The following is a 61,440-nucleotide window of genomic DNA, read 5'->3' on the forward strand; positions in this document are numbered from 1 at the left end:
GTTGCAGATAGCATAGAGTTCAAAATTCGCTACAACCTAACTTGCGCTATAACCTTAGCTAGGGTGGTGCTCCACTTTGTACCACATATACAAACTAAACTATATCTCACAGCATTATAACTGAGACAGCGTTTCTTGCTATCCATATTTTACATAGAATAGAGTATCAAATTAAGGGCTTTGTCCTAGTTTCAGCTTCAACTGCAATAACATGGCAAATCTGGCCAGCCTTCAATCTGTCTCATTTACACATGCGGAATCCAAACGCCTTCTTAGCACCACTCCTGTTCTAGTAGAAGTATTTGATATTGGTAACTTATAAATTAACATAACTTCAGTATTTATAGTAGCAGTAGAAGTAGTTACTAGTAGCTGGTAGCTCTTACTGAAGGTGCTAGCTCGGTCTATTTAGCGCAGCATCGTGCACAAAAGGCTACAATAGCATTCATTATTGTTATTCACATTTTTCACAAACCTCAATTTAGAACTCCTCAGCCAGTACGGGATGTTACGGCCCTCCATAAGATTTTGTTAAAGAAATGTTTCTAATGGTTATTGGGTGATGAACACTAGTAAATTACCTTTGACTACATGAACAAAACCACAGCCAGGTTTGAGATTAAAACGAGGTATTGTTAATTAAGCAAGCCTTCAGCTATTTCAGTGTGAGAAATAGCAAAAGGAAAGCCTTTCAAGGCTGAATGCAAGAATTTTGACAGAGTAAGTAAAATGATTTCAAGATATAATTTTCTTTCTGAAATATGACATATTTCAGAAAAGAATATTGTAAAGTGAAAAACCTTTTTCGCTATTTACGAAGATAATACAACCTTCATATATGGATCGTAATGTATTAACAATGACAGGTTTTATTTCATTGTATGTAGTGCATTAACATTGCTTGTTATATATTAATATTGCTAGAACTCAAATGCAATTGCCCTGATTGTTTGCTATGGATACGTAAAGCAAGTGATTTTTATTTCTGCTGAACAAATGAAAATGAGGGCTTTGTAAAGCTCCCTCTGTCTGAAATGTATTAAAGATGAACGAAAATATACCTTGTAATAATTACATTATATCACCAATAATGCTGTCTACTTACAATGTCTACTAATGTAGTAAAGTAAGGTACATGTATTTGAGTGAAGGCTCTGCTATAGTATTATCCAGTAATATCAGAAGGTTGCACAAAACGTGTTTAAACTTCACTAAAACAAACAACAAATTAGCACAACTGAACACAGAAGCTCAGGGCTACCAACGAAAAATGAAGTCTGTGAATAAAACATGAGTGAAGAGAAAGACAAAAGATGAAGATGTGAGTCAATAACCGAGGTGAAATCATTAGAAAAAATGAACTAAAAAGAGGAATGATGCTCTAACAAATGTTACCACTAAAAAGGTTAATCTTTTATAAAAAAATATATTATATCATATCAGAGAATACATTGCATCAGCAGTTCATACTGATGTGAAACATCACAACAAAGTACTCCTGTATTCTGACCTCCACCTATAAATCTTCCGAATGCAATGAAGTAAGAATAAAATTTAACAAATTGAACAGATCATTAATACGCTGCCTTCATCTTCAGATCGCTGATATAAGGCCTTTTTCTCGGAGATTAAGTATTGAATCTGCTACGACCTTGGCAGCCTCGGTAAGGTACCCTCCACTCAGCACCATGAATATTGGAATGTTCAATTCTTTTGCCTTTCGGAACACCAGCTCATCTCTTTGCATTATGCCCTGCAGGAGAGAGATAACACCTGTGTATGGCTGATACATCCAGCTACATTAAGTATTGCTCACCTGAGTCCAAGAGGTACACAGGGCTGAGTGATTGCACAGACTGAATGGGTAAAGGTTAAAAAAGAGCTGAAACTAAGTCGCGTTTTTATTGAGTTTTATCCTACTTTAAGTCAAAGAAGAAAATGACCCACGCCTTACTATAAATGAAATCATTGGGGAAATACAGAAACTGGCCTTACCATAAATGAAATCATTGGGGAAATACAGAAACTGGCCTTACTATAAATGAAATCATTGGGGAAATACAGAAACTGGCCTTACCATAAATGAAATCATTGGGGAAATACAGAAACTGGCCTTACCATAAATGAAATCATTGGGGAAATACAGAAACTGATCTCCATATGATGTTGCTAGCTATTATAACGAGGAATGCTACGGTAAAACACAACTGCTATAAAAGATTGACTAACATGATATAGACAGAAGAAAAAGAAAATACAACAAAGATATGAGGGTTTAGTGAGAAGGTAAGCATGAACTTCTCTTATATTCTTGTAAACCAACTTCCTGCGACAATGAAGACGGACAAGAACAAAACAGTTCTATGGTTCACAGTAGTTGGTTAGTCAATCCTGGCTCTGATTGCAGTTCTGATTTAAGAGCAGACAACCATGACTACGGTGAGGAGCAAACTAGCTTATACAGTAGAACCTGTATAAAACATTTATTCTGAGCAAAAAAGGTAACGATACAACCACAACCTATTCTGAATGCCGTAACTTCCTGCAGTCTTCGCTTAGCCTCCTCTATACATCAACACCAAATGTAAACAAACGTTCAGTTTGTAGTTTTAGTTTGTTATTTTCTGTTCCTGTTTCTTTCAATTTGTACTTTTTCTATTTAGTATAAAGTAAAACGATTCTAACACGTATTTGTTACATATTTTTACCATTACATATATTTATAATTTGTACAAATGTGATTTGAACGAACTAGGTCAGTGGTGTCCAAACTTTTGCAAAGGGGGCCAGATTTTGTGTGTTAAAAATTTAGGTGGCTAACCTTGGCGGACATTTTTTACATACATTATAACAGCAATTAATTTAAATAAATTTTACCGAGCAAATCTGTGTTTCATATTTGCTTTTTTATTTCAATTTCAGCTATCTTAAGCATGTGTTTTGGTTCATTTGAAACATGCATATCAAAATCGCATTGACATTATAATTGAAATTTAATAATCACTCAACTTCACTTTTTAACACTAGCTTTTTTGTAACAGTTGAACAGCAGTAATTGTACTTTTGGTTACAAATTACATTTGAAACAAAACAATATCTCACCATTGCAGTTTAATATTTATAGAATTTTTAAACACAATTATAGAAAAATGAACAATTAATAGGCATATCAACAAGTGCAAGTCTTATTTAAAATATGACAGTAACTATAAATGTTGATTGGATTTTTAAATGTTTAACACGCAGGTAACAGCGCTTCTGTCCAATTTATTAACCCTTTGAACCCTGGTCATTTTTGTCAGTAACCCTGAACAACCTGTCCAACGATCCGAACTCTTTAAACTTTTACTAAATATAACTAAACATGCTCATAATACAATGATATTTGGTAAAACATTAGTAAGAAGGTCTGGCAACCCACAGCAAATGCCATCAAACAGAAAAAAACGGTGTGTCACCATTATTCGGGCCAAAACTATAAAAGTTTGCACGATTTTAAAAAACTCGTAAAAACATTTACAGTAGCATCATATCCATTGAGCACTTGTTCATCATTATTTTATGAGTCAAAATATATTGGAAAGTTATAGTTAGTATCACAAAATTCTTTATTTGCATCACACATATATGACCTATTAACAAACGAGTCATACCAAATTTTGCGCGATACTCTTCTAATAAAAGTTGTTATTAAATCGAAGGAAGTAAAGATATTTGAAAACTGTTACAAATGAATGAAAAATTTCTGGTCAAACATCCTGCACAAGAATTAATCTGATTGGTTTACGCTGTTACTTAGAAACAGTTGTTGTAAACAGAGCCATGTGAATGCCAGAATTCCGGCTGTTAGGGATTTTGACACACCCTATGCCATGCTGGAAAATCGGCCATTGGGGTTCAAAGGGTTAATTCTACAAACGGGCCAGACGTTATTGATTTTATGACAGAGACTGCGGGCCAGATGAAAATTGACCCCGGGCCGCATTTGGCCCGCGGGTCGGACTTTGGACATGTCTGGACTAGGACATTTGTGTAGTGAAATTGATTTTTCCTTACAAAAGGTAGAGCTTCCTTTGTACAATGGCACAGCAAATAGCCTGTCTACCAATAGCACAACACTAGTACAGAACTATTGAGAGCAGACGTTTCACCGCTACCTTAGGTACACAGATAAGCTAGACAACCTCAAACTGGGTGTGATGTACCTGCGGTGAGACATTGAGGGCACCCAGCGGATCTTCCATCAAGCAATCTGTGCCTGCATTGTAGGCTATGATGTTAGGTTTAGAGTCGCCACATTTGGCCAGTATTCTATCAAGAGACCTTGAAAAAGAGAAACATGAAATCTTACCATTTGCACCACACGAGCAATGCACTGTCAACAAAATTCATAGATAAACAGAAAGGAAAAAGGACATAAGGCTGCAAGGGTGACGAAAACAGCAAAAAATAACTAGACTAGCCACAAAAATCAGACGTTTCACTTACTCACTGACTTTCTTCAGGTATGGTCCATCTTCTGTGTAAGGGTGCAACTGAACAGCCATAAGGTTTTTCATCTCTGTTAAGAAAAGTTTGATAAATAATGCTATATGATTCCACTGGTACTTTATAGAGAGTGAATATTTACAACTAAAAAGATGAAATTACAGATTATGTTATTAGCTGTATATTAATAGCTCAGCCAGCGAAGTGATGTGATAGGGTAAAGGAGCAAAACTGCCAAGTCTGGAATAATATTCATTTTAATTAGGAGGGGGTAACTCCCAATGATTCAACAGTTATATAGTTTTTGGCCTACCTTGAGTACCGTAAGCCCTTATGCTCAAGCCGCGCGGCCTGTCGTTGGGCGCGGCTTCTGGTTCAAGGTCATAAGCCGCGGCTAAAGCCAAGTTTTTTAAACTTACGTAGGGCTCAGGGCGGCTTCTCGATAAATGCGGTCTCTGCTCAGTTCCGCGCTATAACCATAGAATCGCAGTCATGATACACTTTTATGTACGGGGTTTTGGCGACCTACTCGTGTATTTTCAAGGTTATGTTTATGGAATACTTTAGAATAAAGAAGAATTTATTGCTCATGTTTAACTCACCACAGTCATAGGTAATTAACACCTTTTCATTCCTGACCGGCATCTTTCCATAAAAGTGAAGCCTTCTAACAGTGCAATAAAAATCTAGCCGAGACATGGCAAATAAATTATTGATGCAAGGGTTTCGGAATATTAATTTGAACTTGGAAGTAAAAGAAAAATCTTTTCAAGTGTACTGATGTAGCCTGGTTTCGTATTCAAGAGGATGGGGGTATAGCAAAACCCGTCTCAACACTCTCGCTCCCGAAGGGGTCAAGGATGACAAAACCTCAGTCATTAGCCGTGGTCTGTGGGCATACGCGGCTTGTTTGAGGATTATTTTTTCTTTCGTGAGACATCTGTTTTTGAGCACAAGCCGCGCAGCTTGAGCACGAGGACTTACGGTATATAACACCAGATTTATATAAACCAACTCTGACCAGAACTGAACATGCTGTGGAAAGCAAGTGCTCACAGCTTAAATCATTGCGTCTAAAAGCATGAACACAATCTACAGGGTAGAGAAAAATAGGGCAGCTGTACACGCTTACTCAGCGCTTTCTGGTCAAATGGGTATATTCTATGGTTGTAGACGTCAAGCGTATGTACCCAGTCACAGTCAAGAAAGTCCCTCTCATGACCATTTCCCTGAAATAAATTGAATAATTTCCAAAACTGCACCAAGACATCAAAAATACTGTCATTAACACTTTCAAGCCTGGGCCCGTGATAACTCGGTAAATTGCTTTCCCACCTGATCTTACGCTCGAGTAAACTTTGTTTCGTATTTTCGCTTTGTTTTTCCGTCCTTCCAGTTTACGCAGGGTTACAAAATTTGGATCACCTCTGATTATTATACATTTTCAGAGTAATTCTAAAGTTTCAAATTGAGTGAACTCTTAGTTCCTGAGATTTGCTAAAATATTGAGGAAGTTTCCAACCAACTGATAAACAAATGACAGAACGTCAGTTTTTAATAACATACTGATTGAAATTCTTAGTAATGAATATGAAAATAATATGCTTCCTATTCATCTACAATTGTCAAACTTTGGATACCTTGTGCAGTAAATGTTTTCAGTAAAATTCTGAATTTTCAAGTAGACAGGATTGTTAGTTCTTAAGATATTGCCAAAGTACCTAAGGTACTTCTAACCGACCTAAAAATAAAAAATGGCGGTCAACAGAACATCAATCTCTGACATAATGATTGAAATTCTCAGTAATTAACGATCAAAAATAGACAAAGCTAGAAAGATTATTTTCTTCAGCACCACGAGATTTACACTAAAACCATTTGTTTTTTTTATTCATAAAAAATATACACGCTATCAGACTCAGTGTACTGTAATCATTATGTTTCTTTGGTTACCTCTAGGACATCACAGCTTTGAAAGAAGGTGAACAAAGACTATTTACTACATTATTCTTCTGATTTTTATTAATTCTACAAGCTTAGAGTTTCAATAAGAAATTCAGTTGAAAAAAGTTGTGTTATCCTAAGTGCTTTTACAGTCAATGAAAAGTTGTGTTATCCTAGGTGCTTTTACAGTCAATGAAAAGTTGTGTTATCCTAAGTGCTTTTACAGTCAATGAAAAGTTGTGTTATCCTAGGTGCTTTTACAGTCAATGAAAAGTTGTGTTATCCTAGGTGCTTTTACAGTCAATGAAAAGTTGTGTTATCCTAGGTGCTTTTACAGTCAATGAAAAGTTGTGTTATCCTAGGTGCTTTTACAGTCAATGAAAAGTTGTGTTATCCTAAGTGCTTTTACAGTCAATGAAAAGTTGTGTTATCCTAGGTGCTTTTACAGTCAATGAAAAATTGTGCTATCCTAGGTGCTTTTACAGTCAATAAAAAATTGTGCTATCCTAGGTGCTTTTACAGTCAATGAAAAGTTGTGTTATCCTAAGTGCTTTTACAGTCAATGAAAAGTTGTGTTATCCTAGGTGCTTTTACAGTCAATGAAAATTTGTGCTATCCTAGGTGCTTTTACAGTCAATGAAAAGTTGTGTTATCCTAAGTGCTTTTACAGTCAATGAAGAGTTGTGCTATCCTAGGTGCTTTTACAGTCAATGAAAAATTGTGCTATCCTAGGTGCTTTTACAGTCAATGAAAAATTGTGCTATCCTAAGTGCTTTTACAGTCAATGAAAAATTGTGTTATCCTAGGTGCTTTTACAGTCAATGAAAAATTGTGCTATTCTAAGTGCTTTTACAGTCAATGAAAAGTTGTGTTATCCTAAGTGCTTTTACAGTCAATGAAGAGTTGTGCTATCCTAGGTGCTTTTACAGTCAATGAAAGATTGTGCTATCCTAGGTGCTTTTACAGTCAATGAAAAGTTGTGTTATCCTAGGTGCTTTTACAGTCAATGAAAAGTTGTGTTATCCTAGGTGCTTTTACAGTCAATGAAAAGTTGTGTTATCCTAGGTGCTTTTACAGTCAATGAAAGATTGTGTTATCCTAGGTGCTTTTACAGTCAATGAAAGATTGTGCTATCCTAGGTGCTTTTACAGTCAATGAAAAGTTGTGTTATCCTAGGTGCTTTTACAGTCAATGAAAAGTTGTGTTATCCTAAGTGCTTTTACAGTCAATGAAAAGTTGTGTTATCCTAGGTGCTTTTACAGTCAATGAAAAATTGTGCTATCCTAGGTGCTTTTACAGTCAATAAAAAATTGTGCTATCCTAGGTGCTTTTACAGTCAATGAAAAGTTGTGTTATCCTAAGTGCTTTTACAGTCAATGAAAAGTTGTGTTATCCTAGGTGCTTTTACAGTCAATGAAAAATTGTGCTATCCTAGGTGCTTTTACAGTCAATGAAAAGTTGTGTTATCCTAAGTGCTTTTACAGTCAATGAAGAGTTGTGTTATCCTAGGTGCTTTTACAGTCAATAAAAAATTGTGCTATCCTAGGTGCTTTTACAGTCAATGAAAAGTTGTGTTATCCTAAGTGCTTTTACAGTCAATGAAAAGTTGTGTTATCCTAGGTGCTTTTACAGTCAATGAAAAATTGTGCTATCCTAAGTGCTTTTACAGTCAATGAAAAATTGTGTTATCCTAGGTGCTTTTACAGTCAATGAAAAATTGTGCTATTCTAAGTGCTTTTACAGTCAATGAAAAGTTGTGTTATCCTAGGTGCTTTTACAGTCAATGAAAAATTGTGCTATCCTAAGTGCTTTTACAGTCAATGAAAAATTGTGTTATCCTAGGTGCTTTTACAGTCAATGAAAAATTGTGCTATTCTAAGTGCTTTTACAGTCAATGAAAAGTTGTGTTATCCTAGGTGCTTTTACAGTCAATGAAAGATTGTGCTATCCTAGGTGCTTTTACAGTCAATGAAAAGTTGTGTTATCCTAGGTGCTTTTACAGTCAATGAAAAGTTGTGTTATCCTAGGTGCTTTTACAGTCAATGAAAAGTTGTGCTATCCTAGGTGCTTTTACAGTCAATGAAAAGTTGTGTTATCCTAAGTGCTTTTACAGTCAATGAAAAGTTGTGTTATCCTAGGTGCTTTTACAGTCAATGAAAAGTTGTGTTATCCTAGGTGCTTTTACAGTCAATGAAAAGTTGTGCTATCCTAGGTGCTTTTACAGTCAATGAAAAGTTGTGTTATCCTAAGTGCTTTTACAGTCAATGAAAAGTTGTGTTATCCTAGGTGCTTTTACAGTCAATGAAAAGTTGTGTTATCCTAGGTGCTTTTACAGTCAATAAAAAATTGTGCTATTCTAGGTGCTTTTACAGTCAATGAAAAATTGTGCTATCCTAGGTGCTTTTACAGTCAATGAAAAATTGTGCTATCCTAAGTGCTTTTACAGTCAATGAGAAGTTGTGTTATCCTAAGTGCTTTTACAGTCAATGAAAAGTTGTGTTATCCTAGGTGCTTTTACAGTCAATAAAAAATTGTGCTATCCTAGGTGCTTTTACAGTCAATGAAAAATTGTGCTATCCTAAGTGCTTTTACAGTCAATGAAAAGTTGTGTTATCCTAGGTGCTTTTACAGTCAATGAAAAATTGTGCTATCCTAAGTGCTTTTACAGTCAATGAAAAGTTGTGTTATCCTAGGTGCTTTTACAGTCAATGAAAAGTTGTGTTATCCTAGGTGCTTTTACAGTCAATGAAAAGTTGTGCTATCCTAGGTGCTTTTACAGTCAATGAAAAGTTGTGTTATCCTAGGTGCTTTTACAGTCAATGAAAAGTTGTGTTATCCTAGGTGCTTTTACAGTCAATGAAAAGTTGTGCTATCCTAAGTGCTTTTACAGTCAATGAAAAGTTGTGTTATCCTAAGTGCTTTTACAGTCAATGAAAAGTTGTGTTATCCTAGGTGCTTTTACAGTCAATGAAAAGTTGTGTTATCCTAGGTGCTTTTACAGTCAATGAAAAATTGTGCTATCCTAGGTGCTTTTACAGTCAATGAAAAGTTGTGTTATCCTAGGTGCTTTTACAGTCAATGAAAAGTTGTGTTATCCTAGGTGCTTTTACAGTCAATGAAAAGTTGTGCTATCCTAAGTGCTTTTACAGTCAATGAAAAGTTGTGTTATCCTAGGTGCTTTTACAGTCAATGAAAAGTTGTGTTATCCTAGGTGCTTTTACAGTCAATGAAAAGTTGTGCTATCCTAAGTGCTTTTACAGTCAATGAAAAGTTGTGTTATCCTAGGTGCTTTTACAGTCAATGAAAAGTTGTGTTATCCTAGGTGCTTTTACAGTCAATGAAAAGTTGTGCTATCCTAAGTGCTTTTACAGTCAATGAAAAGTTGTGCTATCCTAAGTGCTTTTACAGTCAATGAAGAGTTGTGCTATCCTAGGTGCTTTTACAGTCAATGAAAAGTTGTGTTATCCTAGGTGCTTTTACAGTCAATGAAAAGTTGTGCTATCCTAAGTGCTTTTACAGTCAATGAAGAGTTGTGCTATCCTAGGTGCTTTTACAGTCAATGAAAAGTTGTGTTATCCTAGGTGCTTTTACAGTCAATGAAAAGTTGTGCTATCCTAAGTGCTTTTACAGTCAATGAAGAGTTGTGCTATCCTAGGTGCTTTTACAGTCAATGAAAAGTTGTGTTATCCTAGGTGCTTTTACAGTCAATGAAAAGTTGTGCTATCCTAAGTGCTTTTACAGTCAATGAAAAGTTGTGTTATCCTAGGTGCTTTTACAGTCAATGAAAAGTTGTGTTATCCTAGGTGCTTTTACAGTCAATGAAAAGTTGTGTTATCCTAGGTGCTTTTACAGTCAATGAAAAGTTGTGTTATCCTAGGTGCTTTTACAGTCAATGAAAAGTTGTGCTATCCTAAGTGCTTTTACAGTCAATGAAAAGTTGTGTTATCCTAGGTGCTTTTACAGTCAATGAAAAGTTGTGCTATCCTAAGTGCTTTTACAGTCAATGAAGAGTTGTGCTATCCTAGGTGCTTTTACAGTCAATGAAGAGTTATGCTATCCTAGGTGCTTTTACAGTCAATGAAGAGTTATGCTATCCTAGGTGCTTTTACAGTCAATGAAGAGTTGTGTTATCCTAGGTGCTTTTACAGTCAATGAAAAGTTGTTAATACGATTTAGAATCAGGGGACCTGCTGTTGTATACAAGTTTAGGCTTCAAAGTGTCAACTCTCTTTTCCACCTGATTACACTTATGGCAAGCAGCCAATCAACCAATAAGTATATGAACTGTCTGCCTAAACAAACATATTCTAAAATGCCAGAATAAGTGACCAAAATTTTCCAATAGCACATGATTTATAGCTTTAGTTTTTAGTACGTCGCATTAACATCTGCTAGTTCACGTGACACGGTATGAACATCTTAGAAAGACCACATCTTTCATAGAAGTAGTCAACCAAATAAACATAAAGAGATGGTCGCCATCAAAGGCTCCAGTGTGGAAGGCACGGATATCTATATACTAGCGCTACCTAGCTAGAGGTTGAAAACCAGAATCTTTTGTGACTGGTCTGACAGACCGGGCCTTTCGCGATGGTTACCATACTGCTGGTTCATCAACAGCACACGACACATGTATTTATGTAATGGTCGTCATATTTTAAAGGGTCACCATCATCAAATCTTTATCAGCTTTTATCGGAAAGTATAGACAATTTTCCATGGTTTGAGATTTTGTTTGTTGTTTCATGTGAGCTGACTGCCGGGGTTTTGAGATGTAAATCAGCAAAACTTGGTCGCAGTTGAAACGCTCAGAAGAAAAAGACGTTTCCAAAACTATTATAACCATGATCAAGTTTTGCCCATTTTAACCTTGAAACATCCTGGTACTCAGATGACCTAAAACAACAAACATAATCTCTCAAATAACAAAAAATATTCATACTTTTTGATAAAATATTTCAAATTTAACGCGAGTGACCCTTTAACAACATCTTCAGTAAATACACCTAAATGTCTAACTAAACCTTCCAGTCTTGTTTACAAACTAGAGAGAAATATGACAGCAGAAACAAACCTGGTGAGCGTCAAGGTCTATAATCAGTGCCTTGCTGATTAGCTCTGCCCGATGAAGTGTCTTCAGAGCCCCGCTGATGTCTGCGTATGCGCAGAAACCTCCGCCTGCATCTGATGAGCAGTGGTGGAAGCCTCCTCCTAAGTTTATCGACCAACCATGATCTAAAGCTAACTTTGCAGCCTGTAATATTCTATGATAGCTTCAGGAAGGGCAGCGGCTGTTTAGTGTGTCAAAAAATAATTATAGCCAAAGTTCTGCAGCGTTGAAATCTAAAACTATCAAAAACTACAAAAAGTACTCAGCTTAAAATCTACAGTTAATTTGCTTCAAAAAACGCTAAACATTTAAAGAAAAAGGAAACTGTAGAACATACGTATAAACAATTTGATCACGGAGCTGAGCTGTAATATTAAACATGTGAGATCCATTAGATCAAGGCCTCTGCTTGACTTGCAAAATCTGTCTGATCACCTTCAGCAGGTGATTGAAGCAGTCTGATTAGACAAAGTCAGACTCTGGCTCAGATTGACAATATTTGATCAACTAAAGTACTATATTTAACCTGTCTAACATGTCAGGCAGTGAAAATGGAAGCTCATGAACCTAATAAACAGATTTCCAGTAGTATAGCTGGTGGAGAACTGTTAAAGTTGGGTTGTGATAACTTGCCTTAAAATATATATAATTCCTCTGGTCAACGAAGAATGAAAAGAAATATCTGTCAGCAGTGATGAGTGATACCCAGCCACTATTGTAAAAGCTTACCAGTCATCAAACCACATAATTACAACCCTGAAACAACGCTCTACAAATTTTCATAAGTAAACATCACTAATAACGGCAACATGATACATGAAAGTATATATACCAGTATTGTTCCACTTGTCTGTAACCGAAGCCGACGCAGAAGGTTTCTCTGTACAAGAAAGTTGGGTACACAGGCTACTGGAGGAACCTCAGTGATTCTAGCGACATTGGCAGACCACTACAACATGAACAGGGAGAACGATTAACAAGCTTTCTGCACAATCAGAATAATGGTAGGATCTAGCCGCGTTAAACATGACTTTAAGAGACTGCTATTAGGCTTAGCACTTTCGAAATTATTGGGCTTCGTTACTTAGAAACGAGACAAAACTGTTAACACCACTATATGCTAAAACAGACAAAAATGTTAACAAGATAGTTTATGAGCTAGATTGACGCGAGCCCACCCAAAAAGGTCCCAAGGTCAGGGTCATATACAGCCACAAACAGCTATGAATAACGTATGGTTCTGCATAGCTACCCAAAATCCTGCATTTAAAATCTCTGGCACTAAAAGATGTACACAAAAGACCTTCACTCCTGCCATTCATTTTAGTAAAACTTTGTTCATAACTTCGTTCAAGTGATCAGACAATAAATGCTGAAAAAATATAGCCTGCAGACAGTATGTAAGTTTACTGGCGAATTCATTCACCATGTTTGGTATTCGGTTTACCATTAGTATGTCTGAGCAAGACTGGCTAACAGACTCTCCAACTGAAGGCACAAAATTGAGTTCACCCCAAACTATAACCACAATAATACTTAATGGGAACATAAAAGAGACCCAAGCAAGGAGTGACCCATTATATCACAATGTGACACTAGCAAGTAAGTGAACCCATTATATCACCATGTGACACTAGCAAGTGAGTGAACACATTATATCACAATGTAACACTAGCAAGCAGGGATTACGTGTTTGTCACAATTTCCATTTCCATAACATTTCCATAATTTATTTCCATATTATTTTCATTTCCATAATATTTCCATAATTCATTTCCATATTATTTCCATTTCCACAACATTTCCATAATTCATTTCCATATTTTTTCTCATTTCCATAACATTTCCATAATTTATTTCCATTTCCATAACATTTCCATAATTCATTCCCATAGTTTTTTCCATTTCCATAACATTTCCATAATTTATTTCTATATTATTTCCATTTCCATAACATTTCCATAATTTATTTCCATATTATTTTCATTTCCATAACATTTCCATAATTCATTCCCATAGTTTTTTCCATTTCCATAACATTTCCATAATTTATTTCTATATTATTTCCATTTCCATAACATTTCCATAATTTATTTCCATATTATTTTCATTTCCATAATATTTCCATAATTCATTTCCATATTATTTCCATAATATTTCCATAATTCATTTCCATATTTTTTCCATTTCCATAACATTTCCATATTATTTCTATTTCCATAACATTTCCATATTTCTAAAAAAAAATTCCATATCCATTTCCATAAAATTATGGAAATATTTATAATTATGGAAATGGATATGGAAAAGTAAACATTTCCATAATATGTTTAGCGATCCCTGCTAGCAAGTGAGTAAACCCATTATATCACAATTTGACACTAGCAAGCAAGGAAACACTTTGGAACACAAATTCACCATAGGGATGTACTGTTGGCTTACCCTCAAACTATTTATATAACGCTCTGTGTGAAACTCGATCAGTTGCTCCCGGCTTATTTCTGGTGGAGTCACAACATTTTCAGGAGATAACATGCCTCCAGCTAGTTGAATACAACAAAGTATAAGTAGCAACTACCACAGACCATCATCCTAGCCATTACGAGGTGATAAGAATGACACCTGATTTCTCTTGTCATTCTAATGACTAATGTGTCATTCTAATGACACACCAATGCTAAAAATAACAAAGCTTAATACCTGCTCATTTGGTGTTTTCCAGTAAGGAGAAGCTAATAGATAACTGCACATCATTTACGATTAAGTTTTAGTGTTGATTGCAAAAAAGCAAAACAACTACAAACCCTGCAAAAAGGCAAAGGTGTTGCCCCACTTGCTAGAGTCCATGGGATGCAGCTTTTCCATACCACAAAAGGTAATGTTGTACTCGCTGGAGTAGAGTACTGGCCAGGTATTTGGTTTGAGTGTAGTTAGTTGTTCAAACATCTGCTCACATTGACTGCAAGCAAATAAAAACATATCAGCGATGATTTCCCAGCGGTCAAGATGCTTTTTAATCGCTGCGAGGCAGAATAAAAATGCATATACTGCAAGTTAGGCAACAGTATGGATGGTTAGTATGGCGCCTTACAGTGCCTCGCGTTGCGTGTTCGCAACTCGAGTTGTACAACTCGAGTTGCCGAGTTGTACGACTCGGCCTGGGTTTTTGATGAACTCGAGTTGTGTTACGCAAAACTAACACGGGTTTGTAAAAAAAGCAAAGTGAGTAATTGGAGTGTCTCATTTACAGAACATTTACAGAAATTTAATAATAACAATTTAAATATATATACACATTTAACTTATATATATTGGCGATATTTGCGCATATTTATTTCTATAAATATAACGAGACAAAAACAATTGTAGAATGTAAGAAGCAAACTAAAAAACAATCTATGCGGGAGCTAGGCCACTTCTTTTTTAAATGCAAAAAGAGTTATCTCTCTAGAACCTGACAAGAAACTGAATGAACACCGAAAATGAACATAGAAATTATTTCAACGGCGTTTAATGATGCACCAAAATAAATTCCATATATAGAAAATATAGCTAGAGAAAATGAAATGATGAGATGTTCTCAAGCCGAGTCGTTGAACTCGAGTAGCTGTTAAGAGAACTCGGCCTGGATTTTTGATGAGCTCGAGTTGTGTAACTCGAGTTGTACAACTCGAGTTATATTTACAAACTCGAGTTGATAAATATAATTCGAGTTGTACAGCTCGAGTTGCAAACTCGGCACAGTATAATTCGCCATTAGCTCTAGTTTTTCAGTACATACATACATAGTTTAATTTCTATTAGCTAACGGATGCCTATTGATGTAGCATTGTTAATATAACCAGATCTACGGTTATGCTACCGTAATACCAATATATTGCACCTTACTTTTACAAAGTCGCGTTGCGTGTTTACAACTCGAGTTGTGCAACTCGAGTTGTATAACTCGAGTTGTGAACACGCAACGCGAGGCACTGTAAGGCGCGATATGGTTAGTCTATGCAAAAGATTGGTTACAAGATAAAACCTGCTATGCTACATTTGTGGGTACAATTGGATCTTGTGAGTTTTAGCTTTCAGCTTGTAGATTGAGGCGATTTTCAACAAGTCATTCACTATAGGATGCAACGAGTGCATACTTGTTACATACATGTGTGTCAATGTACATCAAGTTTATAATCCTAATGCAGTACGTCATTAAAATGTACTTTTGCTTAGCAAGAGCAACCTGAGTTTTGGTGGCTAGTCAGTTCTCTCTAAACACGCAACTGTGCTTATTTTGTTCTCCACTTCAAGTTTTGTGGAAGGACCGGAATTGGCAAGCTCTACCACTCGTTTACTAATAGTAGAGCTAGTAAATAAAGAGCTAAGTCACTATAGTTGTAACATACCGCAAAACCTTTAATTGAATGCCACCTTTATTTGAACGCCACTATAGAGAAAGGGTTGAAAAATAGACCGCCATGGTGTCCAATTACAGGTTCTACAGTAGGTTCAAGCTGCTCAATGAGTTTTACTTGCTATCACAGAAACAGGACAGTTCCTTATTCAAATAATGACAGATACCACATCCAGCAATTTGCAAGCATACCATCAAAGAGTGTAAGATCAGGAGTGGCAGCCAGCCTCAGAGAGTAGTGGTAAACAAAGACATAAGGGATTGAGACTACATGTCTCTAACTGATGTACACTTTCAAGAAGCAGTCCCACATAGTACCATATGCCACCACACCTAGAGCTATATGACTAGGTAGATTTTGGGATGTAGAATGAGAAGCTTTGTTGACATAATGTACAAATACAGTGCACCCTCGAGATACGATTACCCTGATATACGATTTTTTCACCTTACGAAGTCAAATATTGTGATATCTTCACCTCGCTATACGAATTTTATTTCACCATACGAATTTGAAAAAAGTTTCGCCCAAGTTAAAATTTGGCCGTCGGTGTGCTCATAACACACGTCGAGATAAAAAAGACACCGAAATATAGTTTGCCGAAAACATTCTTAGAACGTTTAGAAGAGACACGATGATCGACTTCTCTCATGTCCGCTTGGAAAATTTCGTGTAAAATACACAAGCGAGAGCAAATATTCATTTGTAGCGTTGTTATAGCTTTTACTATAAACATTCAAGTCAGCATACGTATATAACTACAACTATCTACATTTAATTCGTTATCTATGGAATCTGAGACCGATACAAACGTTACAAAACGAAGGAAAAATGATTTCTATGTCAACAAAGTTGGATGTCGTAAATAAGAAGAAGGGACCCGTATTATTAACATTGTCAAGGAATATGATCGCAACCAATCAGCATTTGCAATTATTATTAAAACAAGAACTCCATTAAAGCAAGCACAAGAAAGAGCTTCTGACTGAAGATTTGAATGAGCTAGGTCATGCACGCGATCAGCATTCAAAAGGAGCAACCATTTTGTAAAGGCGAGGATTTAGAAAATCCCACATTCGCAGAAATGTTTCAAGTGTTTAATTTACTGATGTGGACTGGTACATTAAAACAATGCATGTATAATATATATTATTTATCTCTTGTGTGGCATGTTTTTCATATTTTATTCATTTTATTTGTTTCCTTTTGATTTTATGTTATATTTTCTTGTTTAACCATGTATTTGCATATGGGCTTGTTATCTTCTACGTGAATAGAATTCATCGTATGTATGTAACTCATATAACTAGCTACTCAAGATAGTTGACACATCCACATTACTTTCTGAAACTTGCTAAAGCCCTGTCCCCCCATAGGGTATAAATACGTACTAACTTTGTATGTATGGTTACATTGATTCTTGTGCACATTTCATACAAGACAAACTACTGTACCACATTCTCTGGATCCTTTTACAAGCGCTAGCTAGCAATTTTCTACATTGCACCATCAATTTTTTCGTAGAAAAATTGGACAGGAATGGACAACTTCTTTTAGTGTGCTAAAAAATTTCAATTCATTACGTTTTAAATTTATTTTCAAGTGTACAGCACCATAATTAACATTGATACGTTTTTGCCTCCTCTCTGCTTTACCCGCTACATGTACCAGCTACGTTACTCCAAAGGTATGTACGTCCAGTATAGAAAATATAACTTTATTTTTCTTTTCGGTAGCCATTAAATGGTCAAGTGTGCGAGAGGCCGCTTTCTATAACTGCATCGCTCGGCCTTATTGATTTAGGTCGAAAAAGATTTCAATCAGATAGGCTAAAGTTTATAGTGAAAGTGACGATAGGAACTGCTGAAGGATAAAATTTCGTAATAAAAAGTTGAAATTCAGTAAAATAGTTCAAAATACATACTAAAACTTAGTTTTAAGTGTAGGCTTAGCAAGCTAAACTTACTTGAGGTGAATTCAAAGTTTATGTTATGCGTACCTTTTGAAGGCAAGAACTCCTTACCGTACGTACTACATTTGGTACACACATTATAATTTTGCGTTTTATTGCAGATCATAACCATTAAAATACACTAAACACAATACAGTTACTGTAGGTAACTATAATTACTAAAGTTAACATACTATTTTGTTGCTAATTGTCAATATGTACACATGTTTATAAACAAAATTGACGATTTTTACCAGGGGGTGTTTGCATTGTATAATTACAATGGTCTTTATACCCCGATATACGAATTTTTCACCATACGATGCCAACTCTGGAACGAATTAACATCGTATCTTGAGGGTGCACTGTATTGGGATAAAAAGAGCATCTAACAGTTCATGTTTTCTATTGACTCAGTGGGCTCCATCGCCTTGTCGCATGTTGAGGCAAATATTTGCTATAATTAAACTACGGTAGTATATAAAAAATTGTAAGTTGTGGTGACCATAAGTATAGGTTTGAAGGTACTCAACCAGTTACATTTTAAGGACTGTTATTAAAGTGATTGCTAAGATAACTAAAATCTATCTCGAAGATGTTTCAGTCTTATGTGTTAGGAGACTGCCTCCAGGAGACATTCAGGACTTTGTGAGTGATGAAACCAAGAATTCTGTTGAGGTCACTGTCAACAGCCCATAGAGCTTCTGTTGGGAAGACTACAGTCCTCAAATGCTACCATAGCCTGCACTAGATTTCATTTTAGGAAATTATAGAAAGTGTCAAACTTAACACACATTATCAGTCAACTATGAGTTCATTTTTCTATGGGTCATGATGAATGCTAGTATTGAAAGATATTTAAGAGCAAGACAATATTATGATCAAAACTAAAAAGTAAAAAGCAAGTGAAACTTCACAGCATTTATAATCGCTGAACAGACGCAGTAGTGGTCTGACCAGTAAAGCAGGTACAAGAGACAGTTTATTTTAATGGTAGAATTCAAAATATGATTGAATGATCTGTTTATCCTACATTATCACTTCATAGTATTTGTGTTAACTATATGCATTGATCAAGTTTAAGCTCCATAGGTTCATAATCAATGTTCTGCTGTTTTAACAATCCTTATATTTCTAAAAACTACGTATGTATTCGGTGTTTCTTTAGCCTACCTTTATGAAGAGCTATGTTATATTCAATAAGACTTATGTTCTTACTATCATTTTCTGCTTCTTAATACCAGACAACTTCGAATAAGCCACTAGATGCATTAGCTACGCTATCATGACTCATAACTGCGATCACGCAGGTCTATAGAGGTTAACAAAAGATGTAATAAGCCACACCCAGAGCACTGCACAAATCCAGTCAAAAAAGCGCTTTGAATTAAGCATTAGAATTGCCTAAATTAATTAGAAAAACTGTCTAATTAGAACTAGCTAGTTACAAAATTTCGTTATCTTTAGACAATATAGTACTTCATCCTGGTTTTACCGAGTCCTCAATCATTCTCTTGAGCAGTGTTGAATGCAGGGTTGGAAAAAACCATGGTTTTTATGAAAAAGCCGAAAAAACCATGTTTTTTCGGTTTAAACCGGTTTTTATGGTTTAAACCGGTTTATATGGTTTTTATAATTTTACCAAGGTTTTTGCAATTTTAAGTCTAATTAACGTCACTTACTATAGCTGCATGATTGAGTATTGAACATACACACTGTATGTGGAATCATCTGTTAAAGATGGTACTGTGGGAGTTGTTATGGGAAAAAAGAGAAAAAACATATGGAAATTTCAGAATGAGTCTTAAATCAATCATGATTGATGAAATACAGAGCAGAAATCTTATCACATAAAGTGAATATTTTGCATGCAGCTCTATGTATAAGTAGGAACTTTAATCCCAGTGATTAGTCGTGTGGTAGTGTAGAGCTGAGCAATAATGCAGATGCATTGCTAGTGTTTGCAGCAGTTGCAGATGACTCAACTTCTATCACCTGAATATTAGCATCACTGTCTAAATTGTTGTTTTCAGCTTGACATTTTGCTACGTGAGCTTTAAGCCTATCTACGTGACCTCGCATTATGACAGCACACCTGTTACGTTTGGCCTTAAAACTTTTCCCTTTCAAAACTTTTCAAAACACAACAAACTTGATAAACTAAATTCTAACAATCCAACGACTTTGGCTCGTGCCCAATAAATGAAATATTAGTTTGCAAACTTAAAGCTTTTGTCCAAAAGGATCTTATTGTTTTAATTTCTAATTATAAGTAATCCTTTCTCACTGGCCAGACTTGAGATATTCATTCATTATTAGAGACGATGATTGAATTAGTATATTTCATATAGTTTTTATATTTCATCAGTAAAGAGATCATCATGTCACTTGATAAAACCAATTGAAAATGAAATTCACTAATTCATTGTTGTGCTAGGATTTCATGTAGCTTCAACTTAAGCTCTGCCATCAATTTTCTACTGTGTCCTAAATAAACTTCCACAGCTGATAATTGCATATAATTGCAATTCTACCGCACATGAACCGCTAGAAGCTTAAAATGTTATGTTTTCACAAAAAATAATGAAAAACCGAAAAAACCATAAAAACCGGTTTTTCGGGCTGGTTTAAACCGAGTTTAAACCACTCAGTTTAAACCAAGCCAACCTTGGTTGAATGGTGATTATTACACTCTTTTGCCGCATGCTGCCCCACTAGACATATTTTTTAGTTTATTACTAAAGGCCAATTTCGTATGAACGTCAACCTCAGTGAAGATTTTTAAAATTCAAGGTACACCAACAATATGGGTATCAAAATGAATCTAAAAGTCTGCAGGTCATGATGCTATTATTTTTTTAAACCTCATGTTGCCACATAAATATATATATAGGGTATCAAAGACGGTGTCTCAGGAATAGAGCTAAAATCTAAAAAATATTGATATCCCTTATGGTCATGTTGTGTAACTATACAATTGTTCTCAAAGACACTATGAATTATAATGCATCCTAACATTATCAGCAATCACATAAAATTAAAAAAAATGTCATTCTCAATTTTAATCCTTGAAAATATAAACGCAAGAAAAACATATGAACCCACGTAGTGTCCAGAAGGGAAAACCTTTAAAAGTTTCGATATTTCTCGCATACACTATTCAAAATTTTTTTTCTTCAAATCTTCTGTTAGTAACCTCTATAAAAAATTTTAATAGCAAAACTTTTGTTTCACGGCAATTCAGCAGTTTAAAAAAATGGTATTCATTTTGGTAGTGTCCAAAATATTGTAGTGTCCAGAAGAAACTGTAGTGTCCAGAAGTGAGAAAGCTGTAGCTTCAAATTGTTATTAATATTTTACAAGCGTATTCGGAGCATTGTTATAAGGTCCTAGACATATAGAAGAACTAGCTGTGCTACCCGGCGTTGCCTGGGTAATAAAAAAGTATTTGGTAAGAAAATTTATTTGTATTTAACATACCATATACAATATTTACCATTCTAACTTTTAAACTTCATTTAATGAGAAAATATTTTTTCTGCAGTTCAAATGAATCAAGAGAAAAACTAAAGCAACCTAAATAAAAAAGCCTTTACCGAGGAAAATTGATTTTTATTCAACATATAACAACACGTGCCATTCTAACTTTCAAACTACATATCATGAGAAAAGTGTTTTGTGTAGTTGAAATAATTTAATAGAAAATAAAAACAACTGTAAAGGTTTTCTAGCTTTGTCAAACCGTAACTTTTAAAATTCATATCATGAGGAAAAGGTTTAGTGCAGGTCAAATAAATTACAAAAAACAAAACAACTATAAAAGGGTTTAGATATAAATGTGAAATAATTAGCAAGTATAGCTAAATTAAGTCGGTTTTACTACGATTACAATAAAGGATGATTCGGTAATGATACAATTATTACAAACTGGGAAAACAAAATAAAAATCCTGAATATGTTGAATTAATAATAACAATTCTTGTATAACATCCATGTACAAATTTAGCTATTGGCCGACGGCCATCCATTTTACTGAAAAATGCGGATATTGCTTCATGATATGTAAACAATATTTTTTCAATTTCAAACTATCTAAAACAGTTTTGTTACATATTTTATTTCTCCAATATGTTAAAAAATGCTGCCATGCAATAAATTCAATGTATCTATACTTTGTGTATTGATAAAGCGATGTGAAGCTATGATCACTACGAAGCTAAAACGATCCTCTACAACGTTCCTTACTCTTACAAAACTATTACTTTCACCACCGTCAGAGTGAGTGCTGCTATTTTACTTATTTGTGTAATCACGAAGATCTGAATTGGCTATAATGCCATAAACATAAGTGATTATCTGTTTTCTAACTTGGGAGGTACATACATAAAACTTACACAAAATATTCGTCTTTTGTAATTGAAATTCTTGCATAGAAGTGTGTGTGTTTGAAAAAGATTACTGTTCCACCAGAAGATAGCCATCAAAACTTTGAATACGACGATACTATTATCTCTCGATACTAGTACAAATGTAAAAATGAGATACCGTACATTGTCTGACCATAATGTGAGAGAATGTCGAGGCTCTTCTCACGAATACAGTATACTTGTCCGCGCCGAAAGAATATAGTAATTGAACCTCACGAAAAATATTTCTTGACAGGGGCGTCGTGAAGCGTGGCCGCATCTGTAAAATAATCAGCATGCGCTAAAGCTATATCTATAGCCGGAATGACACACAGATATCCACACACGTACTTTGAGAAATATTTATACATAGATAGTTGCACTCAACATTTACTCTGATTATTGAGTGGTGAAGAGATTATTTGTTGAGGGAGAGACAAAACAGTCTAGGAAACTTTTAGGGGAAACATCAAACAAATCGCTTTCTACTCATACTAGCCGAAACTAGTAATCCCTTCAATTATTGTTGTTCAAGCCAAACTATATTTTTTCTAATCTGTATCATGTACAAAAGACACTCGATGCTTCACTTGAGTGGAACTACTTTGCTACCAGCCATGGCAAAGGCGCGGTTGATGGGGTGGATGAGTGTGTGAAAAGATATGTATGGACATGTGTGAAAGCTGGTAAAGTTGAAGCGAGGAATGCCGTTGAATTTTTCAATGCGGATGCATCTTCAAACCAGGCTGTCGATGTCACATTTGTGTTAAAAGAAGACATTGCTGCAGAACACCAAAGGCAAGGATTTGACTAGATCTGGGAAGGAATATAAATTCTGCCTGGCACCCATGGCGTTCACTACGTCAAACCAAAGACGGCAACTGAAATTTTTTTTGTCGTTGCACTGGTTGCTCAACCGCTCATAAATTCAACTTTGAGACTAAAACAAATTTTCTCAAAACCATCCCAATAACGCCAGCTCCACATCCCAGTACATTGGCACCTGCAACTGTGGTTATTTCTCCTGGTCACAATGTTAGTCTTCCTAACCACTTCGCTATTGAGAAACTGGTAGTTGTAGCTTATGAACGTGGAGCATATATAGGATCAATCGAGAAAATTAACAGTGATCAAAATGAGATACATGTTAATTTCATGACTGCCACATCAAATGGAACCTACAAATGCCTGCCAAGGACAAGCCTCAACTCGTTCATGCCAATTTTATTTTGGCTGCGATGCCAATTATAAGCCCTAATGATGCTTCGCTTCTATCTTACGAACTTGAAAACTCCTAAGTTGTTAGCGAGCAATACAAGAAAAAGGACTTTAAATTAATTACTTTTTTTTGGTCTTGCCGCTTTAAAAAATAATTTTATCATAAACTTACATTTTTATTAGTCATAATAAAATTCGAACATTTTTTGTCCTCTTATATTATGCTGTAAATAAATTTATCAATTCCTGGTAATAAATACAGCTAATAAAGTTCTGTGAAAAGTCAATTTCTATAGACAATACATAGTGGACAAAGTTGTAGTGTCCAGAATGTAGTGTCCAGAAGGTATGGTGTGTTCATTTTTTGCAAGTACTCGGTCTAGAATTGGTTAAAACCGGTCGAGATATACATAATTGTGAAGCTGGTTTGTGCTACTCCAATGTAAACCAAGTTTAATTTTGGCAAACCTGGGCGATTCGATAAATTCTGACATTGAAAATTGGAAACAAATTTCCCAATTCTATCGAGTAGTGTCCAGAATAGGTACTTTTTTAAACTTTTTTGCTAAATGGACAACTCCACAGCCATGAAATATTAGTGGGAGCTAAACACCATCAGTGGCTACCTATAATAAGCAGCAAATCAGTTCTATGTTGTTCCAACAAAAATCTACCATGACTTATGTTCATCAAATGTAGTGTCCAGAATATATGGAATTGGTCTAAAGCAATACTGATAAATTAGGTATAAAGATTCATGGCGCTATGTAAGTTTACACTTAGACCCAATTTATATCCAAAACACATTGAAATGGAAGACAGATTTTCTGCTTAAATTAGCTTTTGCTATTTTAAAGCATGTTGAAGATAGCAAAACAAAAAATGAAAGAGTTTAAAACTAGAAATAAAGGATTTTCAACAGTAAAAAATTAAATAACTCTTGGTGCCCAATGGTGCTTCAAATCTCCCTCGTTGCTACGCCTTACCGATATAATATTTTTGTGTACCAATAATTACAAACCTCCATCTTCCCGAAGATTTTTTGCGACCATAATCAGCGTGAGTAGAGGTCAGCGTGAGTCAGAGAGGTCGATGTTAGGACTAAGAGAATGGTCAGTCTAAACTAAACAGCAAATTTAGTGATTGTCTTAAACAACAAAGCCGATGTTCAGTCTGACATGGTTAAGCCTGTGCAACATTCAATTCTATTTTTTGTGCAGATAGTTTTTGGTAGAAAACAGATAGATGAACCAAAATGTGATGCAAGATAGCCAAACTAACATTTATTCAAAACAGCATGGTCAGTGTGCAGTTCAAAACACCAAAAGGAGTCAAGCCAGTATTGAATTCAAAACAACCACACCATTGTTAGGTCCCACAATGCAAGCCAACATTTGATTCAAAATTGTCATATTAGTGTTCTGTTGAAAATGCAAGCTAATATTTGATTCATAATACGTCAATGTTAGGTCCAATATAGTATGTCAGCACTTGATCTAAAATAGTTGGAGTAGTGCTTAACCCAAAACATTAGAACCAGTTTTAGCCAAAGACAATTAAATTAGTGTCTGATTCAAATCAGGAGAGTGTGCCTTTGATTTAGGTCATCGACCACTCGTTATTTCTACACACCAAGTTTCTCATATCCATAAAAAATTTTATGCAATAGCATTAGAACACTTTATAAGCTTGTGATAAAATCTTCATGCGTAGAACTCAGAACTGTTATGAAAGCACTACATCGATGGTTCATTCATTTCGGTACGCTTGCCAAAGGTTATGTATGGCGCCTTACAGTGCCTCGCGTTGCGCGTTCACAACTCGAGTTGCACAACTCGAGTTGTGAACACGCAACACGACTTTTCAAAAGTGGGGTGCGATATATTGGTATTACGGTAGCATAACCGTAGATGTGGTTATATTAACAATGGTACCTAAATAGGCACCTGTTAGCTAATAGAAATTAAATTATGTATGTACTGTAAAACTAGAGCTAATAGCAACTTATTAGAATTATACTGTGCCGAGTTTGCAACTCGAGTTGTACAACTCGAGTTTGTATATATAACTCGAGTTGTACAAGTCGAGCTGCACAACTCGAGTTCATCAAAACCCAAGCCGAGTTCTTTCAACAGCAACTCGAGTTCAACAACTCGGCTTGAGAACATCTCATCGTTTCATTTTCTCTAGCTATATGGAATTTTTTTTGTACATCATTAAACTCCGTTGAAATAATTTCTATGTTCATTTTCGGTGTTCATTCAGTTTCTTGTTAGATTCTAGAGAGATGACTCTTTTTTCATTTGAAAAAGAAGTTGCCCGGCTAGCTGCGAATTTTGTTTCCTAAACAGGTTTACATACGTCAGTAAAATTTTGGCTCATGATTGGCTTTAGTAATTGAGTTTTAGTAACCAAAACCTACATCATTACATTAGAAATCAATAGTTATAACTAGAAAGGAACACAAAATTCTAAATAACGTAGTAAAACTGATGTTATCATTCAAAAAGTGCTGTTAAAACGTAAGAGACGCTCACTTAAAACTCATTAGTTTAAGCCATTTTGAATAAAATTTTGGAATTTTGTGTTCCTCTCTAATTATAACTATTGACTTTCAATGTAATGATGTAGGTTTTGATTACTAAAACTCAATTACTAAAGCCAATCATGAGCCAAAATTTTACTGCCGTATGTAAACCTGTTTGGGACAAAAAATTTCGTTGCCCGGCTCTCATATAGATTGTTTTTTAGTTTGCTTTTTACTTTCTACAATTGCTTTTGTCTCTTTATATTTATAGAAATAAATATGCGCAAATCACGCCAATAGATATAATTTAAATATGTATATATATTTAAATTATTAATATTAAATTTCTATAAATGAGACACCCCAATTACTCACTTTGCTTGTTTTACAAACCTGTGTTAGTTTTGCGTAACACAACTCGAGCTCATCAAAAACCCAGGCCGAGTTGTACAACTCGAGTTGTGAACGCGCAACGCAAGGCGCTGTAAGGCGCCATAGTTATGAGATAGAAAGCAATAATGAGTTAAAGCGTTTCAATTTTTCAATTCTTATTTTTCAAACACACAGAAACATGCAGAATTTGGCACCACATCATACACATAAAATGTAATCAAGCAATTTGGCGTGATCGTATCATATCTAATTACAGGCCTCCGCCACAAAGGTCATTGAATGCAAGATTACCTAGCCATTTTGCTTCGCTCAATTGAAAAATTTGACATCGGCAAAAGTTGAGGTTTATGCCATGATTTAATGATATGGGTGTGAGAAATGCCTCTTGTACGTCTCAGCAGTCAGAAATCTGGAGTTCAGCATAATTTACAGCGAGCGACCCTGACACAAGACCGAGAACTCCTAAATAGTTTAGGAAGCGTATATAAATGAACATCATATTTTTTGTGTCGTTGTCAGCGCCCCAGCTAGGGATGCTCGGATTGGATATTGTGCCCGCTTCATTGGTGAAAGAAACTGGGGCTATCTGCGATGTGTCACGACCAAGGAGTTTAGTGTACTCGCTCTGCTAAGTTGGATCCTATCGCTTGTCACTATTTTGTTATCTTTTTACACCCATCATAGCTACACTTGTGTCGGAAGAGTAGTCAATTTATTTATGCTATTTGCTATGCTGAATATATCATAATCACACTTTAAAAGGTACATTCTTTCAATTAGCGGTTGTATGAAGTTTTTGCTAAATTTTTACGAAGACATCAGCTCCGGTGCAGATTTTTTAAATTTCGTTTTGTCTTACAAAAGTCACAAAAAGATACTACTAAAATATTTGGTTGCTGTGGTTCATTACTTCAGGTATGACATCGTTGTTGAGCTTAGCTCAATGTACGACTTCGCCATTAGGAGCTTCTTACCTCAGATCTTACCTCAGATAATTTAGAACACTCTAAAAAACTGGTACATGGCTTATCTAGTACATGTATAATTATTGTAGTAGTTATATGTCATCAGATTTGTTTTTTTTCAAGCATGTAAACACTGTTTTTTATTTTTTTGTATTTTAGCAAAAGTTGCCTCAAAGATGTGAAAATGATACGTTTGAATTTTGCTACGATATATAAGCTATTATATGTTTCTGCCTACTATTGCATCATATTCGCTTGAATATATAGGCCTATATATAGTTACACTGTTATGGGTGAAAATGGAGAAATTATGTTATGCATGACCAATCCGAATTCACACACAACACAAGTGTTGAATTTGCTTTGTCATCTCATTCTATTTTGACCATGTTCAGTTTGTGCACTTTTGCTTTGTCATGTGGAACTACTTTGATTATTAATGGTTCAGGTATAAGTGAAGGTGTTAACCTTTTGTAAGCAATACTGATATTTACCAGGAAAAGGTACTTTTTATTCTATAATTCCAACAATTAAAATACACAACTAACAAAGTTCTAAACAATAATACTAATGACACAAGGCTAAAATTGCCAGTAAAAGTTACACCCTTACTCGAGTGGTTGTCCATGTTTGCTTGCTCGGTCTGTACATCTGCGAGTTTTGACAATCAACTGAGTGTAATGGCAGTCGTTATATATAGAGATTTGGTAGATGAGATAATGAAGTGAAAGAGTATCAGCTGATGATGGAGAAAGAGGCTCCATAGGTAGGGAAAAGATAGAGGCTCCAGATGCAGGGTGAAAATAGAGAGAGGCTCCAGACGCAGAGGAACACGTCTCAGCAGGCAGAGAAAGCCTCAGCAGGTCCTTGCGAAAGAGAGAGATAGATAGATCAACCGGTGCTGAGTCATTGGAGCTGTTCTCTTTTATATATCTCTGATAGCCTATGTGAAAGTGTTTAGGTGCTCAGGTTCTGTTCTTTATGTTGCAGAGGGTTAGCCATTAAGTGAACTTGTCTTCAGTATGTTATGAGAATATAGTGATTGGAAATGATGACTAACTTCAATTGTTTTGGTCGTGTCTGGTACAGGTCTGATATCTTTTAATGGTTTGCTGGCGTGTCAATTGATGCCTTTTTCCTTTTGGGCTACTTCTACAGGAGCTTTCTAAGCTGTTTTGTAGTAATGTAATGTATTAGGTGTCATGTTCATTGCAATACTGCATATGTCTCCGGTGTTTAGTCATTTCTCCATTGTGCTATCTGCTTTTGCTAATACTTCTATTCAACAACACCACAGGTATCGCATGTTTCGATAGTTTAATTATAAAAAGTTTATGTATGTCTCCCAGTGCTTTAATTGTGATACAATGATTTGTTTCCGCATTTAAGATGTGCTACATAACCTTCTACAGCCTTTGCATGCTTGTTGGGGTTAGTTTAAATGTTAGTTTGTTAGCTATTAGCAAGTTTAAAATCTGACATGAAAAGCAATAAAAAAATTAACATCGTCTCTAGAAAGTATATAATCCTATAAACGTGAGAGATGTTTTAAAAGGCTATTTAAAAAAGTTCACCTAGTTTTGACAAAGAACGAACGAGATGAGCATTTCATTACTTCATTTTTTGACATCATGAAGATTCTGGCTAAGTTAAATGTAGTTTTATTTAATGTAATCTTTGTTCTGCAGCTCGATTCGTTGATCAAGCAAAATGAGTCGCAATGGCTACTCCAAGCTCCCGAGTTCACTAGCTTATGATGATTATGAAGATATGGAAGCTGATCAGCCTCGCAAAAAACGAAAACCAAAAAGCCCTCATGGATCTGGTGAAAAAAAATCACTTATTGCGCCAAACAAAAATAAAAATGTCTATGTATTTCCTGATGGGACTGTATCTGAGCATGAAGATGAGACGATAGAATTAAGCAGTCTTCCTCAAAAAAGTCCCGCCACTAGTCAGAGGTCATACAAGTCAACTAGGTTGAGTCAACACAGTGATGTCATAATTAAAGAAATTCCACTTACCAAGACAGACACACTCCATGGAATAGCCATTAAATTTCGTTGTTCAGTAAGTACGAGGGCTGTATAACACACCCTCTGTCGATTATTATAAATGCCGGTTATATTTGAGACTATTTTCAAAACCGCATCTTCTTGCGGATGAAATTTGCAATTGGGATATTAGTTTTGAAGAATTTTTAATCGTCGAAGCAGTTTGGAAAACTAGCTTTTTTACCACCTTTGAGAAGCAATTTCTAAGCTTTGTTTTACAGTTTATTAGTTTCATGTTTAAATAAGTCATATTCTAAGCTAGCGAATATCCTAGTTAGCAATCACTTTGTGGGATCCTGCTTTGTACTTTTTATAGGTTTCAGAGAATAATTTCTTTTTCAAAGATAGTTTGGTAATTTCCATCAGACTACACTTTCTGCGTTCAGCCTAGCAATTGTAAAATGAGTAAACACAATTTTCATCTAATTTCATTAATAAAATTGTAAGTAATATTTTGCCCCATGGAACTTTCGGGTAGAAGAATTTTCCCTCAATGTAATTTTGCAGGTATCCGAAATAAAGAAAATAAATGGATTCTATACAGACCAGGAATTTTATGGCTTCACATCTTTAAAGATTCCTGTCCATTCACACCAAAGTTTATTGCATCAAAAATTAGAGGAAACAGCACGGGAAAGACAGGCTGCAGGGGATGACCTTGTCGCCTCTACTAAGGTGAAGTCACCCGCAGATATTGTCAGCAGTGTGAGTAGTGCTACCGCCCCCTCTGATTCTTTCACACTCTTTGCTGTTTCTTCATGTCAGATTTGGTGGAAGTCTCCCTTGTCTAATTGATCAGTTTTCCAGTATTTACTCATTTGACTTTTGACCTTTGATAACAGCTACTCGTTACCATAGTTTCCTATTAAGTTGTTTGTTCATCTCAGAAGCTGCTATCATTCTCCTCACTGTATCGCAACTGTATTCAACGTGTGACTACTTTAGGAGGCAAGTGAAGAGGAAGACAGCATTGCGTCGGGAACGACTGGTGCACAGTCTCTCACTGCCATGATGCAGCTACGGACAGACCCTGATGATGAGGAAGCTTATGCTCTCCTAGACAGGCAACCACACCATAACCAACACTCGAACAGCAGCAAGCGAGACATAGGAAAGTTTAATAAGTTAATAAATAAAAAGGATGAGGAACTGAGAGAATTAGCTGAGAAGGTGCAACAGCAGGCTAATGGCAACGAAGTGATAACATCACTGCAAGCTGAGGCAAGCCAGCTATCTACTTACCGACGGAGGAATAATTGTCTTTCTACTTTGTCACCATCACTACTCTGCATTGTGACCATTTCCATTATAGTATTCGCTGCTATGATAGCATATGCTGTGCACATTTACCTGTCTCATCACAATTCTGGTCACGCGTAACGTATAGCCTTTAGTCCACAAGTGTATCAATTGAAGTATGAATTTTTTGAGTTTAATTAATAATTCATTTGAAACGTTTTTTCCACACAGCCAACTCTCTATTTTAGCGAATGGTCTTAATTTTTTGCCCCGTAAGTTGGGATGGGATGGTGTGGGCCCCTATTTTCCTATGATTCTCAATGATTGTTACCAGTCTTACCAATAAGTGTAGCCTTTCTTAAACACTTAATTATTGTATTTTTATTGTTATTTTTATAATTATATGTCCTACGCATTAAAATATTTTATTTTAATAGAAAGTCATTTTATTGCCTGGTGACAATCGCAAAAGTCCTAGTGATTGGTATTGATACATTACAGTCAAAAACTAGAAATATTAAGATGCAGGGACGGCCCATTCATTTGCATCTCATTTCATAAAAACATTACATACACAATATTTCATATGAAATACATAATTATTCCCAGCAAAGCCTCTGTAGAAATAATCAATGCACAGCAATCCTTTCATATAATACAAATATAGGGGGTTTATGCCTATCCGACTAGAAATGTATGAAAAAGAGAAAACAGCATACATAGCAATCGTATATAAATTAGTTTTGCTAATATATTACTAAATTTGATATAAAAAGCTTTATATAAATCAGTTGAAAAAGGGTGCCTCTGATCATCCCACCATTTGGTGAATTGCTGACGGAGTTATCCCCTCAATGTGTTGATTATGCTAATGTGATGAGGTACTGTAGAGTGAGTTCACTAAAATTTAAAAGGAAAAATAAAAATAGAGCTGTAGCTATCACGAGTGGGGCTTTAGCAGATGTGATCCACTTGAGTCAAACAACTTTATCTAAGCAAATCAATGTGCAATCAAGCTACCACAAAATTACATGTACAATGAAAGTAACAACAAAAGCATAGATCTACGAGTCAGCCAGAAATTTGCCAGTCGGACAAAGATCTACTAGTCGAACAGAGATCCACTAGTCGGACAGAGATCTACTAGTCGAACAGAGATCTACTAGTCAGACAGCGATCTACTAGTCGGACAGATATCTACTAGTTGGACAGAGATCTTTTAGTCGGACAGAGATCTACTAGTCGGCCCGAGATCTACAACACTATTTTTTCAGCATCGCAAATAAGTTTTTTATTCATAAGCTCCAATTAAAACTGGCAGACGTTCATCAAAAAATTTGCCTTATAACCAAATAAGCAAAGTACCTAGCTATTCTCCTTCTTTTTGCATGGCATGTTCAATTGAAAGTTGCTTGCACATGAAGATTCCATGTGGGGGAATTTGTGGTGGTTAAAAATTTTAGTAAATACGCTACTTCCCAGCATGATACTTAGTGTGGCATTTAAAGATTTTGTGGAAACTCCTGTAGCGAATATAGGGAAAACAAACCCGGGCTAATGATTAACTACAATACAAACTGTATACCTTTCGGACTTGTTGATAAATGTGAAAATGAAGAATCCACTGTTATGGCTAACCATCTCCCCTTTGAATTCCCGTTTATGAGAGCGACACTTGCATTCTGGGATGAGTATTTCATTTCCTTGGCTGAAGCCAGTCGTCGAAGGTTTGAAGTCAAGTTGAAAGTAAACGGGCTGTAAAATACCGATTTACAGATGAACTTCCACAAATTTTAATAGATTTTATCAGAAAGTATCGAAATTTTTCTATCATTTTCGATTGTTTTTAAAGACGATTATGACATCTACAGTTGCAAAGAGACAAAAAGAATAGAGACGTGTAACATTGCAACTTGAACACAATAGCCGGTATCAACCATGGCAACAATAGCAACGAGGGACATCATTTGGACATATTTTTCTTCTGAGCATTTTAGCCACGATCAAGTTTTGTTGATTTTAATCTTGAAAAATCCCGGCAGTCAGATCATCTCAAACATCAAAAACAATCACAAATTATAGAAAAATACAGATACTTTCTTATAAAATCTACTAAAGTTTCGTTTAAGTTTATCTTCAAAGCTTTGACAACAAATCAGAGATTGCCCGGCGGGATTTCAGACAAATCACGCTGAAACTCAGCTTGCTCACCGCATATTTATCGTTTGCACATCTGGAAGGAAGTTTCAGGACTATTGAGTGACAACTAAGAAATCAAACATGAACCGGTAATTATATAATAACAGTCTGGTGGGCCATTCACTGGTTCATTGTTATACATGGACATCATAAAATTGCAACAGCTGTAGCAATTTTATAGACATGAGAAATGACACTACCTGAACAACTGCAATGTCCACAACGCACAACAATTATCAAAATTTTTCAACTTTTTTTTTCAGCACGGTGCATTGAATGAGATTTGTACAAAAATATAATATGCACAAAGAAAATTATTATAATCTTATCATAAACCTTGATGACTCAATGAAATAACATTATCTTCCGCTGTCGCTCATCAACAGACAATAGACAGCAGCACAAATGCCTGTCATGTTGAAACAACTCAACTCTGTCTGTGACTACCAGTGAGCCTGGCGATGCCCGCGGTTTCTGTCATTTTTAGTCAGATAGTCTACAGGGGGGTGTTTAAAGGTAGGTTCTCAAGAACCAGATGAAGTTTTGAAACCAAATATTTTGGGGATCTGGCGGCCGGCACGAAGGGTATGCGTGTGGAGTTTGGACAAAATCAACCAAAACATGTGGAAGCTTTTATGCATGAGATAAAAGCACACACACACACACATATCCACCAATATCCACACACATCTACCAATACCCACCAACCGACACACATCTATTCACACTAGCACTCACACAGCCATACACATACTCATACACACTCATTCTGCACACACACCCACATACATATACACACCCACTCACATACACCCCCACGTAGACCCCCAACATACCCAACAACATGCACAGAGACCAAGTAAGATTTAGCAATATAGATTCACTAATCCAGCCACATTATAATAACAATAATAATAATTAGGTGTATAATAATAATAACAATAATAATTAGGTGTATTTACTAAATGATATCCAGAAGCAAACCGATTGCCTACTATATTGGTTCAACCTTGCTGCCACCACAATTGGTAGCAAAATATTCTACACATATAATGTATGTGATAAACACACCTTAGATTGAGACATCAGTGTCCATGCTAAAGTTGTGTCCTCCTTGTCTACGATAACGCAGACAGTGTGCTGAGAGAGAGCTTGTATGCTGGTTTCGACTGGCTCGGATAACTGCCCCGTCTCAGCATCTAGCACCACGTTATACTCTTCCCTTAGCGAATCTGATCTAATGATGAAATTGGCAAAGAATGCAATATGACTGTGTGTTTACATGAATATGGAGAGTATTGACATTGAAGACCGGAGAACAAACATCGACTTTTGATAGACATCCACTACTAGTACATGACCTGCTGTTCAAAGTTATACTTCCAATAGCTACACTAACCAGACTTGAAGTTAATATTAAATAACCAAAAGTCTATATAAATGTTAAGCTACACTTCGAGAGAGAGAGAAAAATTACGCGTAATCTTGTAAGCATATGAGTTGTGAATAAATATCTGAAAGGCTTGATAAAATATTATTTGGCCTTGTGGAATTTAGCGAATAAACTTTTTGGAAAAGCAAAATAAAAAGAAGCAAAATCAAAAAACTACATAATAAAGTTTTACGAAGTTCATTAGAGATATTTTAGACTTGAAGATGACTCACTTAAATTCGATCTTTATCGGGAAATTAATAATTCAATTCACAATTATTTTGCACCATAGACCGTGTAAGAGCCGATTCAATTCGGTTTCAAGCGCGAAACAAAACAATTCAATACTCAATTTTTAGCTATCATAACTTCAATGAATCAATTAAATTCAAATTTAATTCAATCAAATGGAGAAATTCAGTTATTTATCAATTCTTACCAAACAATTGACTGATGGTAATCTATAAAAATAACAGAAGACCCCAAACACTAAATTAACTACATGTATTAGCTCAGCCCCTTGACTGTTTGTATATCAAATAACGCGTCAGGTATTAATAAATACAAAATGATAAGCATGATAAATATAAGCATGACAATACGTACAATCATAAAAATAAACATACCTTCTAAATGACTAACAATACATTTGTTTGCATGACAATCAAAACGGCATAACTAAGCCTATTGCCAGTGCGCAGGCAAACCATAAAACTACACTAAACTAGTGCACAGCACATATTATCGACCAATAAAATATGCGCAATGATATCAAAGTCTTGTGGAACCGCGTGCGGCTGGCAGCATTTGACTGCACTGACATCCTCACTTCAGAACGCAGCAAATAACAGATTAATTTACTATAATATCTCTGTCCATGATGGATTTTTGTTAATGCAGCAATAATCATAGAGATAATAAAGACAAAAGGAAGCATTGATTCATTTTGACTCGAGTCATTTTGCTTAGTGAAAATAGAGATTCGAGTCAATTCATTTACGATAACAGTAAAAAGAGAAGTCAATTTTATTGGGGAGATGTGCCAAGTGAATTCAATTCTGCAGTAAAATTCATTTGTGAGTTGAGCCTTAAAGCTTGCTCGAACAAGCATGCTAACTAGAGCGCCCATCTCTGGTATTTATTATTATGTAAAAGCCTAAGATTCTGCTCGATCTAAATAAGTTGCACAACCACACGCTGTATATTATTAATTTGTGCGGAAACACTAAAGCCTTCTTTACGAGTTCATTCACTACTCGTGTAACAAAGTTCTATATGAACAAAGCCTTCAGATCATTATAGACTATGCTATGCTGCGGCTGTGTAATAATTAAAATGTTTTCATATTCTAGCATCCGCAGTCATAAAATTTTTCACTCATTTTTCCCCTTTGAAGTGCTACTAGTAGGAATACATAAGCAGTACCTTGTCAGAGACACTCCCTCATCTTCATGCGTCGCCATGCATTTCACTGCATACGAACTTTCTTCCGAATGTTCCCTCTCTCTAAATTCACCATTTGTCTGAAAACTGTCTGTTTTGTCTGTTAGTAAGAGTTCTCTTTCCGTTTGTTCATGCCCAGTATGTTCACCTTCTAATGGTTCACTTTCTGTTTGTTCTTTCTCTTCTTGATCACAGACCCTTGGTATCAACTCTTGTTCTTCTAAAACAGGCTCTTGTTCTGTCTCTGACGGAGTTATCAGCTCTTGTGCAAAAGTTGCCTGATTCTCCTCACCATGAAGAGTCTCTACACCCTGATCACCTTCTGAGTTATTCTACAGTGTGGTGAAAGAGGACAAGCATAAAATCAAACAAAGCATAACTTAAGAAAAAACTGCATAAAAATATTTTTTTAAACATCTCGGCAGAGTTGCGAAATTGCCAACAAATTTCACAGTACAAGCAAACCTTTAACCTAGGCAGCCAAATAGGGACTTGAGCAGATAATTTATAGATAACCTTGTTCAAAGAATGAGCGATTCTAATTTTGAAAAAAGCATCGCATCTGTTTCCAGTCGATATTTTGCAAAGATCGTAAACCTTCCTGTCTGTTTTTATGACTTGAAAATGTTGATAACACCGGGTATTTGGTCAAAATTACACAAAAATGATATTCAAACATCAATCTGTGATGTTACCTTCTACTGTCAGTTAACCTTTACTGCTCATTCAATGCATATCGTGGTAATAAAATAACTTTTTATCTGCAGGTGTAAATATATGTTTTTTCTTCTGGAATTATATTGGTTCTGGTTTCCAATCGGTCAGGTGTTTAAACTCAAGAAGAGGTACCTGAATTGCGAACACACCTTACCTTTATCCGAGACAATTCTGAAAAATAACTGCTGAATCAATCAAACCACCTGAGCTAGGCTAGGAATAATGCAGAAAAAGCAGGACCTACAGGAAAAGAAGTTGTATCTGGTTGATTGTCCGGAGAGGTATCGCGCAAAGGTCTAGTAACAGAGCTTCTCTCTGGGGTAGAGCGTCTGGAATCATCTAAAATATTTCAAACTATAAGGTGATGCAAGAGAATTGGTGCAGAGACCTGGTGTGCTATGGAAGCTTCAAAATAACAAGCTTCTGAAATACGATTACATAATATCTTGAAGCACGTAGCATATTTTTCAACTCTAGTATCTACTGTAACAGCTCTATGGTTTTAATAAACAGGATGTATGTAACAGGCGGCAGCAAAGCTGTGTCAGCAATGCTATGAATTGTGGGCAAAGTGTAACTTCTCTAGAAGAGAAGCAGGCAAATACCACAAAAATCACCTATACAAAGCGATTTTTGTGGCATCTTTCATAATGCCACAAATTTATGGTCTGAATATATGCAGATTCATTTAACACATGGGCATTGTGTATCTCGCAGCAACACTCTATACAGTGCTGATAGTAATGTAAAGCTGCGAAGTATATTATACACCATGTCTATATCATAGACATATATGATGCTCACGCATATTATACACACATATGTAAGGTGCGTATCATACACATGTGTATATACAATATACACTCATACACATACTTGTATATATGATGTACATATCAGGTTCAAGTATATGAGGTAGAGATCATTGAGTATGTACACAATCAACACATTATATGCATACAATGTCTACATCATACACATATATACAGCACATATATGGTACAAATGCATTGTCAGTTACATGTACATGTATGCAATGTGGATAGCACACACATGCATATGATATACATATCGTGGCCATGTATAGAATGAAAATACCACACACATGTATAGGATACACATATGTATATACGGTGTACCTTTAGTTACATATAGTGGCATATACTCTAAACCAAGCGTAAGTCAGACAAACATTTTATGGTTGCAACAAAACCACAACGGCTACCCTTAACTTACCAGTTGGTGAAGAAACATCACTTGTCAAGCTGAAGCGTCTCACAGGGAGCGTCGGTATTGTCACCGAGTCTACGCTATTCTCCCCAGTAATAATAGAAGAGTTGAGAGACTCAGCTGGAGCAGGCTCTCTCTTCTCTATATAACATTGATTGCAGCATCGTTCCTTTCTCCTGCTGCCGCTACCCGTCAGCGTCCAATTATTGCAACACTGCCAGCAGAATACTTTACCGCACACTCTGCAGTGGTGCTGCAATATAACACAGACATTAACTAGCAGGTACACGCTAACTTAGAGCTGTCACTACTCTCGGTTACAGAAGATACTAGCACAGGTGCATGGAGTTGAGATAAGATCCATATGTCAATTTGAACCTTTCAATTAATTGCAACTCGTAGACTAATCTCAAACCTCTTTCTATACCTACATGTAGTTTCAGTGCACTCATGAACTTTTACCATCCATGTTGATCTGGAACATCGAATACTGCAAGAGCCAATAGGAAACAAAAATGAGCTACCTTTCTGAGGAGCATTGTGAATGCGCTGTTGCAGCCCATGCAGTTGGTCACATCAGCGCTCGACACCCAGGTCACAACCCTTTGCTGATTCTTAGACATGAGCTCATCAGTAGTCTGCCAAAGAGTGTCCTTATCCCTACAGATGGAGAGGCATGATATACCACCCTACCTTACAATGCTTTTATATGAGAGGTTTGTCAGCTCTTTCATATTTCAGCATCTTGTCTAGACTTGACTATCACTTGGTTAATCACTCCCTGGTAATCTCAGTAAACTTTGACTGTCATAAGTTGGTGAACAGAAAGGCAAGGCATCTAGCCAAGCAAACAGGTAGCAGAAAGGAAAATAGACCACAAACAGGCCCTTGATATGCCTTGGAATAACAGCTAGTCGCATGACAAGCGATGAATGAAATCAAGAAACAATGGCAGCCTAAATGAGGATCTAGTAATAGCTATGTGCACAGTAAATTCACCAACTTAATATTCCACGACCTGGTATCACATGTAGTTGAATGTTTACACTTTCCAAATTTCTCATATTATATACTATATATTATTGCTCAAAGTGCCAAAATATCCTAAGCTAACACTTTACGGTGTAGCATAAACACTAGCAAACAGAGAAATGGAAAACACATGCAAAAATTAAGAGCGTCTTAAAAATTATTTACAAAATACCATAAAGATTTAAGATTAATATTCTAATATTAGAAGAAGTTATAGTAAGTTTCATAATGTTTAGGTGAGGAGTCAAGTCTTAACTTCGATAGACCATGATGAGATACAAGTCTTTACGGTGGTAGACCATGATGAAATACAAGTCTTTACTGTGATAGACCATGATGAGATACATGTCTTTACTTTCATAGACCATGATGAAACCAAAAGGGTTTAAAACTTAATTTTCAATACAACTTAGCGGTGGCTACAAAACTAGTTCACCTAAAGTTGGCAAGTGGGGAGATAATCTCAGATAAATCACCTTACATACATTACATGAGCAATGATGGGCTGCGTGACAGGCAATGCATGTGCTACAAAGACAATAACACGGTGAATGACAGGGTAATAAATTGGCAACTGTGAAAATGGCATACTGCATTACAGGCAAGTCACGTCCTACAGAAACAGCGATGGACAACAGTACGGAAAATGTGTGCTACAGAAACAATGATGGCTCGAAAAACAAGCAATGCACGCCACAGAAAGGATGATAGCCTACGTGATAGACATTGCATGTCCTCCAAGAACAAGAATAGCCTACATGCCAGGCAATGCATGTGCTTACTTGATGAGCTTGACAAGACGCTTCATGAGCATAGTGTTGTCTTCTCGAAGTTGGTGGAGCTCATTCTCTGCTTTGGCTCGCTGTGTGCCCTGGTCCAGTTTGAGTTCCACCAAAGACTTTTTCATCGTTCTGTTGGACTCTGTCAAGGTATCCCATTCATCTTTGTACTGCAAGTATAACCGCTGCAACTATATTGTATACTAGAAATTCCCCTGTCATACAGCCCCCGACCAAAGTGATATTGGAAAAAAGAAAGGGTACTGATGGTTGAGAAATGCAATATTAGCAGTCAAATGGCACTGCAGTGCAAAAGGATAACTGCAATGGTAGCTGTAATGTACTGGGTGTGGGTGTTATTATATACAACAAACAGCAATAATGAAAGGAAAAGATTATATGTTTATATCTCTCCCCCTGCACTAGGAGAAATGCAATATTGGCCAATATTAGAAGTAAAATGCACTGATATTATTAGAATAACCAATATTATTAATATAGTAATAATAGAAAACCAATGCACAATTTTGTTTACATTTCAAAACGTCATAGCTAACAATATCAAGAAGTTGTGATATTTATATAGATTTTTAGAAAATCTATTTTAAAAAGTGTTTGGTCATGACAAACAGCAATAATGAACGGAAAGGGTTATATGTTTATATCTCTACCCCTGTAATAAGAGAAATGCAATATTAGAAGTAAAATGCACTGATATTATTAGAATAACCAATATTATTAATATAGTAATAATAGAAAACCAATGCACAATTTTGTTTACATTATAAAACGTCATAATTAACAATATCAAGAAGTTGTGATATTTATATAGATTTTTAGAAAATCTATTTAACAAAACTATTTAGAAAAAATAATAACAGTAACATATTGCCCATCATCGATGTTGTTAGTGTGACTATAACACTTCAATAGTCATCCAAACTTATAATTAAATATTGTAATAATCTCATAAGAATCGTTAGAAAAAAATACCATCGTCATTTCCTTTACTTTCACTGCTTTGGACATCAGTTAGAATACCAAAGTACTCAAAAGTTTCCAAAATGTCAGTTACTTTGAAATCGGCAAAAAAAGAAACGATTTCAGTACTCCTACATTAATTACAGAAACCTTCGGCAATTCGCCAATGCTATAGACTGGTGAAATGTGCATGTTATTCTTTCGTGAAATGTGCATGACTTAATGGTTCTATTCTCTGTCGCTCGGCATTTCAATTGCCGGTCTTAATTTTAATAAAAGGAAGGCTTAGCAAGTTTTAATAACGATTTTCGGCTAAATTAATGTCTATTTGTGTATAATCCGTTCAGATGGGTAAGTTTTAAGAATATGTCAACACTTTTCAAAGACTTGGTAATATATTTAAATAAGTTTATATGTGTTTTGTATCGTTATTATACTTAAACGACTCCACAGAAAAATGGTTAAATTTGTTGATGAGATTTCGATACAAGGGTTTGCGACGTTGTTGATGAATAATTTTCGTGAGTTGTGTGCACATGCATTTATCATAAAACTCTCAAACATTCGCTCCGCTAGTTTGGTCGTGAGAAAATAAAACCATGGTAACATGAAAAAACTACTAGTTTAAACTGACTGTATAACAATGTATATCATGAAGGAGCCTGTCAAGGTAAAGCTCGTAGGTTCCCAGAGGCCTGAGCATGAAGCAACTAAAACAGATGGACGCAAATGGGTTTTAGCAAAATGCAAAAAGTTAGCTGGTTTAGCTTCACATCAGCCTCTCTGAGACAATCTTGGTATCTCTAAGATAGTCTGCTCATTACCACATATGCTACGTTGAATATCAGAATCATTCAGTGCTTTTTCCTTTTACCTTCTTATCTAATTTCTTTTTTTATAGGCCTTTGCGAATTTCGTTGTCTTTTAGTTTTCCAACATTGAATCTCTGTAATGGTTTTGGATGGGTTTGCCCATGTTCCTTGGGTATTTGAACTGTTATTATGGAACCCACCATGTTGTAGTCTGTACAGCAATCTGCGCCTCTGTAAAAATGGGTGCCAAAAACATCTCTCCGGTTTACTTGTTTTGTAATCAATTTCATCTTACATCTCAACTGATTGTAAAACTCTTCCTTGGTTTTTCAGCATTTGTCACAGTGAGAGCATAGGTGCTTATGATAGACAAATATGCATTCTGCTTTAGTGGCAGTGTTCCATTTCCATGACTGCCATTTCTGATGGCAAAGCCAACTCAGCTTCTCAGATTCATGCTCTTCTTTGCCACTCCAGTAGAATGTGTAGCCCCTGTAGACCAAACTCATTGAGAGCGCTAAACGGAGCTCGCAGAGTGCTGTGATATCAATCTGGTATCTCCAAAGTTCTTTTGTCGCCAGTGCAGTCTGTCACTCCGGTCAATTTGAGCAATCTCCATCAAAAAGTGGCCTTACATTCCATTCTGCAATTTTGAAGGTAGATTTGTCACTTTTGTTTGCTTTCTAGCTGATTTTTCACTGGGTGCCAGAGCGGCAACCCATCTAGGTCTGGCGACGTTCGAGCCGGTATGATTATTGATTTAAGCTATATCCATAAAACTAAGCAAAGAGTATTACGGAGAAATAGCTTTTGCATTACTAGGGCACCTCTCTTGGCAGTACAGAGATGTAATCTAGCGGGCAAGAACAAGTCCAGACATACTGGCATCTTTGGTGTGCTGCAACGGCTAGCTGGAGGATAACTAGATTTATCAGCGCCTTTGAGGGTGGCCACGACTTTCTGGAGAGACTTGTCAGACTTTTTTTGGGTATTTTACTCCGTTCCAACAAGATGCCCAGATTCAACACCAGCTTAGAGTTGGTGGTGCCAGTTTAGTAGCCAGCAATCTGACCCATGATGCAGGTTGTATAGGTCTTCATAGTAATCCGATAGTAAGTACAAGTACTTGACCTGACCTATATGCCATACAGTACTATGTCAGATTTTATTGCAGCTCATAACCACTAGATTGGTGTTTGTTACTTTGTCAGTGTAGGTGGTGAATTGGAAACATATGAAACATTTTTTCATTGTAATATCCTGTTTTAGATGTTTTCTCAGAGTGTTCAAAGATTAATTTGTCTATAGTTTTTGTTGGAAAATTTAAAAAATAATTGTGGAACAATTGTGCTTATGATCATTACACATCACGATCTCATATGGCAAGCATCGTTTTTTGGAAAGTCTGGGCAAACATTTGTCTTCTAGTAGTTCAAAAGTGTTTCTACTAGTTTGCTTCTAGTAGTTCAAGCGCTACAAGTGTGCTTAATTGTTGATTCACAATTCTTCCATAGTATGGCAAGGTGGCCGTGTGGTGTAGTGGTTAGCTGCAAAACTGGTGTATCCGAGTTCAATGCCAATGCGAAGCAGTTTTATCATTTGTATTTAATCGCTATAGCTGGACACACGACAGACCAAAGCTTAGGTTTATATATAGATTGTATTATAAACTTTAATTTATTATTCATTAGATTTTTTATTTTACTGCAGACTTTGACAACTTCATATTCTCTATATGATCTTCTCAACAAAGGTAAGGGTAGTTTTACTTCAATCTTAACCACTCATCTTTTATCGCTAACATTAAGAATGTTTGTTTATAAAACATCTTTGCCAGTGCTATTCACCTTGGTCCATCAAAATTGAATAACTCAGCGTGCACTCACAGGTAGCATGAGTATTACTGGCTGTCGGTAACACTACTTTAATAGACTGTAGCCTCAGTGGGTCATTAAAACCAGATGACTGTGGGTAGTTTCTTCGTGAGAACCAGTGAGACTTGATCCCAGCTCAGTAGGTCAGTCAAAATATGTCGAACACAGTGAATGAAGCATAATCAAGAGTAGCTAATGGAATTTTTCAACTAGCTTCCCAAAAACTATAGGCAATTCATCAGACAGGGTATATTCTACTAAACAAACTGCAGCAATTAAGGCTCATTCACACGAGCTAGAAAGCCAGACATTAACAAAGTCACGCTGACCACAAAAAGTAAGAGGAAGCTTACGGTTGCCATTTCCGTGACGAGGCTTAACAGCTCGGCTTCCTTCTCATCAAGCAAAAAGACCAGTTCGTCCACCTACAGGATGCAATTCAGCAACTTGTCTACATACATGTAGTTACAGCATCTCAGAGTCACACTTGAGTAAGATTAGAGCGCTACTAGTTTGCCGCTGGGGTACTACCAGAGGAACAATCAAATGGTGTATAACAACAGTCATAGTTATATAATAACAATAGATAAAGACTAGCTTAACAACAGAACACCTCGAGGTTACCAAATGTAAATTTAGTAACTTGCTGACCAGGTGCAACATTTCATTAGTTATTTTTATGAACTCGACCACGATATAACAGCTCCACCTGTTTTCGCTTATCACAGCCATCATCACCAATTTCTCAAATAATGGAGGATTAGTTCATTTAGAAAGTTTTGACGATAAAAATTATAAAAGTCTCAGTTCAAGAATGACATGATTAATTTTTACCTGACGACTGTGGATGTCAGTCTCGAGTGACCTCTCATCTACCAGGGTGTCAAGCTGTAATTGTATGCTCGCAATCTGTCGCTCTTGCGTAGAGATTGTTTGGGCCATTGAATTGACTTCTTGTTGCTGAGTCTTATAGCCCTGCATTAGGTAGAGTGATGGTCGTGTGATAACCATTTGTCTGTTTATAGTACAAGTTTTATTTAGTTATTCTCATCAACAGAGGTAAGTGCAGGAACTGAATAGTACAGAACACAGCAACATTTTACAACTAATTGTACCAACAGTTCACAGTACCAATATTTTTCTGTCCTTTCGCGGCCCTCTCCTAGCCCATCCCCCTTTCCCTGTCTCTCTCTCCCATTTCCTAACACCCTCTTCTCTACCCTTCTCTCTCCCTGCCATTCAGCCCAAACCTCCCACTTTTTCATCTTTTCCATCCATGCCCCCCTCTCTCCTCCTCTGCTTGCCTACCCTCTCTCAACTCCCTTTTTCCTTTCCCTCCTCTTTCTTTCCATATTCTTTTTTTCTCTTCTCTCCCCACTTCACTCTTTCCCCTCGCCACACTCTCCCACCTTTTCCACTCTTTTTTCGAACCTGTGTTTGTTCTCTCAGCAAACAAATATCCAAATAAATGCACACATATTGTTCAGACAGACACACCAAAGCTATCTGCCTTAAACATGAATACTATGTCCACCTCCATGGTAAGGTCAGCCTCCATCTGCTGAGAACTTATTTGGAAGCGAAGTGCTCCGATCTGCTGTTCCATGACGCTTTGCTTGTTGAGCAGGTCAACTTTGGTAGAATCAAAGCGTGTCTGCAACTCACTCAACTCACTACCCTTTTCAAGTGCCTCTGCCTTGAGGGACTTAAGACAAGACTTGAGCGTCTCCGTTTCTCCAGATACCTGAAACGTGAACAATTATCATGGGTAGTCTTAGCATAGACCACAGGCAGTTGAATTTCAAGAATAATAAGAGGTAGAACACGTGACAGCATCCTACTAAGGCAGTCAACTAAGCATTGCTATACAGTTCTTGCATCACTCACTTGTGTCAAGGAGACTGACAGCTCCTGCTTAACCTGTTGTTCTTCCTCCAACTTATGGATGAGCGCATCTCTCTCTGCCTTGACCACCGCCAACTCTTCACCCACACTAGATAAGCTGCCTTGCAGTGTTTGCTTATCCAGAGCAAGCTGTTCACACTTACTTGACATCTGTAGTCAATCGCGTGCACTTTATGTCTCACCTCGCCACAATTACAATTACAATTATATAAAATAAATTCAAGCCACCAAACGGGCTAGTACCTACAAGATTTCATGAAAAAAATGCTTTAAAAACACCACTAGAGCGCCAGACAGCTTGATGTATGGAGTACAGTTAGTATTTAAAATCAGAAAGGTTATTAACATGCTTTTAAATATCTTGGCATCATCCAACGTAAATGTGTATTTACATTGGATGATTAGTTGATGTGGCTCTCGCAGTCAAACCTTTCTAGGTCCACAGAATTAAAGTTGACATATTATTCCATAACTTTTCACAAAGGCATTCGGTAAGGTGTACTCTGTTCACTTCTGTATTTAGCCAATAGAATCAATATGGAAAAAAACCAAAGATAGTGAAGAATTACTCCGTTTCTTTTTATCAATAATTATTAATCAGCCCAACTACACATGAAAAACATTAGCCCCATGATAACACTAATAGATCTAAAATTTATTCTTGATGAAAAACAATCACAGCCTACTATTGCTTAGTTTACTAAAATAATCACTTCAGCCAGCTCAGTTACAGCAATAGTAGACAACTTCCACAAGCACAAACAGGGTGACTTGCGTCTTATGCTGCATTCACACCAGCCGATTTGCAAACCGAGCTTTTATGGCCGATCTCTAAACAAATTTTCCCATTCACACCAGGACGCATTCAGATTTGCAAGATCAAACAACTCTAGCTGATATATTTTAGTGAGTTAAAACTTACATCTTGTTGACTGTTTCTTACGAAGCTTTTTGTGGACGATTTTAGCAAGTTTACCAATTATTTTGCACTGCCCAGTTAATCGTTAATAATGGGGAAGACAATCTAATAACGGGATAACTATAGGAAGGGCAATTTTTGGTTACCATCATCTGTTTCATCTGCAGATGCTTTGATTATTATGTCGTCGCTATAATTATTGAACGCAAGTAATAATTATGCAAATAGCAACCTTCAAGATGCTATCAACATAATTATTATTTACCATTGAAGCCCATGGCAAAAAATGTGCACAAATGTGAAAACTGTGTTCATTGTGTATTGTGTTCATTTTAAATGACAGTGTGATATCTGCTGTGAAAAGCGATTTCATTAGCTACTCAAATTGAAAATCGGTCTTGAATCGTCTACTGATCGTAAACATCCCAATAAAATCTCTTTCTAAACACAATTGGTCTTGGGCTCATTTGCTCTTTTTTACTCGATGCGATTCTCAGTCGGTGGACAATCGTCCAGATAATCGGCATAAAATCGGCTGGTCTGAGCGCAAATTTATTTCTTAAGCGTGGAAGTTCTCATACAAGATAGTATGAGATTGCATAACAGCTTTCAAGAGTTACCTAGTAGAAACACTTCTTAGAAGAAGCAAATGGCAACACAGACAGCAACCAGACAGACACACAGACAGCAATGCAGAACTCACCTCCATGCTACTCTGTTCTTGCTCACTCTCCTCCTGCGCCACTCGTTGCTGCATGCTCTTGAGCCTCTCTTGAAGCTCCTGCACTTCCTTGCCCAACCTTTCCCGTTCTAACTCAAGCTCTTTGTTTCTAGAGGTCATTGTAGTAAGCTCTTCCTTCCTTGAGGAGCACTCAGTCTCCAGTTGGGTGTGCGCTGCCTGTAGAGACTCGTGCGCAGTGTGTATATGTACGAGCTGCTGCTCAAGCTCACCTATCTCAGCATGCTGTCGACTACACTGCGCACCCACCTCCTCTCGTTCTTTCTCCATCTTCTCCGCTGCAAGCCTTAGTGTTGACATCTCAGCAGTTGAAGCTTCAAGCTTTTTCACCAGTTCTTTCTGAGCTTCCTCATTTTCAGCCATTTGTAGATTGTGAAGCCGATCTTTTTCAGAGAGCAACGCTTCTTGAGAAACCAACTTTTCCTCAGTAGAACAATAAAGTTTCTTATTTGAATTGAAATCTAGCTGTAACTGCTGTTGAGATGATTCCAGTGAAGTCATGCTATCCTGTAGTTGAGCGTTCTCGGATTCATACCTAGAAATGGTTCCCTGTAGAGTGGTATTCTCTTGTAATATAGATGAGAGCTCCTCTTGCTGCTTGGTAAGATCACACCTCATTTGCTGCACCATAGCCGATGATTCGTCGTTTTGTTTCGTAGAGGTCTGGAGTTGTTCTTCCCTGATTAATAAAGTGGATGAAAGCTCAGCTATTTTTACATTCAACTCAGAACTTTCGTCTTTGCGTTGCATTATCTCATTCTTCTGCTCAACAGCACCTGAGTTGAGAGCAGAATTAACCGACTCCAACTCCTCACAGCGCTGGTTCAAACCGATCTCTCGCTCATTCGCCGACTTGATCTCAGCTTTCAACTGTAAGACAACCTCCTCACTTTCCTTATGGTGACAGAGAGCAGTAGCGAGTTGTGCCTTTAGGCTTTCTGTATAGTCTGTGGCCCCAGTCTGAGTTAGTTCCAGCTGCTGGTGGCTTGAGCGTAGAGCCTCATGGTCTATGGATAACGAGCTCAAATGGCTTTCTAAAGAAAGATGACTTCCCTGAAGTAACTCGTGCACCTTTTTCAATGTTGCATAGTCGCTGAGTAAAGAGTCATGAGTGGTTTGTAACTCATTAAATTGAGATGCATGGGAGGTCCGTAGTTCACTGAGTTGCGACGAGTGACGAGTCTGTATATCATTGAGTTGCGAGGCATGGCTGTTTGTCATAGTCTCTATAAAATTGCTCTTCTCCATGAGAGAGTTGGCTATTGTAGAGAGGGTCTCCTCTGCAATGTTAGATTGAATCATTAAATGCCCTAGCAGAATATATGTGCTTAGTTGTATGAGTCACCTCGGTTACCAAATGCCCTAGCAATGTATGCCTAATACTCGTATGCAACCAGGATTTAATGTAAGTACCATGGAATATAAAATAAGTTTTAAAACAGTTACCCGCCCAAATTAGCAAGAGAACCTTCCAGAAAGAGCTCTCAGACTTTTTTCTTCAAACAGTAACTTAAATAACTATAGATGTTACTTTGTCAGACAATGCCAGTTTGTTAAAAAAAAGAAAATGTACATGACTCAGCATTGGTAGTATAGAAACATCGTGCACATTAAATAAGATTGTGGTGTTATGCCCGCAGTACCTCACAACACAAAGATTGACCATTCAGTGACTCCATTCAGTTGTCCTTCATTCAGTGACTCAGAATGAAGGACAACTAAAAATGTGGATACTGGACTAGTCTGTGTCTAACCATTATACTTAGCCTCAATTCTCAACAAAATAAAAAGTAACTTCCATCTAATAATTTGCTACAAATTAAAACAGAAATCCATACCTAATTTCAATATTAAAGAATCTTCGATATTTTAATAGATCTGAATATAATGTCTACAAAGAATCAATGGAGCTTCTAGATGACAGAACAAGAGTGTGCTTCGACTCTCACAGATACTAGTGTGTCTGTTAACAAAAAGAAAAGCAACCAACACTAAAATGACTTCTACCCGTTTCGACAATAGGATTCCAACTCCTATGGCCACTGATTGGCTTTGTGTTTGGCTAAGAATGATTCAATTACATATAGACCTAGTCCCATTCCATCAACAGTCTGTTTGTTCACCCAATTCTTCTAACACCTTAGCAACGTGAGTAAGGCAGATGGTAGGCAGAGAGAGACCCTAGTAAAAGCACCTTCTTAATATACAGGGCTGATTACTGTTAACAACCATGATGTGCTCAAATGAAATGCATCTTCTCTCAGATGTGCTATTTGTAGAAAGGTACGAGGCAGTTTTAGTGTTGGTGCTGATCCTGCACGCAATACGTATCACGCACATGAATAAACCAGGTCATTCGTGTAAAAACTAAAAGAACACCTATTCTAGTAACTAACCTTGTTTGACATCTTCCAAAGGTTACTTAAAGAGTTTGTATAATAGGGTCGCTTCAAAAATCACCGAATAAAAAACAACCGCCTCCAATCAGAACTCAAAAAGCGCATTTTGATCCAGTGTGTTAGTATTCTGTTGTGGTCCCATAGTATTCTGGTCCTGTCCCCTAGTTTTCTGGTCTTGTCCCCGAGTATTCTCGTCGTCCCCTAGTATTCTAGTCCTGTCCCCTAGTATTCTAGTCCTGTCACCTAGTAATCTGTACCCGTTTCCTAGTATTCTAGTCCTGTACCCTAGTATTCTGGCCCAGTCCCCTAGTATTCTAGTCCTGTCTCCTAGTATTCTGGTCCTTTCCCCTAGTATTCTGGTCCTTTCCCCTAGTATTCTGGTCCTGTCTCCTAGTATTCTGGTCCTGTCTCCTAGTATTCTGGTCCTGTCTCCTAGTATTCTGGCCATGTCACCTAATATTCTAGTCCTGTCCTTAGTATTTTAGTCCTGTCCCCTAGTACTCTAGCCCAGTGCCCTAGTATTCCGGACCAGTCACCAAGTACTCTGTACCCATCTTTTAGTATTCTGGTCTCATCCCTTCATATTCTGGCCAGGTTACCTAGTATTTTGGTCCCATCCACAAATGAGGAAAAATGTATTTTGTTTTAGGTTACAAATAATAGACAAGGATAAAGTAGCTGATAAGCTAAGTGATCCGTTGCTGGTGGAATAAAAGGCAACAGTGATTGGTCAAAAGCTACTTGAATCGTTTTTGTTGGTTAAGAAAAAACAGAGCACAGCATGCCGATTCATTAAAACAAAGCAAAAGAAGATTCCAGTATCGATAAAGACATTACCAAGATCAGACTTATCCTGCGCCATCTGGTCTATTGTAGTTTGCCTCTCAGCGCACTCTTTGTTCAATATCGCCAACTTTTCTTCTAACGCTGAATGAGCAGAGAGAAGCTGGTCACATTCTCTTTCCTTTTCTGACTTGAAAGCCTCAAGCTTCGTGTATCTGTCCACTAGATCCTGGTACTACCAGAAAAAATTAATAGTTGTGAGAGTCAATACTGATACAATAGCAAACAACTTCTGCTAGCTAGAAACAAAGTTTGTAATATACAAACAAACCTCGAAGAATCTATCTCAAATCTAATCCATTCCAATATTTGCTTCAAATGTCAAACTTATATGTCAAAGCAAATGCTCTTATAAAAGTAAGCGGTAGTTTGTTTATGTCGTTCCACAGCCAATAGCTAAGAATAAATACTTCCAGTAATTCCATATATCATCAAACCACTGCATTATATAAAACTGCTAAAACAAAATTTGAAAACCCAATAGCTTATAAGAAGCTAAATGAATAATCAGTGGAAAAGACATTTTGTTCTCACTTCAGACGAATTAAGATACAGCCTTAGCATTACAGAAGAGGGAGGCGCGTGTGTAGAGGTGCCAATAAAGATACAGAACAGTATAGTTTATATACATGAACGTATACATGTACATATATTACTTAGACTGCGTGAACTGTAACTTAACATAAATGATTTATATTTTTTCTTTGATGTTTGATATTTATATCTATCTTTAACTATGGAACTTCCAATTAATTATTAATCAAATTTTGGTCTCTCCAATATTATTCATTGCTTTTTTAGCATTAATCTCACTTTTCTCGTCATGATCAGTACTAACCGGCTTCATAGAGTTTTTAAAGAATTGTTGCAAAGATGTTAGACAATGCCAAGAAAAGCATTGGCTTCCTTTTCCACCGCTGAAAATAATCTTCATATCCATAATTTTAAAACTGAAAAACAAATTGAAGCAATGTTTAATTTAATCGGCCATCATATAACGCAAATAACTTAAAAAATAAACTATAAAATAACCAATAACATAACGCCTAACATAACGTATAACATTATGTATGTCATCATAAAATGCGAAGGAGAACTTCATGCGTATGTACTGAGTTACAAACTGGATTCGTGAGAAACTTCCGCTAGCATAAGTTGAAAATTACCTCAGAAGTTGAGTCGACTATTTGCTTACGTTTTACACTGCATGGTAATCAACTCGTATGTTAACTTGATCATAATGCAGGGTTTGACTGTATTTGCAAACAACAACTTCAAATATTGATTGCAACATGATGGAATAAGGTAGAAGTATGTAACAATGAGGTCTAGCCAAAGACAGCAGACATCACCACTGAGTAGCTAAATCTGCGCAATGTAACTTTCACTAGACTTCTCATTTGGAAATCCAAAAACGGCTAGTGTTCAAGAATTCATAGTAACTACTTGAGAATAGTATAGACACATGACCAACCTTTGAGAGTTGTCCTACCTTTGAGAGTTGTCCTGCCTGAGCAGATGAAGCTACAGATTGGTCATGAACTAGCTGGTTTAAGCTAGCTACCAGCTCCTTGTTTCGTGTCTCCGCATCTGCTAGCCGCCTCTCCAGCTCAATCGACCTTGCATCTGAAGCTGACAACTGTGACCTCACATCATCAACTTCCTCTCGCAAATTTTCCCTCGCTCCCTGAACAACATACACAATGGATCGCTCTGTTTACTCTGTCACTGATCAGTTGGTTCACAGTGTATTATCTCTATCTCTGCACTGTCACCCACAGCAGAGATTTACTTTTGTGAATAGGTCGCAGTGCTGAACATAACAAAATGGCTGCCAGGAGGTGAGTCGTTGCCTGTTGGAAAACTAATAGTACAGTATTATTAGTTTAGCGCTGAAGCCAATAAAAGATGACATCTAAGTTTTACTGTGATACTAGTGTGGAGGCGGGTAGAGTCGGCTGAAGCTTGCCTGAGATAAATACAAGGTCAAGTGAAGAAGTCAAAAGGTTTCCCTTATCAAGTCAACCTGGTCATAGAATAAGTGAACAGCCTCTGCGAATCCTGTCAGGTTGTTCATTGTTAGGCAGTCCACAAAATGCACAACTTGTTGGCAAATAAAATGTTGAAAAAGAAAAATTAGCCCCATTATACTTGGGTTTTGAACATTGATATTAATAAACCCCCTTTGTCATTGTTTGTGTCTGTCTGTTAGTGTGTTGTAAGCATTTCCACATTTTTGGCCGATTTGATATAAACTTCACATATATGTTCAGTGCCTTCCGCCAGGTCACTGAGAACATTCGGTTTTAAAACTCTGTCTGGATCCTGATAACCAGCCTCTTTAATACCCCCCCCCCCCCCCCCCGCTTCAACACCCCCCCTCCCGCTTCAACACCCCCCCCCCTCCCTCCCTCTTCAACACCCCCTCCCCCCTCCTCAACACCCCCCTCCCGCTTCAACACCCCCCCCCTCTTCAACACCCCCCTCCCGCTTCAACACCCCCCCCCCTTCCCGCTTTAACACCGCCCCCCCTCCCTCTTCAACACGCCCCCTCCCTCTTCAACACCCCCCCTCCCTCTTCACCCCCACCCCCCCCTCCCTCTTCAACTTGTGCTAGTCATTTTAATTACTCGGATGAATGAAATTTAACAAACATGGCGCTTAGTCTGTCTACAGGTTACCTGTTGCTTCTAAAGTTTTATCCATGTCTAAGCCTATCTAATTAGTGACAGGTGGTGTTCACATCGGGTGAATTGTTAGATAGTATCTGTAACATGATGGATAAAGGGGACACACCTCTAGGATGGCCACGCTTTTGGAGATACCATTCATCAGCTCTTCATCAGCAGCAATAGACACGCTGTCTGGCTCATTGTTACCCACCCCATTGGGTAAGTCAGAATCTGACCGGCCATCTCTCTGCTCCACTATTCTCTGAGTTTCAGGATCCATATAAGAAGAACTCATGAATGAAGAATTCTAAAATGCATAAGCTTGGTCTATAAACATAAACCAGCAATACCAATGGTGTAACCTGGCTAGAGAGATGCTCCGTTAAACGGAAATCAGAGTTCATCAGAGTAAACATTGATTGGTTAAAAACTCACCAAAGTAAACACTGATTGCCTAAAAAGCTCACCGGAGTAAACATTGATTGGCTGAAGCTAGATATACTTGAAGAGCGACTGAGAGAAGAAAGATTCCATCGCTGCCCAGAACCTTCGGTCCTATAACAAGAAAGGTATCATAAGCAGGCAGCAAGTGATAATATACTGTAATAGGTTCAGATTAGTAGATAACTTCTGGACAGTAGCTTATCTTTCCTACTTAAACTGAGCCTTAAAGGTTGACTTGCAACAAAATTCACATTACCGCTATTTGATATGAAACGATTCACCATGTCTTACTCCGATGTGTTGTAGGTGCAAAATATGTGGAAAGGCGATTACAAGCTTTTAAAAGCTCAAAAACGAACAGAAAATCGCAGCCACACGAGACCGCCGTAGTTTGGATTTCCTTTCCAAAATGGCTCAAATGTGATGTAGTTGTGAGAGATGGTTTCTGTTTACACTTTCTTGCAACCTTGTTCATCGAAATATTTTCACAAATATACTTCATGCATTCAATAAAATTATGTCTATTGTTTTTACGCGCCTGTTTTATCATCATTGTAATGCTGTCACTTTAAGCACTGATATCTTATAACTTACCGTAAAAAATCGTTAAACTTTTTAACCTTAGCTCGAAGGAGTACCTATCATTGTCTGATAATCATGACGAGCCCTATTGGGCACCTGTGATAATCGAAAAATGCTGCAAAATTTATTTGCGAAGTATTTGGTCACAAGTTCAGATTACGACTTGACGATTGAATAATGCCGAAACAAAACTGTAAAGTAGCGAGCATCTATATTTGATACGTGGTCTTCGGTAAAACCCGAAGTGTTTGTCATAAACTAGTACTACGATAAGTTTTATATTGAGCTTTTTATTGGCTTTTCAATTCACGTGAGAACATACGTGACAAGACGATAACCAAATTTCGTGGTTACGTCCTCAAAATAAAGAGATTCCAATCTACGGTGGCTTTTAGTTTTTGAGCTTTTAAGAGCTTGTAATCGCATTTCCACATATTTGGCACTTACAATACAACAGAGTAAGACATGGTGAATCTTTTGATACCAAATAACTGTAATGTGAATTTTGTTGCAAGTCAACCTTTAAGATAAGTGTACAATAGCAGACCTCGAGAAAGTTGGCCAGCCATTATCCAGATCATAACCTTGAGCACCAAGGTCAAAGGTCACATCATTTAGGTCATAAAGCATACTGACAAGATAGGTAGCCTGTGAAGCGTCTCTCCATACTGAAGTCGGCTTGTACCAATGGCTAGAAATAAGGAAAAAGAATGTAACTTGAAACAGCTAACAATAATATGGATCAGAGTCTATGGTTAATCAAGAAGAGTTGTATTCTCATGGAAAAATTACAGAAAGGCATCAACAATAAACTTTCTCCTCAAAACTATCTGGCATTGCAGGTAAATATTGTAAATAAGATAAAAAGGAAACAGCTAAGCCTAGCCATAGACCAATAGGCTTCTCCTTTTCTTCTAATGACGATTACCTGGTAAGCTTAGTATTTGATGTGCACAGTTGAAGACAGTCTGCAAGCCTCTGGTACATCAAACAAAATCTTAGGAAGGCTCTTCCCCTCCCCGTGTTTGTCGTCAGCTATAGAGGAAGGAATAATAAACCAAAACCGTAGCTACAGCAAATCATTCTTGACTGTGACAGCCTAGACTACTAGTGACTAATAGTTGTTCCAAACAGAGAGTAACAGTACATAGTGGAGAATAGAGATAGCACACGCAGCTCTTACATAGACCACTATATATATAACATTTGCTGTCACTTATGACCAAAACAACTGAGCTTGCTACGCAGCCATCTTTTAAAGTACAAATTTATTGTTTTGCGTATGACTACTACCACAATACAGAGTAAAGACTATACTTTAAAGGTTGACTTGTAACAAAATTCACATTACAGTTATTTAGCACCAAAAATTTCACCATGTCTTACTCTGCTGTGTTGTAGGTGCAAAATATGTTGAAATTTGATTACAAGCTCTAGAAAGGTCAAAAACGAACAGTTAATCGCAGCCATTGTCCAAACGATGTGCTTCTGTTTATATTTTCATGCAACCTCATTCGGCGAAACATTTTCACAAATTTACTTCACGCATTCAATAAAACCATGTCTATTGTCCTTACGCGTCTATTTCATCGTCATTGTAATGCTGTAACTTTGAGCACTGATATCTCAACCTAGCCTAAAAGTTCGTTTAATTTCTTAACTTTAGCTCGAGGGAGTGCATATCATCCTCTGATAAACATGAGGAGCCTGTTGGTCACCTGTGATAGTCGAAAAATGCTGCAAAAATTGTTCGCGCTATTTGGCAGGAAGTATTGGTCGCATGATCAGATTATGACTAGATGATTAGATCGAGCTGAAACGAAACTGTAAAGTAGTGAGCATCTATATTTGATACGGGCTTTCCGGTAGAACTCGAAGTGTTTGTCATAAACTAGTGCTACGAGATGTTGTATATTGAGCCTTTTATTGGTCTTTCAATTCAAGTGATAACATCACGTGCCAAAACAATAACCACATCGATAAAGGGATTCCAACCTATGGGGTTTTCGTGATGGCTGCGATTAACGGTTCATTTTTGAGCTTTTAAGAGCTTGCAATCACATTTCAACCTATTTTGCACCTACAACACAGCAAAGTAAGACATGGTGAACCTATTGATATCAAATAACTGTAAAGTGATTTGGTTGCAAGTCAACTTTAAGTGTGTGTGTGTGTGTGTGTGCGTGTGCGCGTGTGTATGTTTAGTAAGCTAAACTTATTTGAGGTGAATTAGAAGTTTATGTTATACGTCTGTCTTGATTATGATGTTACATTTTATTGCAGATTATAACTACTAAATACGCTAAATACACTAAAGTTACTGTAGGTAACTATACTTACTAAGATTAACATACTACTTTGTTACTAATTTTTAATATGTACAGCATTTATATAAAATTTTGATGATTTTTTCTGGGGGATGTTTGCATTATATGATTACTATGGTTTCTATACCCTTACATACGTTTTTTCACCATACGATGCCAACACTGGAAGGGATCAAAATTGTATCCTGAGGGTGCATTGTAATTCATCATACAATAAGGTACGTTGACACTAGTGTGTGTGTGGAATTTGTGTTTTATGATTGGACACCAAGTAGGTAAAAACAAATACTCATTGCCTGCCATAGACATCCTTTGCAATACACAGACCACTTTATACATAAATTAGCCAATAGCCAAGCAGTTGATAGTTGGTGCAGCTCTTCCCCCAGAGTTTCTGTGGTAGTAAAGCTCAATCCTAAGAAGCTGTGCGCAAAATTTACATCAATTCCTATCAGCAATACTGTGACGTTTGAGAAGGGGCCTATATTCGTGGTCTCAAAAATACTTTTTTAAACATTTCCTTAAAAAAAGGTGTGATCAATTCCAACATTCATTATGATTGTAATAGTTTTTTAAAATGAATATGCTGATATATGTGTGCAAAAAACATCCCAAGTGAAAAAAAAACAAATAATGCGAACTGATTTTACTGTAGATGTTATCAACGCTCTGGCAATGCGAGCTCTGATTGACCACCAAGTTCCATCTAGACACTGAAAATGAAATACTAGTATCACTAGTGTTACTAACGCAAAAGGGTTGCTGTCTACACCGATGGTTCATGATGCTTGTGTCATCAAAATGCTAATGTTCGAATTTTTAGTGTTTTACACATGGTTTAAACGCACCTTCAGAGCTTGGAACTGTATCATATCCTAAGTAACTGAGTGGATTGCAATAATGAGATGAATGGAAGTACCTCGGTACGAGACTTGACAAATTTGAGTCCATCACTGACTCCCTTAACAGAATTGAGTCCTTCAATGAAATAATTCCAGTAGTCCTTCTTTCCACCGAGCAAACTGCTTCTCTCTGCAACCCATCAACACATCAAGCAGACAACCCTTTAAATGCAGCTTTATATAGAAAGGTTTGAGTTTAGTTATAACTGCTAATGCAAAGCAGAAAAGCAGTTATATCAAGGGTGCTGAGATATGTTTTCAGATATGTTTAACGAAAGAGTTGAGAGTCCTGAAAGGAGTTGCTAGGATTAGCTGTACATCTAAAGCTTACACAACAAAAAATTACAAAACATTATTTAGACTGTGTTCCTACTATTGTTCTAAGTACAGAACATTTCCGATGTTAAAATATTGTGACAAGACAAAGCTTCAAATCATACCTAACTTGGAAAAAATGATGAAGCAGTCTAGCAGAGAGGAACTGCAATGTAAACAGTGCATCTGAAAGTTATTAAGAATTTAGGTTTCCGTAAAACCTCTAATTGAATGCCACCTCTACTTGAACGCCACCTCCAATTGACCGCCACCCTGAGAGAAGTGTTGAAAAATAGAACATTCTTTAGTTGAACACCACCTCCATTTGACAGCCACTTTGACATTATTTGATCTTTACAAGCCCATCATATCGATTGATCAGTAGAAAGTGTCCACAAAATCTATTAATAATGAATCGTTTACATCAATAACAATTAATTTTCTCATTGTCTAATTGAAAACTTTTCATTTTTTTCCGTTAAAAATTTGAAAGCAACACCATAGTAATAATCAATGCCTCAGGCTAATAGTAGTTCCTTGTTTAACGCCGCCTTGATACTTCGAAGTACATGTACATAAAAACGGTTTAAATTTACGATGCTAAATGAGCGACTAGTTTTAAGATGAAGGTTGCGTTTAGCGAGCAAAACTTTCATGCTGTTGCATTTGTTGCTAAATGCAAGGCTGTTGCAAATGCGTTGAATTTGTGCTAAATGCAACGTGTAACAGTATTGCGGTTACAAAAAAAATGCTTAGATGCTGTCGACTAGTTCAGCAGTGCAGAAGAAGAGTTGAGGTCAGAAGACATTGTGGAAGGTATTGGACAACTGGAAAAAGCTCGTTTCATCAAAAGCAACAATTAGAACGCAGCTATCCGAGCAAATGATGCAAATATTTTTGTTTTAGAAACGTTAATTCTTGTTTGCATGTAATATAAGTATGTTTCGTTTAGGTCACTTGTTCATGAATATACATTTGTATATATATTTGTAGCATTTGATCAATTATCATTATATAACTTACAAGTTCGCAGATTTGTTAAACATTATTAAATATAGATACAAAATAAAAATATGCTTTCAAATTTAGAATAAAATGAAAAATTCAAAGCTCTAACAAATTGCGCAGCAAAGCAGAGCAATAGATAACAACTAGTAAAAATATCTCTTGGCTTCCCAATGCATATCTTATTTAGAGATCTTTGACAAGTTTAAGGCAAGTTGACAGACTTATTGCACCGAAAAGGTTTAGCATCGCTCCTGTGGAAGAAAAGGGTAAAATATAGGCGACATTCGCTTCGCCCAACAAAGCGCTAAATTCATCTTCCCAAAATTCTGACGAGCCATTTGAAAAATACAACGCCAGCCTCTATTTGAACGCCACCTTCAATTGCCTGCCATTAGAGAGGAAGGGTTGAAAAACAAAGCGCCATGGTATATATAAAAGAGACATCGTATGTTTTATTCCATATTTGAAACAAAAATGCAAAAAATCTTCACATAAATGCAATGTCCACTCATCTAGCCAGGACGCACACTATCCTTGAATCCATCTTCTTTAGCCCATCAATTGGTGGCAGCTCTGTGTAGTTTGAACAAAGTTAACATAATCAATTTGAACTTTGAAGATTTTAATTTGAAATTGAATTGTTGAGGTGAAGTTATTGATAAATGTCAAGATACTAACGTCCTTAACTAAGCACTTCCTTCCTACTATAAATGGGTCTCAAACTGAGCAAAACAAATCAACAAAATTGGTGAGGAATCCCAAAAATCAGACAAGTATAACAGCTACATAAACTCATGTACTTTCACTCTGTCTTACCAATCTGTTCATGGCGTAGCAAAAACTCAATGTTTACACAAAGCCTTTGTAATGCTTGACTGTCATCAGTAATTGGTCTGTGATTGTCATTAAAATCTCTCCTTAGGTCATCTACACAATCTAAAAAATGAGATCTAGAAACTGAACTTCAAGGAAGCATCATGGGTCCACTATTTAGAACAAGAGTAAAACAAGTTTATTGACAGCAAATCAAACGATAGCCTAGTACAGCATTTGTTTTTAAGGCCTTACCTTTAACATTAGCCACAATTTTTTGAACACCGGGCTTGGTGGACAAGATGGCTGGAGTGGTCATTTTTTAGCCCATTCCCCACCTACATGTATTAAACAGGTTTAAACACAGTGCACTTTACTAATGACCCGCAAATGTAGTAGCTTAACAACTTGTATACATGTATATAAATATTAGCCTTGATAAAACAAATAGTAACAGTAAAACATGGGTTTTCTATTATTTTCGAGATTTAGGTTCACAATAGTTGTCTCTCAGAATTAACACCTTGCATGTGGTTTTACACAAAGCTATTAACAACCTATTTCTCATTTGTGGTGTTTGTATTAAATATGTTCCATCTCACAAACCTGGTTCATTAGGATCTTACTAATCTTAGAATTAGCTTTAGACAAATTAATAACATGTCTAGCGGGGTTAGCAACTATTTAACTAATTGGTTTTTCATTTGAAGAAAAGAAGATATTCACATGAAAATATGTTTGGGAAATTGTGCTAAATATCTCGATAAACCGGTTTGTTGGTGTTCAAGGTTTGCTCTTCCAAAAGCCTCGCATAGTTTCCGACGCACCATCGTGTTCGTTTGGGCGTTTTAGCATTTTATGCTTACAAGATTCTCGGTTTAACAGTAAACCAAAATGTTCATAAATTAAAAAGATAACGATGACATTTTGTAATATATAATGAAATTGTCAACCATATCACAAGGTGATAATGTTAATCGCTGTCGTAACCAAATTCATTTTGGCGCCACAAAGGTAACATGAATAAAAAATGTTTTAGTTACTATAAACTTCTATAAAGACACGAGCTTGCCAGAAGGGTGTTAAAAAGTACTTGAGGAGTTTGTTTACGATGAATTCGTAGATCTTACAAAGATTGCGAGATGGGAAATGCTAAATAACTAACACTAATGTAAACGAGATGCTTAGCTGCAAATTTATTACGAGCCGTCTGGGTGTTGACGGACGTCCCTAAATTCATGCGTAAGCTAAATACATGCAGTTTACTATATAAAGGGGCTGTGCGCTCAAAGGTTGTAGTTCTTAAACGTCGGTAAAGTTAGTCTAACATACTTGATTGATTGGGAGAACAACTTCGAGTTCAATTTATTTCCATCACAGCCTTTTGAAAAGCGTCGATTTAGAGCTCATCATGATGCATTAGGTTGTTACACCCTATTCCAGATTAAATCAATGATGTAAAATGTAAACCTATGAGGTCAACAGAACACTATTTTCTCATGAAAACCTCAATAAATAATATACACAAACAAACAAACCTGTGGAAGTTTTATATCATTGATTAAAATAATTTCGATATTATTATTAACGGAGTTTGTGTAAATTGGCATTTTTTCTTCCTTGGTTAATTATGTTAATCTTTCTGATACAATATTTTTTATGAAACCAATGATATACAGCCGCCCAGTGGGGAGCTGTATATCTAGTGGAAGCTGTATATACAGTGGGGGCCGTATATCATTGATGAAACTAGACCATAAAACACCACATTTATGTACAAAAGCATGTATTATGGCTACCATAGATTTCACCACTTAAAAGTATGTTTTTCTAGGCTCAATGTTTATATACAGTTATGTGCTTTAGCTACTCTAATTGCATTGTTCATTCCATGTCAGTTGTTCCTTGAATCAATGATATACAACATAAAAGGTTTTGTACTTACAAATCATTAAAATTTGGTTAAATTGGCTTGAAAAACAGGCTCAAAGCTTAGTACATGTAACTTGGTAATAGCAAGTCATAATAATTTGTAAAGCATTTTAATAGCTCGTTTCTACATTGTTGAAATTTCTCAAGATTTCCAAGTCACTAGTAACTAGATTTTATTTTTGTTATAATGCTTTCAACTCTAAAAAAAATATAAGTGAACACGCAAGCTGTCAGACTTTTCACCATTCTACTATAACGTGCATAAACTTTTCCAAAATCTCTTTTCTAAACAATGAAATGTTTCAGAATCGCAATCTGTATTGAAATATATTGCATTCTTGGTAGATTAATTACATTTTTTTTCAAGTCGCCTAATATTTTAGTGCCAGGAAGTTGACCTTAGCTTTTAGAAAGATTGATGTAGTGTCAAAGTTGCTATTGTTGTA

The 61,440-nt window shown here is 36.6% G+C and overlaps 3 protein-coding genes across 6 annotated transcripts; 1 reads left to right on the forward strand and 2 right to left on the reverse strand.

Annotated features, from left to right (window-relative positions):
• Window positions 1–1,122: 1,122 nt before the first annotated feature.
• On the reverse strand, window positions 1,123–26,869 carry LOC137386984 (histone deacetylase 11-like). The gene is made up of 9 exons (XM_068073241.1): window positions 26,729–26,869; window positions 14,347–14,501; window positions 13,985–14,085; window positions 12,375–12,491; window positions 11,507–11,686; window positions 5,621–5,717; window positions 4,489–4,561; window positions 4,206–4,323; window positions 1,123–1,753 (listed from the first exon to the last, which is right to left on the reverse strand). Exons 1-9 carry the CDS (start codon window positions 26,764–26,766, stop codon window positions 1,595–1,597), a joined length of 1,038 nt encoding a protein of 345 aa, XP_067929342.1. The 5' UTR covers window positions 26,767–26,869; the 3' UTR covers window positions 1,123–1,594.
• Window positions 26,870–27,063: 194 nt separating this feature from the next.
• LOC137386890 (lysM and putative peptidoglycan-binding domain-containing protein 3-like) lies at window positions 27,064–31,535 on the forward strand. Of its 4 annotated transcripts, none has more exons than XM_068073086.1 (5): window positions 27,066–27,199; window positions 28,105–28,300; window positions 29,091–29,472; window positions 29,964–30,131; window positions 30,402–31,535. In XM_068073086.1, the coding sequence occupies exons 3-5, from the start codon at window positions 29,113–29,115 to the stop codon at window positions 30,834–30,836; spliced, it is 963 nt and encodes a 320-aa protein (XP_067929187.1). In that variant the 5' UTR covers window positions 27,066–27,199; window positions 28,105–28,300; window positions 29,091–29,112; the 3' UTR covers window positions 30,837–31,535. The 4 variants fall into 4 exon arrangements, with proteins under 4 accessions (XP_067929186.1, XP_067929187.1, XP_067929184.1 ...); XM_068073083.1 differs by having other exon boundaries at window positions 29,964–30,161; window positions 30,402–31,534; XM_068073084.1 differs by having other exon boundaries at window positions 28,105–28,265; window positions 29,964–30,161; window positions 30,402–31,534.
• LOC137386889 (FYVE and coiled-coil domain-containing protein 1-like) lies at window positions 31,466–57,044 on the reverse strand. Its single transcript, XM_068073082.1, has 20 exons — window positions 56,944–57,044; window positions 54,626–54,732; window positions 54,245–54,388; window positions 53,139–53,226; window positions 52,796–52,978; window positions 51,492–51,686; window positions 49,994–50,174; window positions 46,722–48,037; window positions 45,082–45,249; window positions 44,729–44,938; window positions 44,029–44,169; window positions 43,548–43,619; window positions 39,531–39,697; window positions 38,241–38,376; window positions 37,723–37,969; window positions 36,731–36,825; window positions 35,752–36,101; window positions 33,966–34,131; window positions 32,281–32,450; window positions 31,466–31,595 (listed from the first exon to the last, which is right to left on the reverse strand). Exons 2-20 carry the CDS (start codon window positions 54,682–54,684, stop codon window positions 31,559–31,561), a joined length of 4,125 nt encoding a protein of 1,374 aa, XP_067929183.1. The 5' UTR covers window positions 54,685–54,732; window positions 56,944–57,044; the 3' UTR covers window positions 31,466–31,558.
• Window positions 57,045–61,440: the final 4,396 nt, after the last annotated feature.

Source organism: Watersipora subatra, chromosome 2, assembly GCF_963576615.1.
Source record: "Watersipora subatra chromosome 2, tzWatSuba1.1, whole genome shotgun sequence".
Classification (NCBI taxonomy): domain Eukaryota; kingdom Metazoa; phylum Bryozoa; class Gymnolaemata; order Cheilostomatida; family Watersiporidae; genus Watersipora; species Watersipora subatra.

Excerpts from the sequence above, each read along its gene's own strand:
- LOC137386889 (XM_068073082.1), bottom strand. The coding sequence starts at position 54,684 with ATGTACCAGAGGCTTGCAGACTGTCTTCAACTGTGCACATCAAATACT. Across the intron at positions 52,979-53,138 it reads GCCAATCAATGTTTACTCCG|AATTCTTCATTCATGAGTTC; the intron begins GTGAGCTTTTTA and ends TATGCATTTTAG. Across the intron at positions 31,596-32,280 it reads TTTATCAACAAGTCCGAAAG|TGAACTCACTCTACAGTACC; the intron begins GTATACAGTTTG and ends TTTAAATTTTAG.
- LOC137386890 (XM_068073085.1), top strand. The coding sequence starts at position 29,113 with ATGAGTCGCAATGGCTACTCCAAGCTCCCGAGTTCACTAGCTTATGAT. Across the intron at positions 29,473-29,963 it reads CCATTAAATTTCGTTGTTCA|GTATCCGAAATAAAGAAAAT; the intron begins GTAAGTACGAGG and ends GTAATTTTGCAG. Across the intron at positions 30,162-30,401 it reads CCGCAGATATTGTCAGCAGT|GAGGCAAGTGAAGAGGAAGA; the intron begins GTGAGTAGTGCT and ends TGACTACTTTAG.
- LOC137386984 (XM_068073241.1), bottom strand. The coding sequence starts at position 26,766 with ATGTCAAATTTTTCAATTGAGCGAAGCAAAATGGCTAG. Across the intron at positions 14,086-14,346 it reads CACCTTTGCCTTTTTGCAGG|CTGGAGGCATGTTATCTCCT; the intron begins GTTTGTAGTTGT and ends GTATTCAACTAG. Across the intron at positions 4,324-4,488 it reads TACCTGAAGAAAGTCAGTGA|GTCTCTTGATAGAATACTGG; the intron begins GTAAGTGAAACG and ends CTCTTTTTCAAG.